Below are 72,089 nucleotides of genomic sequence, written 5' to 3' on the forward strand. Positions count from 1 at the left end.
AGTTACACATGCTTTTCCACAGCGGAAAAGCCGCCGCGGAAAAGCATGTTCCCAAGCACATCCTAATCTGGCTGACGGTGTCTAAAAGACACCTTCACCATTTTAGTGCTTTTCCGCCGCGGTTGTAAGCCAGCCGCGGCGGAAAAGCTGCGGACCTAAACCATGACCCACCAGCCATCCTAATGTGGCGGTAGGTCCTGGTGGGTCTGCAGAGGATTTTCCGCATCCTCTGGGCCGGCGGTGGCTTCCGCCGGCCCGGAGGATGCGGAAAATCCTCCAACATAATGACCCCCATAGTGTTCTGAAAACAATGTGTGCAAATCCAATGTTTTCTGCCAAGATTAGGGCTTCTGTTTGTACTGTGTCAAATGAAGTCAAACATGTTAACCATGGACCAAAAAGGAGTAGGAATCTCAACTGCCAACCTGCAGATTCAATGGTACTTTATACAGAAGGATTTTCTGCTCATGGCAATGACACTTCCTTTTCACACCTGCAAGGGTTCAGGAAATCGCTCTTGAACATTCAGGGCAGAACAATAGCTGAAATGGAAACCTGATTCGCCCAGCAGAACAGAGAACTTATTGAAGCCATTTCTATTTTGGTTCTCTCATCATGTCTGATGACAGCAAATGTGCACCCCTTATAGACTTAAAGATTTTAAGTGAAGCTACTCTTGCAGCAGAACTAACAGTGGCAAAACCGTTTACTTGAAAACAGTCACAGATGGTGAAGATGATGCCACCCTTTGGTAACTGGGGCATGATTATGCTGCGGCTTTCAAAGCGCTTCATGAAATGTATGTATTGATGAAGCGAACTTTTAAAATTAATTTAGTTACCGTTCGCAGATTTAAACTCCCATAATTAATAATATATTAACGAGTGTTGCATGCTTTTGTATTAATTCAACCTAGAATAATGTGCACCTTCATGAACACACGGGACTAATAATATGTGCTCTTGTCGCATTTGTCACTATGTTTAAATAATATATTAACTTTATCTTCTGTTTTGTCAACATTAATTGCGGCTGTTTTAAATATTAGCATGTGCATTTTCTTAAATGTGCTCTTGTTTATGTTGTGTCTTTTATGTGACAGTGTTTTGTTTGTTTCTTGTGCATAAAGCTAGGTAATATAGACTAATGGGTTAACATTAGTAAAGGGGGTGGGTACCAGAATAATTATCATTACTCGAATAAATTGATGTCTTGTGTTTCCTTGCATACTAGAGTCTCCGTAAAAGAGACCTGTGGCCTATTTCTAAAATGGATGTCCGAAGTCCTGTCGGGATGGGCCATGCACAGCAAAGAATGAAAGAAAACGTTTTGTTCATAAATCTTTGAAAAACAAATACGTGGAAGCAGAGCTGTGCAGGATGATGAGATTAGCATTGTATAACTTTCATTGCCAAGGACAGGACATTGCGGCGGAAAAGCTTGAGCTGAGGAAGCAACGAACTGTTTCTTAAATGCTGAGAGCCTCGGAAGAGCTTGTGACACATGTAGACAAAGGACAATGCCGCTTTTTAAGAATATGGTTTTTCAATGTGGAAGGCGATGACTTCATGGACTGACATTTGTCGACCAATCATACTCCGAGTTGGTTTACTATTTGTATTCTTTTAGTTAGTCTTAGATAGAGAAAAGGTATAAAACTTGGTTCCTTGGAGGAGCTTTGTTGGCTCATTCCTGTGCTCGTGAGATGCTGTCGGACGTTTGACTCACGTAAGACCATTACGAACTTTACATTTTTCTCTTTAGGTTTCTTTAGTTAAGACAGGGAAATAGGGATTAGGGATTGAGACTCTATATGATATAACTTTTCATGTGCTGATTTTGATTTGAACTGACAGTCTAATGTGCCTTTCTAAATAAAATTATGCTTATTAAAAATGCAAATAAAAGAATTTCATGTCTTGAAAAAGCTCTTTGCTCGATAATAAAGTTAATAAAACAGATTTTGAAATGGCAAGCTGGACTTGATTATTTCGAATTAAGTTACCATTAGTTAATCCATTGCCTAGATCTTGACTTAATTAAATGTTATATTCAAGAGATTTGATTAATTAGGTCAAATGATTCAGTTGGTCAATTCATGTCTCATTCATTTATGGGCGTAGTGATATCATTGTGTATAATGGTGAGTATTGTGGTGTAGAGTTGTGTTTATGAGACTGATTTTCCTTTGGCCCGCTGGATCAATTCTCTGGTAGCAGAGTTCGGTTACTATGGTAACTGACATGTTACATGGTAATTACATAGGATACATGTTTAACACATGTTAAGTTTTGTTTAGTTGTTATATGTTGTCAAAAGGTTTTTTCCAGCAGTGAGAAAAATCCTGGTTATGTGCCGGCAGAGTAGTGTGACAGGTGAAGTTACACAGTACATTTGTTCTGTTTCCAAGTTAGTGGTATTGAAATATCACTAAGTGTTGTGGACGTACAGCACAAGTTTAGGGATTTTTTTAGGTATGACAGGTTGTATGTATAGTGAGGTTTGCCTTTGAAATTGTAGCTCTGAGTATAGGGACTAGGAGCCCGTTTTAAAACTTGTTGTGAAAAGAGTAGTAGGAGTTTTTCCGAGCTTGTGTGAAGGGTAAGGTGGCGTCGTCTATTCTTACTGGCGATTGTGGATTTCTATTGGTTGGTTAGAGTCCTGCCAAAGATTTCATGTATACATGGATAGGGTTTTCCGTATGATTGCGTAAAACTGATTATGTGAAAATAGCGTCGTCTATTTCACGGGAGTGAAATCTTGAATGTTTGGTAAAACTGTCACTTTATTTAGCGAAACAGACAAATGGTTTGTTTTTCCGTAGTTATTAACTGAAATTCATTGAAAAGAATTGTTTTTAAAATGGCGCTGTGAAAATATTTTGTGAAGGAGGGGTGAGTTTGCGGAGCGAAGACAGCTTCGCTGCAGCGGTAGCATACGTCACAGGGGTTCGCGGCGCAATTGGTTAATATACGTCACAGCAAGCGCACTGATTGGTTCACGTGACCAAAACGAGCTGTTAAATACCAGAAAGGATCAAGGCAGCAGACCAGGTCAAGCACTACTGGTTACGTGTTTCTAAGTTTTAGGTGGTGCAGACTTCTTCCTACACCTGCTACCAATAGGTGTTTAGGTCAAAGATACAAACGCAAAAAGTGGAAGGTGCACACAATTAGAGTCCAAAGGAAAGGAATTGTATTGTTTATCTTCTTCTTTATTAGTAGTTCAAAATACAGGCACAGCCAACGCGTTTCGTTCCCGGGACGCCGCCACGAGACGTTACACGAACTTTGAGCACCCGACTGCAGGTGCTCAGTGGTTATTACCACGAACACCGAGTTCTACCACGGACCGGTGACCTCGTCTTTTTAAGTTTATGCCCGTATTGGAGCCCGGCACTAGAGGACTTTACAGGAAATTATCTTTACGAATATTAGGTTGCATGCCTTTGAATACCCAGAATCGGCTAGCGTGCGATCCACAAGGTGGGTCTGTATAGATCCCCGTCTTGAAACTGAACCAATTCGCCCTGATGAAGTTCCACAATGGTTAATGGAACGAAACGCGTTGGCTGTGCCTGTATTTTGAACTACTAATAAAGAAGAAGATAAACAATACAATTCCTTTCCTTTGGACTCTAATTGTGTGCACCTTCCACTTTTTGCGTTTGTATCCAAACGAGCTGTTAGCTGATTGGTCCTTTCTGAAAACAGTATTCTCATTGGTTGAGTAAGGTAGTGACGTGGCTTAACGTGATTGGCTTGTTGGTGAGTTTCGCGCACGGATTGGCTAGAGTAGCGGAACAACAAGGAAATACTTACGATCTTTTCTAAATTAAACGGAAAAGTTTTAAATCATGAGTTATTGGTATAAGGAGGAAAAGAAGCCTTCATGGTTTCAGAAATTTAAAAATGTATTCAATCCTGACAAGAAAATTGAAGCGCGTGGTGGAAAATTACTTCATAAGTATAAAACACCCGCAGCATATATGGAAGGAGAATATGGTTATCATACGGTTCTCTGGTTTGAAAATTGGATGCAATATACCAAGAATGATGGTGTTTTAGCGTGGCCAGAAGATGGATCGTTTAATGCTAAAGTTTTAAGAAACTTAAGAGATAAAATGATTTCTCTTTCGCCAAAGCCCAGGCCCACACAATTTGAAGCTTTAGTTGAATGGGAAATTGAAATGATGGAGCTTGAACGAGAAAATTGGGGAACATTGAGAGGCTAAAAATTAGATATAAATAGGGAAACTCATCAGGATAGGGTGCGTCGTTGGAGAAGAGCGGACATGCATGATGGTTTGTACCCAGTTAGAGAAATGGTTGTTGAAACTTCAGGTCGAAAGAATTCCTGGAAAAAAGGTAATCTTGATGAAGAATTAGATGATGCAGTTTTAGAAGAAATTCTTACTAATCCACCACCTTATCAGCCAAGCTGTTCACAGTCTACCCCGAGAAGTTTTTCAGGAATTTCTCCTAGTGCACCTCCTAGAGAGATTGATGAAGATTCACCCAGATTTTTGAGATTACCTGAAAGGGCAAGATCAAGAACTAAATCTAATACTCCAAGAGAAAGCAGAAATTATCCAGAGATTTCAGATTTGAGAAATAATTTCCCGAAAAATGATAAAAATGCAGAGCTACCTGAAAATATACCGAAAATATCTGAATATTTAAAGGCGAAGGGAGAATTAATTCAGCAATTAACAAAAGGCATGGAAGCAGTAACAGTACCAGTTACAATTGGTCCTGTTGTACCAGTTTTTGAAAAAGGGGAAAACAGACATTCAGTTTTGACAAATCCATTAAATGCGGAAATTCAAAAGTGGCTAAAACATTTTACTCTGAATTAACAGAAATTCATCGAGATAAAACAATGCCAATTTAACTTTTAATCAAGGTTTGTCAAATGGTGTCACACCATCAGCTGCAGATTCTGATTCTGGATCTTTAGAAAAGACTATGAATAAAACAGATTTAACACAGATTTCACAAACTCAACAAGTTCCTGAGTCTAAACAACTTGATGTTGCAAAATTAAAAGCAGATTTAGAAGAATTAATTATTGGCACAATTGGTACTGACTGTTTGAAGCAATATCAGGATGATGAACTGTTATTTATTTGTAAAAGCATTCAGTGGAAAACAAAAAATAAATATGATCAGTTTGAAGAAGTGGCTGCTGAATTAGAAATAGATTTAAGTCATCAGAAGCAATTGCAAAAACATTACAAAGTGGATTTTTCTGAGAAAGATATTGAGAACATGAATACTACAGGCAGGATAACCCATGTAAAATAGTTAATTGTGTTTCTAAAAAGGTTAGGTGAATTAAGTAAATGGAGAGTTAAATGGACAAAGAAAAGAGAAGAAGAAAAGAGAGAAAGAGGTCAAATTCCTATGACGGAACTATCTAGTGGAAGTTATGTTCATGTTCCATGGACAAGACAGGACATTCTGCTTTTTACAAATGATTTCCCTCGGCTGAGAGAAAAGCCAGTAGAATGGTATCGTCAGGTTGACAGATTTATAAAAGTCTCAAAGGTTCTGTGGATTGATCTTGATGGTTTCTTTGACATTGTTGTCCCATTGAATCTTTGGACAGAATGTAAAATTTTTGTTGGTTGGCCCAAAGAAGAACCACCTCGACATAGGATAACAGGTGCTCCTTCAGACGATGTCATGGATTTCTATGACAAAGTAATTGTTTGGCTGAAAAACAAGATTCCTGCAAAAGAAGTAGATTGGGTTAAAATAGACAGGACAAACCAAGAACCAAAAGAATCAGTTCATTCCTTTTATGAAAGATTACTCCTGGTATTTAAACAATACAGTGGCTATGAAAAATTAAGTGAAAAGGACATGAGCCAAATTTGTTTATGGCTTGAAACCTGAAATTGGAGAAATGATTAGAAACGGAATTATCGGCTGGCAATCACTTTCAGTTGATGATATCCTGAGGAAAGCAAAATACTGCAGTGATGAGATAGATGCAAAGCAAAAGAAGCTCATGGAAAAGGCAATGTGGGCACAAGTGAAGGTGGCTGAACAGCAGATAGCAACTTTAGAAAATAAAAATTTCCAGCAAAATCCAGGAAAGTTCAAGGGGAACTTTGTGAATAAGCCTAAATTTAATATAAATATTGAAGAGCTAAAACAAAAGCACCCATGTTTTAATTGCGGCGGAATTGGACACTGGAAGCGAGAGTGTAAAAATCCGTTCAGAAATTTTAAAAATTCATCATTAAATCCACAGATGCAGAGAGAGATAAATCAGCAGCAACAGCTACAGCGACAGTTAAATGAAATAAGTCAGCAGCAACAGCTACAGCGACAGTTAGTGAATCAGCAGAGCCAATTGAAACAGCAGAGCCAAATTCCACAGCCACCTTTGCCAAATTGTATGAATGCACAGAGATACAGTCCAGAGACGGGTTTCTGCGGAGCTGAACAGATAAACAGATCACAAAAAGTAAATGTGTCAAATGTCTCTCAACAATTTTGGCTGAAAGAAAATGAGAGCAGTGATTCGGAAGATTACTCATGACGGTGCCTGAGAGAGGAAGAAGAGTGTGTACTTGGAGCCACTCTTAAGGTAGATCAGGCAGGTCCATTTGTAAATGGTAAAGTGAATGACAAAGATATCACTTTTCTTGTGGACACTGGTGCTACTCGTTCTACTGTTAGATCAGTGGAAATTGAAAATCTTCCTCTCTCGGGTGAGAGAATCCAGGTGGTTGGCGTAGCTAATCAACAAATAAAAACAGACTTGACAAACTAGTTGATGTAGAAATTGGGAATTACAAAGACAAACATAGATTTGTTGTCTGTAACAGCAGTCCCATTAACCTATTAGGTCGAGATCTGATGTGCAAGATGAACTGTAAAATATATTGCTCACCGGATGGTATTGAGCATCAGACTTTAGAAGAAGATAGTCTGTATAAATTAACAATGCTAATGGTTGATGAAGAAAATAAAATGTTCCCTGCTTTTGATAAAAACAATTTACCTGAAGAATTGAAAGAGGCAGTTAATCCAAAAATTTGGGATTTAACTGGTGATGAAATGGGTTTAATGAAACATGTGGACCCAGTAAAAATTACTGTGAGGCAAGGGATAGATTTTCCAAACATTCCCCAGTATAAAATGAAACCTGAAACTATTGAGGGTGTCATTCCTGTGATTGAAAAATGTATTAAGCAAGGTGTTTTGAGAGAGATTGAAAGCAGCCCATGTAATTCACCGATTATGGGAATCAAAAAGCCAAACGGAACTTACAGGATAGTTCAGGACCTGAGAAAGGTTAATAAAATCGTTGTTCCTTGCTGTCCAGTTGTACCAAACCCAGCGGTAATTCTATACCAGATTCCACATGATGCAGAATGGTATACGGTCATTGACCTATGTAATGCCTTCTTTACAGTTCCACTGCATCCAGATAGCCAACAAATTGTTGCGTTCAGGTTCCAGGATCGCATATTAGCATGGTGTCGTATTCCTCAAGGGTATACTGAGAGTCCATCTATTTTTAATCAGTTGTTAAATAAATCCCTGGAAGATTTAAAATTGACTGGAGAGTCAACATTGGTTCAGTACATAGATGACCTCCTTGTCGCAGGAAAAACAAGAGAAAATTGTGTAACAGACACCATTACACTTTTGAATCGATTAGCAGATGAGGGACATAAAGTATCACCTGCAAAACTACAGTTTTGCAAACAAGAGGTTAAATACCTTGGTCACAGAATTGCAAAAGGAATCAGACAAGTGACAATTGAAAGAATAAAAATGATTCGAGCAATACAACCACCAACAACACAAAGACAGATCAGAATGTTTCTAGGAATGGTTGGTTATTGTCGCCAATGGATTTGTGGGTTTTCAGTAATTGCGAAACCACTGCAGAGGCTGACAAAGGCAGACATAAAAGACCCGATTGTTTTGACAAAAACAGAATTAGAGGCTTTTGAAAAGCTAAGGAGAAGTCTGTGTGAAGCACCAGCATTGGGGATGCCAGATTACGACAAGGAATTTGAGCTGTACTGCAGTGAAAGAGAAGGTTGTGGATTGTCAGTTTTAATTCAGAAACATGGAAAAATGAGAAAGCCAATAGCATATTTCTCAGCTGTTCTTGATCCTGTTGCAAAAGCATTGCCAGGTTGCTTAAAAGCAGTGGCTGCAACAAGTGTAAGCCTTAAGCAAAGTGAAGGAATCATATGGGGTTTCCAGTAAAAGTATATGTACCTCATTCAGTTGAAACACTTCTTACCAGAAGTAAAACACAGCACCTGTCAAGTAACAGATTGACCAAATATGAAAAGGTTATTCCGGGATCAGATAATGTATCTATTGTGAGGTGTGTTAACCTTAATCCCTCTACACTTTTACCGGATAGTGTGTTTTCTGAAATTGACAAGGAAGCTGATGATATTGATCATGAGTGTTTGGATGTTTTGGAATTCTGTACTAAACCTAGAGAAGACATCAAAGATGTGCCTTTACCAGAGTCAGACATTATTTACTTTGTTGATGGCTCCTGTCTAGGAACAGACAAAGGAATTCTGAGAGTAGCATATTCAGTTTGCGCAGTTTCAGAAATAGTTGAAGGTTCAACTCTTGAAGGAATTCGTTCAGCACAAGTGGTAGAATTAGTTGGTTTAATTTGTGCATGTGAAAAAGCAAAAGGAAAAAAAGGTTACCATAGTGACTGATAGTCAGTATGGATATGGCGTAGTCCATGACTATGGCCAGCTCTGGTCTCAAAGAGGTTATTTGACTTCTGCGGGAACTCCAATCTGAAATGCAAAATTGATCAAAAGACTGATCGATGACAATCAATTACCAGAAAAAATTGCTGTTGTCAAATGTGGAGCGCACAAGAAGGGAGAGGATTATATAACCAAAAGAAATTCCTTTGCAGATGAAACTGCACGTTACTGTGCGAAAAACAATCTTTCACTTAATCGGGAGAAAGACAATGATCACATTATGAACTCTCTCATGCTAATATCTGTAGTTGAAACATGGCAGGGAGTAAAAGACTTTCAAGATGAGGCAAATGATGAGGAGAAAAACACATGGCTCAAAGAAGGTTGCAGACAGCGGGAGGAAGATGAAATTTGGGTTTACAAAGATGGCAGACCTGTTATGCCCAATTGAATGATTGCTGACATGGCACGGATATACCATGGTCCAGGTCATTTAGGAAGAGACTCAATGATTCGATTGTTCAGAGAAACGTGGTATAATCCAAAATGTAAGATTATTGCGGAGTCACTTTGCCAGCGATGTTTGATCTGCCAACAAATCAATCCGAGCAGAAAAACAGTTGTAAGCATGGGAACCATAGGACGGGAGGGTGGTCCTTTTACCAGGTTGCAAATGGATTTCATTGATATGCCACCACATAACGTATTAAGATATTTCCTTGTTATTGTCTGTCTGTTTTCAAGATGGGTGGAAGCGTTCCCAACTCGTCACAATGACTCAGTTACTGTGGCAAAACTGCTTTTAAGAGAAATTATACTGAGGTACGGATTTCTAGTGACCATTGAAAGTGATCGTGGCACTGACTTTGAAAACAGATTGCTAAAATTAATTTGTGAGGCATTCAGCATAAAGCAGAAATTGCACTGTGCATACAGACCAGAAGCATCAGGTGTTGTAGAGCAGATTAATGGCACAATAAAAAACAGAATTTCAAAGATGTGCCTAGCTACAGGAATAAAGTGGACAGATGCACTTCCACTTGTTTTGATGTCTTTGAGGAGCACACCAGATAAAAGGACAGGTCTTATCCCACATGATATTCTCATGGGAAGAGTAATGAGACAGGCTTTTATTCCAGTTGGAAAATTGTAAACAATAAATGAAAGTGCAATTATGGATTATTGTAAGCAATTATCTGACGTGGTAACTTCTGTATTCCATCAGGTGGGAACAGATGTGATTTCAAAAGAAAAGGAGCAGGCTCATGATCTATTGCCAGGAGACTGGGTCAGAACCAAAGTTCATCGGAGGAGAAACTGTTTAGTACCCAGGTGGCAAAAAGCCAGGTGATACTGGTCACAACAAATGCTGTTAAATGTAAGGGTCTGAAGAGGTGGGTGCATGAAAGTCATACTATTCGTGTACCACCTCCTGATAACCCTGATGAGGATAGTGACAACACAACAACTGATTCAGGCTCAGAAGGAGAACCTGAAGATCCAGATTCTGAAGATCGACAGGAAAGTCGACATCTGGAGAATTCTGATGCGGATCAAGCATCAAATGAAAAAGATCTAGAAATTGGTGTTGTTGTTTCAGAAAATGATGAAGATGGTCTAGAAAAAAGAACTGAAAAAGAAATTGTGTCAAAAGAGATTCAAGATCAGGAGAGTATTGAAAAGCAGATTGGAAGCTCTGAAAGCAGGAACGGAAATTCTGAAACTGGGAAGTTAGAAGTAATTCCAGAAGAGGAGGAAGACGAATTACCAAGTACCAGCTACAGAGATATTGTTCCTAACGGAGTAAAGCTGCCGAGTAAAGAAGTTCCTAGATACAATATTGAAATCTCTGAAACTGACTCAGATGAGAGTGATGAAGGGTCTGAAATAAGAAAATTCAGGAAAAGGGCTTGGAAAGCTGAATGTAATGAAATCGAGCCTAAAAAGAAACTCTTGAGAAAAGGTGATGTCTGGCCAAAAGAAGACTTAAAGTTGAAGTTGGTGAACAAATCAAAAGAGCAAATTAATGAAATATCGAGTCAGAAAAGTGAATCAGATAGAAAAGAACAAGCAGGAAAAAAATTGAAGTAATTAGCAGAAAGGGCAAAAGACAATTGAGGCCAAATCAGAAGTACAAGTCTCCAGAGTGGGCCTACATTATAATCCCACCAGTAGTTGAGGCCAGTAGTAGTAGTCAGGAGGATCTGGAAGAAAATAGTGACAATGATTAGAAATAATTGTCTTTGAGTTGAGGATTATTTTTGGCATAAGGCTGGTCGAAGAAATTGTGTTAGCTGGAAACACTTTTGTGTAAGACGCAAGGTCGAAGAAAAGCTGTTAGAGGGTTACTAAAAAAAAAATTAAAAAGGGGAGGTGTTTTAAGTATTACTACTACTATTACTACTATTTTTACATTTTTTGTTTAAGTAAAAAGAAAGAAAAAAAAGAAATTCCTAATACTGACAATTCAAGGTGTGCTATCCTCAGGAGATGTTGTAAAATGTCTTCCATTTGTTTGATTCTAATCATTTTAGTTTGGTTAATCTTAGCAGTCATTTTTCCTCTTGGCAAAGACAAAGAGGATTATAAAGTAAATATGACGAGCAGAGCTGAATCTAAACAAGCTGCTCATGATATTGCAGGCAAAACTAACAGGATTATTGAGCACAAGCCAGAGATTCACCAGGACAGATCTGTTGGTGATTTTTCTACTAATTCTTTTTCAAGACTCTTGACAGAGTATGTAAGAGTCATGGATGTTAAAGATTGTTACGTTTGCGTTAAGCTTCCTACTTCAGTTTCTGAAGGGGTCAAGTATAATATGCTTCCCCTTACTTATGGAATAACATGCAGTGTTATAGCTAGTTTGTTTTATCAGACAGGTCGTCTGGAGCACTATTACTCAGACTTTGATGAAATATTTGCTAACTTAAAGGTTGTACATAGTCTTAACAAAGTCAGACCTGCTAAACAGATGAGGGAATTCTTTCTGGTAACTAATGAACTCACCTACGAGTATGCTTACAAAAATAATTTAACCTGAAAAATGAGAGATGAAGAAAGATCTTTTCTCAAGTTGGTTGATGAGAGGAGGGCGATTTACAAAAGAAATGAGATGCTGAAACAGACTAAATCCAAGTTTTGGCAGCTCGAGGATGAGAAGCTTAATGGTGAAAATAGATATGCTGCTATTCAAATAGATGATACTGTTAGTGGAAAATTCTGTATTAGAAGAGACAACACGCTTTACGACAATTATTTTGTCGGTGCTAGCCAATGTGAGGACACTTATCGTATTGTAGGGGGTTGGGGATTTAAGGGTGGTAAGGACCCAATTTTTCCTGGAATTTATTTTGTTTGTGGGAATAAAGCATATTTTAGTCTCCCAGACCATTGGCATGGCACATGTTACCTTGGTCTAGTTTTTCCTAAAATTTTCCATGTGGACACAAATGGGGAAGGTTCATTTGAAATTGGCAAACACCTGAATAGGTACAAGAGAGAAAGCTTCTCTGAGATCATGGGAGATATATTTGGTGCAATAATTCCTATGGTGGGAATAATCCTGAATGCAATCAAAATTAGAAAGGTTTCTACAACTGTTGACAGATTGTCCACTGATACTGCAAGTGGTTTTCAATTAGTTAATACTGAGCTCATTGCCACCAGAAGCATCGTTATGCAGAACAGACTTCCTTTAGACATTCTCCTAGCAAAAGAGGGAGGAGTCTGTGGGATTTTGCATGTTCAGCATTGCTGCACTTATATTCCAGACAAAAGCCAGAACATAGAGTTGCTTATAAAGAATATCACTGAATTTCACTCAGAAATAGAACCCATGGAAAGTGACAATTTCTCAGAACGTTTGGCCAAAAGATTTGGGGCAATTAGGGAATGGTTTGCTGAAATTGGCAGTTCAATCATTGGTAAAGTACTTTATCCTGTAATAATCATTGTTATAGTGACACTTTGTTAAAAATCAGTTGCATAATTCACAAGAGAAAGAAGCATGTGAGGGAAAAGAGGAGAATTTATAAACTTAGAAAGGCTCAGGAGAAGGAGATAGAAATGGAAGAATTTCGCAGGGCTCAATATGAGAGCTCCAGACAAAGTGATGAAACAGGAGTTTAGATTTACTAACCCAGAGAGAGTTCATAATATGAAATTTCTAAAAAGTAAAATTTTGGGTAACATTTTTGGGTTTTGTTTGGTGATTTAGAAATCACCAGATGAGGGAGTTGATGAAGCGAACTTTTAAAATTAATTTAGTTACCGTTCGCAGATTTAAACTCCCATAATTAATAATATATTAACGAGTGCTGCATGTTTTTGTATTAATTCAACCTAGAATAATGTGCACCTTCATGAACACGCAGGACTAATAATACGTGCTCTTGATGCATTTGTCACTATGTTTAAATAATATATTAACTTTTTCTTTCAGGTTAGTCAACATTAATTGCGGCTGTTTTAAATAATAGCATGTGCATTTTCTTAAATGTTCTCTTGTTTATGTTGTGTCTTTTATGTGACAGTGTTTTGTTTGTTTCTTGTGCATAAAGCTAGGTAATATAGACTAATGGGTTAACATTAGTAAAGGGGGTGGGTAACAGAATAATTATCATTACTCAAATTAATTGATGTCTTGTGTTTCCTTGCATACTAGAGTCTCGGTAAAAGAGACTGTGCACCCTATTACAATTACTGTGCTGCCATTAGGGCAGCCGGGAACCCGTGCCTGGCCTGAGGTCAACATATTCAGTGAAATACGGAGCAGCTTTTTACAACTATAGACATCGTATGTTTCACAGTGCAGGCAACTTGTTGCCTTTAAAGAGGGGAACACAATCACTTTGCAGACTAGTGAAATGCGTGACTGAACCTGCCTCCATGAGGATGTGTGGGTGGGTCAATGGGACCCCTGTTGCCTCCACTAGAGGGCTGGCTTAAGGATGAGCACTAACAGTGCACTACCTTTTTGTGGCATACTGTAAGTGCGATCCTAAGGGCCTGTTTTCCTCTGTTCCATCCGTAATAGAGGGCATATGCAGAGATACACTGATTGCCTCAATTCATTGGGCCTCACCCTCTTACAAATGAGGGAATGCCCTCTGACGATAGGGTTGGCTCTTTATTACAGAGGTGGCTGCACAAGTGTCTGCAGCCCCTTCTGGAATACCACAGTGCCCCAGAGGCACACAAAACAGGTAGACACGCCTATTGTGCCGCCGGGGCACTCTGTCACATACAGCCCCAGAAGGTTACCTCTTTACCTGCAATCGCCAGTTATACAATGGTCAGGCAAACTGCTCTCATTTGTCAAAAAGACTGATTCTTTTTTCCAAATGTATTGCTGCTTTTTTATTTGTTTATCAATGAAAGTACACCGCAAAAGAATGACATGGAAATAAATAGTTAAAAAATTCACAATGTGCAAAGAAGTAAGTGTTGGACAAACTGCAAGGAGTAAATAGCCAGTCTTCTTAGTGTGAAGATGTCAAGGCTTGGGTGTAATAACAGAGACCTCCTTAAACTTGAACTTCTAATACAATCTGCTTGGTATCCTGGTCCTTGTGTTGAAGCCTGGACAAGCATAACATAAATGTGGGAAACGCAAAGTTTTAAGTCGTTCAACAACTGATAAATCAAAATGGAGATAGAGAGGGCCAAGGAATGAACAGGGTTATGGGAAAGAAACAGGAGGGCACATGTGGGGGAGGAAAAAAGAGTGCTTGTGGAGAAATAGCAACACTGACTGGAGGAGGAGAGAAGTACACAAGGGAGACATCAAAAAGACACACACTGTCATGGAGCACTTAACACAAAAGGAAAAAGATTTGCTTCAAAGGCAATCAGTGGGATCAGAGATGGCAGACAATCAAAACCATGGTATAAAGGCAATGTAATGTATTCAAAAAGATGCTGGAACTTCCATGTAGATTAAGCAAGTTACTTTATTTAAGTTAAGATGTTAGTTAATAAGATAAAGTGATAAATAGATAAAACCCCATCAGGAGCAGCTGACCTGCTGCTCAGTCCTCACCCAACTGGCATTCACAAACCTCTAACATTCCATTCATTCAACATTCCACATTACATGCATTCTAGCTGAGCAGCAGGAAGATATAAGATACAACATATCTCCCTTCGTTGGGGAACAATTGCATTATGAAATACAATAGATGAAACAATTAAGATAATGACAATATGGAAAGTCATATAGTCAATAAGTTTGAAACAATACACTCAATATATTTTAAATACAGCACAAATAATAAATATGCAATACAATTCCACACACCTCGCATCCCAACCAGTCACACACTGACATAGAAGATACGCCCTGTCACACAACATACCACAACAACTCAACAAACTGACAAAGTAGATACATCCTGAGACCATATATAACAGAAAATACATCCTGAGACCATATATAACATCTCCTCTTGCACACAACTATGCTAGGGATTACACACTACAGTATAGTCTGAGCAGAGCATCACATAACTTCCTGAAATAAACCACTATCCTACATCTTACAACAACAAACCCATGTGCCACAAATCATACCAGTTGGCCAGACCGGTAAAACGAGCAACACACACAGGAACACACCTTAACACAATATATATCATGAAACAACGTGTACACCTGAGACAAAGAAACAAACATTCACAAAACTCATTCATGCGCCACTCAACACAACACACAACCTAATAATGTTCGACCACAAACAACATAGCCATCCCGGCAAAGCGCATTCCCAACACAACCCTGACGTGTGAGGGACACTCCCAACGCAACCATGATGTGCGAGGGACACTGCCAACGCAACCTTGATGTGCGAGGCAACAGGCATACCCATTGCAACCCTGATATGCAAGGTACACTCCCAAGGCAACCCTGACGTGCGAGGGACAAGCAAAAAAAACCAACACAGGATACATAACCCACAAACCACTTGACACCACTCATACACAATGCCTGTTGTGGATCAAGTTAAGGGACATTAGTCTCCAACTTGAGCTCTTGGTGACTTAAAGACCTACTACCAAACTACACAAATAATGAGAGACTTAACCATACTGCAGTCACCTCATACACAACTCAAACCAATGAGTGGCCTAACAACCTAACACCACTCATACACAACACCCCCGTTGTGGTCATATTCTGGGACCTGTGTCCCCAACCTGGGCTCTTTGACCCCCTTCTTTTGACTTTCCATTGCGTAACAGTTCTGGGATATTGTCCACCACATGGTCTTTAGACCATCTTTATCCACTTTAAACTTCTTCCGTGTTCTTGGCCATTTTTATTCCTTTTCCATGGATACTGTTGCCAAACATGTTACAGGGACTCAAAACCCACACCCGATAATCTTCGAGTAAAGTGTCATGCATTTTTAATGATTTGTCGTGGACATTCGTGGCAACAAAAAAAAACTCCCCAAAAATCAGTTCCATATGGCACATGTTCTTGTTAGCAACGTCTACATATCGCTCGTGCCCTTGTCACATTGCTGACTGTAAATTCGAGAAAAGACAGTACCTGCTTCTCTGAGTCATTCAATGTAAACAACATTGTGACAACAACTACGGCGATCTTTTGGATTTGTGATGTATTTCTTTAATTTCCATTTGCAAAATGGAGGCACGCACATCGACGTAAGGTCGGCTGGTTCACGGCACGAACATGCACTAAACGTCCGAAGTGCATGGAGTGTTGATTCGTCACAAAGGAATATGAGGAAGACACCGATGAGGTAAATCTGGTAGTATTTTGACTATCTCGTGCTGATTTTAAATGAAAACAGTGACGGTTAAAAACAGCTAAAACCATGAAAGGCAACTGGCCTGTTTTACAACAATTACAGTAAATACATTTTTTCCAAATTTCTCCTCTTCACTTCCTTTCACCTTCACGGTATCCCAGCAAACACATCCCATATCTCTTCTCATCCCCTTCTTTCACCTACACGGTATCTCGTCTCGTTAACATACGCCATCTTGTTAATATACGCCATCACATAGGCACACGCCTCCTGGCTCCTCGATTTTAACTTTGACTAAATATCCAAGATGAAAAACATCACAACAGTGGATTCACAGACTAAAATCTCTTCCTTTGTAAAATCCGATGAGTTCGACTCATGTGGAATAGCATGCCAGAAAAACTCCCCTTCCACCATTCCACATCGGATAACTGCCTGTGGAATAGCATGCCAGCAAAACTCCCATTCCACCATTCCACATCGGATATCTGCCATTACATACTTATACACAGAGGCTCGTTTCTTGCCCCCGAACCACACACAAATTACCAAACGGCTGGAGTTAAGTCCTTTATCGACGCTTTTATAACTCGCAGACCTTTTATTATGACAACAGATGGCAAACAGTCATCAGGTACATTACACCGAGGCATGATTTTCTGCCCCCAAACCTCAAATAAATTACACTTCGGCTGCGGTTAAGCCCTTGATTATCGTTTAAAGATCTGGCACACTTGGGTTTTGGGGCGACCGATGGCAGGGTCACTGATGGGGTTTGAGTGCCAGAGAGCGCTACACACCAACTTTTAGTTCCAATAAAAGGTCATTTACCTTAAGCTTTCTTTTACTTCTATCTTCTGTACCTGTTCGGTTCCATTTTCCAAACAACCTTTGAGTTGTATCAAGTTTCAGTCCAGTTTCTGTTAGAAGATGAATTTCTTTTAAGTTGCACACGTGGATTCTTCTTCACAACAATCGCCAAATGATGTATTCAAAAAGATGCTGGAACTTCCATGTAGATTAAGCAAGTTACTTTATTTAAGTTAAAATGTTAGTTAATAAGATAAAGTGATAAATAGATAAAACCCCATCAGGAGCAGCTGTCCTGCTGCTTAGCCCTCACCCAACTGACATTCGCAAACCTCTAACATTCCATTCATCCAACATTCCACATTACATGCATTCTAGCTGAGCAGCAGGAAGATATAAGATAAAACACAATGCTCCATGGGTGGGGGCTTTCGAGCTGACTTCAGGTTTGCCCCTGAACTCTGCTCTAGTCTTGTGTATGTCAACGCTCACACCAATGCCCCCACCACTGGAAGAGGAGCCACAACACATTGTGGTCACTGACTCTGGGCCGAATCCATCTTGACTAAGGCTTGCCCAGATCCTCCGACCATGCACACAATCTAGGATTCATCCTCGACTCCTCCCTCTCCATGTCTAAGCAGGTCAACGCTGTCTCCTCCTCCTGCTACACACCATCTGCATGCTCCGCAGGATCTAAAAGTGGATCCTGATCGAAACAAGAAGAACAGTGACACAGGCCTTCGTCTGCAGCAGACTGGACTACGGCAACACACTCTACACAGGAATCCCAGCCAAATACCTACGACGACTACAAAGCATCCAAAACGCCTCCGCCCAACTGATCGTCAACGTCCCCTGCCGCAGCCACATCACCCCCCACCTGAGAGACCTACACTGGCTCCCCGTTGACAAGAGGATCACCTTCAAGCTCCTCACCCACACACACAAAGCACTCCACAACGCCGGACCAGCCTACCTGAACAGCAGACTCAGCCTCCACGCAGCCTTGCCCTCGCCGCTGTCCCCCGCATCCAACGAATGACCTCCGGCAGCAGATCCTTCTCCTGCCTCACCCCAAAGACCTGGAACACCCTCCCTACCCACATACGGCAGGCCCAAGACCTACTCGCCTTCAGAAGACTCCTCAAGACCTGGCTCTTCAAGCAGTAGCAGCACCCCCCCTCTCGTCTCAGCGCCTTTGGACCCTCACGGGTAAGTAGCGAGCTTTACAAGTACTCTGATTGATTGATTGATTGATTGATTGATTGATTGATTGATGAGTACTGACAGGGATTTCCTAATACTCATAGAATGTATAACACACCAATCATGAAAACATAATCAACCTCTTTGTGATGACCTTGAATTCCAGAAATTCGAAAGTGTGGGGAAAGAACTTTGTTACCCCAGTAGAAATCCTCTTACGAGAGTCAAGAATTGTCATACCCGAGAGTCTGCAACAAAATGTTATTGAACTGGCTTATGAGGGACACTGTTGAGTAGTTGCTGGGAAACAAGCTTTAAGGGACCGAGTGTGGTTCCCTTGTCTTGATGGAAGAGTTAGAAAGAGTTAAAGGCCTGTCATTTGGGTAACTGTTTGTCATCCAAGACAACCTTGCATCCGTTAAACATGTCTGATCTCCCAAAGCATGCATGGGAGAAGATTACAATTGATTTGTTTGGACCCCTTGACAACGGACATCATCTACTAGTAATTGTTGATGCATATTCCCATTGTTTCCTTGCAGAAGATCCGTCGTCGACTACTCATGACATTGTCATTGAGAGACTAGAAAGTATCTTTGCAGCCTGGAGTGTTCCTTCGATTTTGAAATCTGACATTGGCCTGCCTTTCAGTTGTTGAGAATTTAAAGATTTTCTCACTCATTTTAATGTCAAACTTCAGAAAAGCACACCTCTCTGGTCACAGGCAAATGATGTGGTCAAGATATTTATGAGCACCCTCAAGAAGACTGTTCAGCACGCTGTGCTTGCTTTGTGCATACAGGTCAACTTCCCCTGAAACCCCTACCACCTTAATGTTTGGGAGAGCCATAAGCACCAAATTGATACAATGTACCCCAGAGGTCTATTGACATTGATAAACTTCGTACCACTGATTCATCTCACAAAAGCAAAATGAAGAGCTATACAAACAGACTCTGCTGTGTTCGGAGCACTGTGTTCAAAAGAGGAGGTCAAGTTATCGGCAGACAGAAACAGAAACACAAGTCTGAAGCTCCTTTTGATGCTGACCAACTGAGGGTTGTGACTACTAAAGGACACATGGAGGCTGCTCACCATCCTGGAAAGTAATTTACACAAGATTCTTCGCATTTCAAGCACCTGCCTTGGCATTCGCCAACTCCAGATGTCAGGACTGAGACGTGTCCACCTGAGAATAAGGAGAGCGTAATGACTTTACCAACATCTCTGTCACAAGTGCCAGCCATGGACAAGTCTCCAATATCTCCGCAGCCTCACATGACCAGATTTAAGCGATTTATTCGAGAACCAAACTGACTTATTCAAGAGGTGTAATGTATTTCTGTATTTAAAGATGTGTAATACCTCCACACTTGTTTGTTTGTCAGTAATACCAAGCTCCATGTGTGTCATGATCATTTGCATGTACCCAGGCTGGGGAGAACGCCACAAAAACAATTGTGTTGGCATTCTCTCATGGCCACTCGTACACTGCATAAACTCATGCAGAAACATAATTAGGAATTGTCACAACACTTTTTTATGAACACTTATTGATGATGATGTTGATGGATTTATATAGCGCATGGCTGCCCTTAGGCTTCCCAGCGCTGAGCAGTCAGGTACTGAGTTTGGGCAAGTTATACCTTACAGATATTGCGTGAACAGCCATGTTTTGATTTCTTTACAGAATTGCGGCTCCCCCTCTATCTGCCTGGTGTCCAGTGGTAGGGAGTTCCATAATTTGCGGGCCAAGTGGGAAAAAGATCTTCCTTCCCATTTTTCCCTACTAACCTTGGTCTGTACTAGCCTCTCTTCTGCGCTGGAACGCAGCTACCTCTTTGGAATGTAGGGGGATCGTTTAGCCCTAGGATTGATATACAGAGCTTTTATGGCTTTAATAAAGCCTGGTCCAAAGCTGTTAAATTCCATAATGTCCCATAGGAACCGCCAAGATACTCGATCGAATGCCTTTTCGGCATCGAGTAGGATCATCGACATTTCACCCTCTGTGGCGCCCATGATGTCAAATAGGGAGATGACTCTACGGGTATGATCAGTCGTGCCTCACCCAGGGATAAAGCCATGCTGCCACGGGGATACAAGATGTTCGATGACCCCCCTCAACCGATTTGCAAGTATCTTGGCGTATAACTTTGAGTCAGAGTTTATGAGGGAAATAGGCCTATATGAAGATGGAAACTGAGGGGGTTTCCCCTTTTTAGGGAATATCACTATGTTAGTGTGTTTCCAAGAGTCAGGTGAAGCTGAGTGGTATTGCACTCCCAGAAACAGGTCTAATAGGTAGGGTAGTATCTGCTTGCCCAACACCTTATATAAATCTAAAGGGATCTTGTCGGGACCAGCCGCCTTCCCGTTAGCGAGGTCCGAAAGTGCAATCTCTAACTCTGCAATTGTAATTTCTTTTTCCAGGTCTTCCTTAATTACTTGATCAATTTTTCTAGTTAAATCTAATTCAGACAGCCACTCATTGAGAAAGGTTTTCGTATCTCTGGTAGGCAGATGTTCATTTTCATTTTGATAAAGTTTTTGGTAGTATTTTTGAAACACACCTACGATATCTTGAGGGGATGAGTATTGTTGTCCCTCAAATTCAATATGCTTTATTTTATTATATGTTTGTTTTTGTCTAGTTTTAAGGGCTAGTTGTCTTCCTATATTTTCTCCTGCTTCATAGATTTTGTTTTTGTTGGCTTGATATATTTCCGCCGCTGGCCTGGAGTCAGAGTTTGTTGAGGTACAAAGAGGCACCAGGCAAGGCTGTCCTTGCTCCCCGATATTATTTGCCCTAGTAATTAATCCTTTAATTTTAAAGCTTCTTATCTCCCCCCAAATTCAACCAGTTAAGGTGGGCCCCTACTCAACTAAATTTCTGGCATACGCCGACGACATCGCCGAGCTTACAACCAATCCGGCTGATGCATTAATAGAAATAGAGCAAATAACCCAGGTTTTTGGATCCTACTCTGGCTACTCCCTTAACAGGGATAAAACCATGGTTCTTTGTACAAATAACATCATATATGACAGCCCCTATAAAGTTAAAAACGCAACCTATCTCGGTGTAAATATATCTCCTGAGGTGAAGGAGATTAATCAGCTTAACTATGATCCTTTGATCAATTTAGTAAAAACTGACCTTAAGAGGGTAGACAACCTACATCTCTCAATAATAGGGAGGGCGAACTATATTAAAATGAGCATATTCCCGAGAATACTCTATCTGTTCCGGGCTATTCCACTGATGGCCGAGGGTAGTACTATTAAAATCTTGGACTCCACTATATCTAAATTCTTATGGAATTATGGTAAAATTAGGAGAGCACTACCATTACTAACTCTCCCTCTACATAGAGGTGGCCTTGGCATCCCGAATTTGACACTCTATCTATTGGCGACATTACTCCAGCAAATGGGCCCGTTCTTTAATGTTAAACCTCCCAATCCATCTAATATAGATTCTGATATCCCCTCTATTTATGAACTCGGATTAGGGGTTAGATGTCAAGGGCTATTCTTGAAACAACTTGAAGCATCATATTATAAAAAAGACCAAATTTAAGGTGATTAGTGATTCGTGGAAAATATGGAAACTTGCCTCCAAACAACTAGGCATACCTAAAATCACTAAATACACCTCTCTATGGTATAGTAAGATCATACCAGCCTGTTTAAATGATAATGTCTCCAGGAATTGGGAGAATCGCGGCATTCACACACTAGGCGACTTTTTTGGACTGGATGTTATTCCATCTTTTGAAGGGTTACAGCAGAGATTCGATATTCCATCCACAGACTATTTAAAATATTTCCAAGTTTTTACCAGTATCCGCAACTCTAAATGTAATATTAATTTAGATAGTTTTCATTTTTTTTCTATTATTGGGAGACGGGCTACCAGGATAGGTGCCTTATATGACATACTTTCTGAATCCTCTACAGATGATCTAGATCGGGTTGAGCGGTCTTGGGTGCGAAAACTTGGAAATTCAGATGTGGACATTGACTATTCCCTAACCCTTTCTTCAACACTATTTCTAGCTCCCAATCTTAAAGCACAATACTATAAAACTATTTACAATCTTTATTTTACCCCGTTTAAACTTTTCACGTGGGGATTGCGGGTAGATGGTTGCTGCCCAAGATGTAGACAGGGGCAGGCAAATTTAATCCATATGTTTGCCAATTGTCCTAAGCTCGATACTCTACAGACAATGATTGGAGGATTTTGGGCTCAAGTTTTTGGACGGAACCTTAGATCTTCCGCTACTCTATATCTTCTAGGTCATGATGAATCCTTAGGCTACAATATGGAGGAACGCAGGATTGTTTTCTTGGGTACCGCCGTCTTTCGTATTATTCTGGCGGCCCGATGGAAAGACCCTAATGTACCTACTTTTCAGATGTGGCTTAGTCGATTCCTTGCCACATACAAACAAGAGATGGCTATATATAGTACAAGAGGTAGAAAAGCTAGAGCTCGCGGCACCCAGATTTGGGCCCCAATTTCCGATTGGTACTCCAATGTAAGACCTCCCCACTGATATGTGAGGGACTGACATGATGCTGTAAACTTATATTAATCTTTGTCTCTGTTTATTTGTCTATTTGTTACTGATATATGCATTCTCTCTTTACTAAATTTTCTGATGTATTATTGTTATATTATGTTGTTACTCTTTTGTAAAGAAAACTTTTGATTGATTACTATAGATCATGCTCAATAAAAAAAATTTAATAAAAAAGAATGTAGGGGGAAAATTAGATTTCTTACTTTTTTAGGGCCTATAATGTGCCTTGCTCCCTGAGTTATGACCAAAACTTTTAACTTTATTCTGGCCTCCACTGGGAGCCAGTGTCGTTTCTGTAGGTGCTGTTTTACTGATTCCCGCACCGGGATGTTACACAGTATTCTTGCGGCAGCAGTCTGGGCTATCAGCAGCTTCGGGGTAACATATTTAGGTGCCCCCAGGAATATTGAATTTCCATAATCCAGTTGTGAGGTTACCAGCGAGTGGATCACTGTTTTCCTTAGTTGGGCGGTGTGAGAAATTAGCCTGATATGTGATGTCCACTATTCTAGTGGGCGCCTTGCATCAGTCCAAACAACCCTTATGGTGATGGTTGTAAAGTCAACCTTATAGACCAGCTATCCTAGCGGTAGCATGGACAAAGCAGTCTTAGGCTAAAATCAAGGGGGCACGTGAAGCCAGCTGTTTTACCATATGTAACCCCTTTAATACCAAATGAAAGGACACCACACAGGTTATATATAAAATATATATGTATTTATTACTAACACAACCCCTCTGAACTCTTTATGAGGTCAGAGGCACAAGCACATAACAAGATACTCAATTATCATACAATAAGTTGCACAATATGCAGTAGAGCCCTAGGGGCACGTAAAACCATATACTAAAATAGTGGTATAAGAACCACGTCACGAACAAGGAATAGGCCTAGGGCCTAGGGAATCGCTGGGGCTACGCTGTACTACCAAAGGATAGGAAGCAGGAGGCCCACGGAAGGCATGTGCAGTGTCTTTACACACACGTGAGTTACCATAGAGTTAGAATGGGAACAAAAGAAATGGAAACTAGTTCTTTTAGGACACTGCCGGATGGACTAGGAGAAAGCTACTGAAAACTAGGATACTAGGATAGTTCATACCCACAGGAGCACCAGAGTACTCGCGTTACCTCACCCACAGGAAGCGGGTGCATAGGTGTCAAAGTGTGTTGGGTTCTATCGCTGAATCCTATGGAGCCTTGGAGAAAGATGCTGCAGGCGACCAGGAGAGAAGTGTCCGGTTGGATCCAAGGGCGAATCGAGGATGAAGAGTACCTGAAAGCAGAGGGGACAGAGTCTGGTTCACTAGCCAGTGACCAGGAAGGAACCAGGAAGGAACCAGGCGATGTTGTGAAGCAATCAGGTGATGTTGTGAAGCTTGTCTCTGCAGCCACGTAGACCAGGAGATGTGGACGACAACCAGGAGCTGGGCACAGACTGTCCCACAAAGGATCTCACTGTCGGCGGTGTCGGCTTCCAGATTGGAGTCAACAAGCCTTGGCAAAGGCAACCCACGCAGGAATTGAAGATGGCTTCTTGATCAGACCAGCAAGGTCTGATCGGCTTCTCCTTTTCAGAGAAGCAAGGGCCAGCCTGGAGCAACTAGGCCAGCAGTGTAAATTTGTAGGTTCTTTGTCACGGAGGCCACTAGCCAACGGGCAAGTGACCGGACAGACACGTCAAGCACAAAAACACTAGCAGGCCCCACACGACACTCGTGGAGTGTGGAGGCTGTGCATCGGTATAGAAGGTGCTCGTGGCTGAGGCTTCTCAATCCCCAATGCACAGCTTCGAGGGTGCCTCAGGAGCTGCACAGGTAGCAAAGTGCAGGTTTTCCAAGATGGCCGGTCCCACGTCTCTCGTCGCCTCCATGGGTCCCAGCTCTGCTGTGGCTGTGGATCGGGCTCAGGGAAGTCTGGAAGTCTGGTTCTTGTCAGGCTCTGTGATCGGGATCCGGCGGGAGCGTCGACAAAGCAAACTGCAGATCGCTGGATGGTGCCTGTTTGCACAGAGTGGTCACTCCTTGACCACAAGGGAAATTCTTCAATCTCCTATGTTCAGTAGAATGTCGAAGGTCCAGAGTTTCGTTTCAAGTTTCAGTTCAGGTTAAATCTAAAGTCTCTTGACTCAGCTCCTACCTATATACCAATCTGAGGGGCTGGGTTACCTGCTAGGTCCCTATTATGTCCAGTTTCATGCCAGAGCTGGGGCTGGAGTGCCCCAGCAACTCGTTTGAACTGGGCTATGCATGGGACATCTTTTGTGCCCCAGGCAGTGTCTCATTTCATTCAGCCCTCCCTGCCCCAATACACTATGGCCTGTCTGGGGTGATTCTAGCACCTCCCAAGACAGGAAACCTATTGTCCAAGCCTCCCTCGCTGGAAGGACTTCCAGCAGCAGGAGGTCAGACTTGTGTCTGTGGCAGCAGCATCCATTTTGTGATGCTGAGGCTCTGGTTAACTTTAACCGGGTTTACTAGGAACAACATGTCTTCTCCCTCTAGAAGGGTGGAATGCTACCCCCCTCGGCAGAACTGGTGAGGGGGTAGTATTTCAAAGCGTATGACACCTCACACGATATGTTTTGATAAAGCCAAACCAAAGTTAGCATTCAACCGCGAGGATGATAATGCACTTTAAAGTATATGGTATGACTATATCATAGAACAGCTATAAGGACATGGTTCTGAAAGCTGCAGACAGGCTCAGCTCATGCTAGAGCACCACCTCACATAAAACCAAGCACTCTGCATCCAGGATTGTTAAGGCCTGCCATAGGAGTGACTTTTAGGTGTATATGTGTCTATATATAAGGTTAGATATAGGTATACTATATCTAAAGCAAAGGGTGATTACACCGCCTTGCCCCAGCTGAGTGATCAGCCAGTTGTGTCAATTTGGATGGCCAGCCAGGGGTGGCATAATACATGCTGCAGCCCCTGATAGGCCTTGGATGCACCCATGCCCTGGGTACCTATAGTACACTGTACAGGGGCTCATAAGGTGACCCAACATCCAATTGGAGATGTACCTAAAGTACATGGAGTACATTTTACAGTGAGAGCAGATAGCCTAGGACCCTGATTAGCAGGATCCCAGGCCAACTAAGTCAAAAACCAGCTAAACACTAGGCAAAAAATCTGGGGTAACCATAGTCAGGTATCCACCTTCCTACAGGCAGGTATTCTGTCTAGATGTTTCCGTAGACTTCTGAGAAGTCCAAAGCAGGTTGCTGTGACCTTATTGGCCTGTGCGATCATGGAGAGATCTGTTTCTAGCCAGAAACCCAGATTTGTTACTGTTTCTGCCAGGGTCGTTGGTTTACCCAAGCATGCCAGACAGTTTATTATCGGTCTTGGTACTGCCTTGTTCCCAATGAGTAATTAGTTTTATGGAGTGGTGTGGCTCACTGGTTAGAGGTGGCAGACCCGGAAGTAGAGAACGACCCGGGACCAGGGTTCAATTCCCGACGCGGCAGGGTCGTGGACCAGGGTCAGCGGACTCGATAATTCTCGCCTCGGTGCCTACTCTAACCAGTGATCACACTCGGCAACTCTGGGCATTAGCTTGCCTCATCTCTACAACGGCCCCCCACATTCGCCAGGGATGCCTGGTTTCACCTTGGAGATACCCAGTAGGGACCATCTCACAGGGATAGCCAGGATGGGTTCCCCAGCGGTCTACAGCACCAGGACGCCTCAGGGCAGCAGTGCGCTTTACAAGACACATTCATTACATTAATAGCTCAGTTTTCTCTCGATTTAACTTTAAGCAGCTTGCAGTCATCCATTCTTTCACTGTGACCAGACATGAGGACAATCTCTCACCATCCCTGTAGTTTTTTGGGTCCAGGGAGATGATCAGCTGCGTATCATCGGCGTATGAAGTCATGGAGATATTGAATTCCAATCCAATTTTGGCAAGTGGTTCCACATACACACTAAAACGTGTTGGACTCAGTGAGGAGCCCTGTGGGACTCCACACTTCAGAGACATGGTTTTGGAGAAGATGTTGTTTTCTTGTACTTGAAATGAATGACCACCCAGGAATGACGTTAGCCATTTGAGTGCTGAGCCCTTTATTCCATTATCTGAGATCCTTCTGCAAAATGTACGGTGATCCACTGTATCGAAGGCCGCGCTCAAATCTAGTAGGAGCAGTGCGACAGGTTTTCCTATATCTAGTGACTGTTTTAGCTCTTCTACCACTTCCAACAAGGCAGTTTCAGTGCTGTGTTGTGCCCTGAACCCCATCTGTGAGTGGTGAAGCAGTGGTTGGCCTCTAGAAATTCTGACAGGCACTTGTTGACGTGTTTTTCCAATAGCTTGCCAGCAAATAGTAGCAGGGAAACAGGGCGGTATTTTTCTGGTTGTGATTGATCCGCATTAGCTTTTTTTAACAGTGGTTTTATCACCGCATGTTTCCAGGCCGTTGGAACCGTGCCTGTCTCTAGTTATTGATTCATAATCATTACTAGAGTGGGCGCAATAATCGGGTGTTACTCTTTTGATGATGTGTGGAGGTGCTGGATCCAGAGGTGAACCAGACCACTGTATCTAGTAAGATTTCTAGATCCTTCTGTTCCATCTTTGGGAAATTGGTAATAACCTGTTGTAACGAGACTAATACATGTGCTTCCTCCTCCTCCGCTATTATGTGGTCTCCATCTGTTATGAAGCCACTATAAATGTCTGTCACCTTCAAGAGGAAGTAAGAGACTAGGTTATTGCACCTCGCCTCTGAAGTTTCGGATGGGCCACTATCAATGGATGGGTTGGTCAGGGTCTTGAATATTGAAAACAGCTCCCTTGCAGAGTTCTGTGCACCCTTGATTTTCTCCTCAAAGAATTTGGCTTGACTCATTTTGATGTGGTCATGATACTTTCTAATAGCCAATTTATACTTTGTTTTGAGTTGGGGATCATAACTTTTTCTCCACTCTCTTCCTATTTTTTTACACTCTTTTTTTTTGTTCCAATAGCTGGGAGTTAAAACATCCTTCTGCTCTGGTTCTGATTCTATGCTTGTGTGTGGTCCTAGGTGCTACTACATCCAGAGAGTGCGTGATCCAGGATTACCATCGTGAGTAGCCTTCTTCAGCAGACCCTGGTGTCTCTTATTGTGACTTTACTGTTCCTATTAAAATGTCTCCCCAATTGCCTGGATTGATCTTATCCCAGCGTCTTTTCATTACTACATTCTTCAATGTAATGTTTCTGTGCTCATTTCCTGACTTTCGTACCGGAAAAAGAATGAAATAATGGTCCGACCAAGGCACTGAAACAGGGGATGCAACAGTGAGATCGGGGTTGTTGGAGATTACCACATCCAGGGTGTGGCATTTATTGTGTGTAGCTGTTTCTACCAGCTGAACCAGTTGTAGACTTTCTAGGAGTGATAGTAGTCTCTTTATACTTAGATTGTTTTTATCCTCAATGTGAAGATTCAGGTCTCCAAATATCTTAATGTGAGCTTTTTTGAATACCAAACTGGCCATTGCGTTAGGTAGCTCTTCTATGAACTCCCCATAAGGACTTGGTGGTCGATAGATTTATAGACCTGATAGCGTAAAGGTTGGAGATAGATGTATTGAGAATAGGAGGCATTCACAGCCTTTCAGAGCAAATTGTTGTGTTGTACATTTGTGCTCCGTTTTCACAATAATGGCTAGTCCTCCTCCTATCTGGTCCATCCTATCCAGTCTGTGTAACTCATAGCCTGGTGGAGGAGTGATCTTTGAGCCAGCTTTCCATTAGAAATAGGACATCTAGTTTTGTGTCCTCTAGTAATATGCGTAATTCAATTGTGCGTTTAGGCAGGGATCTGCTATTAATTAATCCACAGTCCCAGTTCTGACTTATTTCTGACCTCCTTGGTACCTTGTTTGTTTTCTCTGTATTGTGAGGGGTAATCCATCTCTGTTTGCAACACTTGCAATAACTGGCTACGGGCATGCCTATTGAAAAATCCCATCTAATTTCACTGTTATTTCCTTTGAGTAAATTGTGCCTATACAAATCTTCTGTAGAGTATCTAATCCTCGCAATTTTACAGGGGTCCTGGCCCCTGGTCCCGGATAGGCGCGGACGGGCGCAGACGGGCTTGCCTTAGCTGTGCGTCGGGCCATCATTGTGGTATTATGGGGAAAGTAAAACAGATCTTTAAAACTTGAGACGACTTGTGCAAAATACGTGCTAGCGGATGTGCAAATTAGCAATTTCAGTAGCAGCAATGTTCCCCTGCAACTCTCACAGGTTTCCAGGATTACTTTTGGAATAGTGTGTCAAATTCTGATATTCATAAATCTTCACCAACCTTTAAGTGCAGATTTACAAATGTCTTTATGAAGCAACCGATCAGGTTTTTTATCCATCAAATGGGCTTTAGTGGACAAGGTCAATTGGATTACTGGGCCATGGTCCTTTGGTGCTTTGAAATTATCAATGCCTGTCACTCTCAGGCCTGAGTTCAAGGAATCGTCTTGGTGCTTTCAGTGATTTGAATGGCTGCAGACAGTGTCTGTTGCAGTCATCATTTGAGAAACACCTTCCTTGTGACTTTTATCATGCCAGTTCAGGGGGCTATAGGGGCAAAGAGGGGCTACTAGGCCTCAGCCACTGGGGCTGGAGTCATTTGCCTTTGATGTCCTGGATTCTTCCCTACTATGGATCTGCAAACTGGACCAAGCAGAACCCCTTTAGCACTTAACTCTCCGTAGGGATGTAATGTTAGAGTGCACAATCTTAGAACTCAATACCCACCCAGCAGCACAATAACTGATTATCCAACCCAGCACTTTTCTTTAGAGAAATACCCATGGAATACTAACTAGCATAACTAAAGGATCGGGTGCTATGGCTACTGAGCCTTATAATGTCACCCGTCCCTTCCCTTTTCATGGGAGTTCCTCCCCTGGTAAGGATGGGCAGGAACCCCCTAGGGTTAGAGTGTCCATGAAGCATAAAACAAGGGTCAGGTGCAGATTACCCATGTTCAGTGCAAGCAGTCCTCAGTTCAATACAGTCCCTTTTTAAGTCTCAGCAACTGCAGGTCTCCCATGTTGAAATCACAGCCGGTGGGGAACCAGCAACACATGTCATCACGAACCCCTGTTTTTGGGAGGAGACACCCTGATTGCAGAACAACCGCTGTCAATGTCAGTGAGGCCAAAACGGTTGAAGACAGCATGTGCCATCATTGTCATTGAAGCCAACCACGGGTAAAACTACCCGCAACTCTAGAAATTGCATAGTCCTGACACACACCTGTGTCTTTCCCTTGCCATCCTATTTTACATGGAATGGATGCAAACCATGGGAACTAGTTGCGCAACTCTTGAAGAAATTGTTGACTACTAGACACACACCGTGACCCGATCCGTGGCTTTAATTGTGTTTTTAAAATACCACTGAACAAGATCAAATATACACTTGGTTGCGGTCTCACTTACCTTGCGGTTCAGACCTGCCGGGTTGGGTTTATCATTGGCATCTCGAATATATTGCTCCGTTTATCAGAATCACAGATTCCATTTACTGATATTACGGTGAAGAGTAATCCATACTCAACTTTCCAGCCAGTTTGGAATTTTCACCGGCTCCAGGCCCTGAAGAAGCTGTGGGAGTATCCTCCTAGACGAAACACGTGTAGGCTGGTTGTTTTTGCTGGTTGCTTTTCCACTTGATTGAAATTAAAGATACAAGAACAATTCTTCTGCAAACTTTTTTTAATTGATTTTCTATGGACTTACGCAATAGTGATCTTATATATACACTAATGTCTGTTTGCCCAGGATTTGGCTTCATTACTTTGTTGTAGGATGTATCCTACACGCATATTGGGGTTATAGGGGTATCCCCTACCTGGTTAGCACCATACTCACTTGAGCTTCTCCTTAACAGGTACGCAAATATAGCTGAGCGCTACTACTTCCTACTCACTGAAAACCCTCCCTCTTGACTGCATTCTTTTTCCCCAGTGTCTAGGTCTCCACTTTCAACTGCAGGAATGTCAGCAATACACTTCCATTGTCTGGGAAAACAACCCCACCTAGACCTTGTGCATAAGAACAGGCATGGGGCATCCTAAATGGATACCACTGATCTCAATTACTCTGGCTCACTCATACGCACAATACAATTTTTACAAAGGTTACGTACAGAAACATGCACAACATACTCTTAAGATGTTAGTGCTAGGATTTACGTTAGCGCATAGAAGTGGAACTTGACAGAAGTGGGAACTAGGTCATAAACTCTCAGTTGAACGATCAGGACTGGGGAACTTGACTGCACACCACGCATGGGACATTACTGCACAACCTCTTTCAGTTAGACTTTCATCATCTACTACACAGCAGTTTGCTTTGTTACTTGAGATTTTGCTAATTCTTTAAGGTGGTGCACTGGTTGCACCTACTGGATGTTTAGGTCTGGATTGATTGCACAGCTCTATGCAAAACTTATTATTAGAAACGCTTTAATATATTATTAGGTCCTGACTATGTGTTGGGTGGAACAGAATTTCGGTGTAGAATTCCAGTCCCCCCTATCACAACTACCAAAGGGTTCCCACACACTTATCTCACACGAGGGAACACCAGACCCAATTTTACAGGCCAGTAATTCCAGCCAGTAAAATTGCTTGAGGTTTTTGCTACAAAAACAGCCAGGAATCTACCCCCGTGCCCACCCTACCTCTTTCTAGGGGAAGTGGGAACCAGCAACGCTCTCCCCTGTCAGGTCACTTTTTCCTCTTCTTTCCCCAACCGCCCAACTTCTCTTCCTCCACCTGCCCCCGGAGAAGGCCCTACTTCCATGTATCCCCTGCTGCTCAAGGACAGGTTACAAGTTTTCTGTGTGCCGCGATGGACGTGTTAGAGACTCCTGGTGAATCTATTGAGCCACATTCAAATAAACATTCACGGCAAAAAGTCACGGGGACCAAAAAGGTCTTTTTTGGCGTAGGCCCTCATAAAAACGCCTCTCTGCGAGGGCAGAGGATGCATGCACTGTCAATCTGAACTAGAGAAATGTAAATGTGAAATATAAATGTCAAATCATTGCCCTGCCTTATTGGCAACTGAGAGTACGTGTTGTTAAGTGTAGATGGCCCGTACATGTAGCCCACCAAATAAATGGCGTATCGGTCTGATTTGGCCGCGGTATCAGTCAATTTGCCTGAACTGAAAAATATATAGATTGACAAATACCCAGAACTCTCCGCGCGCTCCTACGGCGCGTGCCCTAGTCATATGTCCAGAGACTAGTGACGTAGGGTATGACGTGACAAAAGACTGCAAAAGACTGCGCTAGCAGAACCTATTGGGAAGCCGGAGAGGCTACAACCACGTCCAGCTTTTGAACATCATGTGAAAAACCTCTAACAAATGCAAAAAAAGACAGATGCCAGTGACCTTTAGGTTATTCCACTCAGGTCAACAAATTGTTAATGATTAAAAATCTAATGGTTAATAATTTGGGGAAAACGCGTGGCCACTACTCGGAGTTCAGTGCCTCATCCTACCCCAGTGTCAGCATAAAAAGCCTCCTGCCCGGTAATTCTTCCCACTTCTTGCCCTAAAGTCGCCCAGAGGTACCTAGCAGCCCTCGCCGGCCCCAACCATGGACTTCAACGGAACTTGGCAGGTGTACTCCCAGGAGAACTACGAGGCCTTCTTGAGGGCTGTAGGTAAGTACGTCATTTCTGGGAACACCTCGCGTCTCACCATGGTGTCTGAAAAGGGTAAATGACCACTTTGGCACATAACACTTCAGGTCTTCATTTATGATTTATCCTAATTGTAAGCACTCCCGATTTGGTCGTTATGGAAACAGAGGCACCGGGAGTGGCTTGGTACAGGACCTGGTAATAGGGATGTAATATTACTGTTATTGCGCTATTCTCGCATCTGCACCGGGTATTTACGACATTTCACACCTAAAATTCAGAATAGCATGCAGGAATCGGGGTTTCCCTGCAGATTTTGACTTGGCATTTCTCATTTTAGATGGATTTTCACCTGAGCAGTTTTCACTCACTTTCAGCAGGTAACATGTCCATCAGTGTTGTAGTCCTAATCAGATGGTTACTCCGACCAGGACAGGATTACCAGCCGACTCGTGATTTGCCACAAATTTGGTTTGACCAAGGTGACACAATGTGTCAAGTGGGAAATTGGGATTTTGATGTCAGGTCGCCTGGTCGCAGCGCACAATTTGCCCACTGCTTGGCATATGTAAAGTTTGGCACAATATAAGGTGATTCTGCAAAACTGTACACTTCCCTCCCCAGCTCTGTCTGTGCATTACACTGTGATGACTCTTGTCTTTATCCTACCTTTTATTTAAATACCATCACGGATTTTTAACTACTACTGCCTCTACTCGAAGGCATTTCTGTGCACCTACCGCCCTAAAAGCCATGCCACAGCTTGACAAGCCTTGCACATTAGTGCACTGTGGTCACCTGGGAGGTGGCGCGCGGTCGATGAATGACTTGATGAATGATTTCCGCTGTGCAGTCGTCATATTAGGGCCCATGGTATGAGGAGGGCAGTATATGTTCATGCACTTCTAGGGACATAAGACTTTTCATTTAAATATATAGCCGCTCTGTATGCACGCGATGCAGGAGGAGTTCGTGACGTGAAGACTCCCAGCCTCACTTTAAGTACCGGCAAATATAGGTGCAAAAACAAGCCGACGTAAATGCAATTTTTGCACGGCATTGAAAGGGGGGGGGGGGGTTTGTAATGGGTGCTGTCCGTTTTTGCACCTGATACCGAGTTTTCGCTTTTGCAGTCTGAAGTACCAGTGCTTAGTTTGTAAAAGAATAAGTGTGGGAGCCCAACATTATTGTCAGAAGCCTGTAACCGGCGCTGCCAAAAACAGTGTCAGGGCTGCAGTATTTGTACTTATTTTTTCTAACAACAGGTTGCACACATTAAAGATATATATATGTTCCATCGCACATATGTGACATAGCAGGACCAAATTTGTCTGCACCCAGCATGCCTTTTGACACAGGTTTACTCCGAGCAGGTGGTAAATGTGTGCAGAAAACCCCCATTGAAAAGTGTGTTCCGTGTGTTTTACTGGCATGAAAAGTTGGTCCCACATAGAAATTCCCAATTCGGTGGGGCTCAAAACTGCATGGTACTGAGGCAATTTTACCATAAATGGTGAAATGATATCGCATGTGATTTTGCAGTCTCCCCCGGGTCTGTGCAACTTGGAATCAGGACCATGATGAAGTAAAATCAGGCATTTCAAGCTTCAGACTTCAGCTGTAACTACTAATGGGTGAAGTTGCATGTGCTCTACCTTGCAACTTTGCGTGTGTTTGATAAACTGCGCTACTGTGTTTAGGTGGTGCCACTCATGAGATAGCGTGGAAACAGACTCCACTTCAGCCTAACATCCTCTTGATGCTGGATGGGACATCTGGCTAAATGGAGTGTAGAGTGAGCAGTTCAGGGAACTACTTATATTTTTGTAGAAAGTGGCTGGTGACCCGGTCCTACTGCCTTTATCTAGCTAAAGCATGAATATTCTATGACATTTCCAAAAGTATACTTTTGTGTAAATTCTAACTCTTTCATTGTCCTTGGACCGACATGATTTTAGACACGTTCTTTGAGTCAAAGTGCATGTTTACAACTCAGTGGGCTTCGAACCTGCTCACAACATACCATTAGTTTTTTTCATTGTCACTCTCATTTGCAATATTTCAGTTGCTTATCTCCCCTAGACTTCCCTTGCTTTCTTGTGTTAGCTCCTTCCTGGAGCACGGCCCAAGTGCATGTTCTTCCTCGTCTTTTTGCAGTGTTCAATTTGTTTGAATTTCATAAGCATTTTGATATTATTCCTGGTCATGCAATGTGCTTTCCTATTTTTAACACAGGCATACAGCTTATTATTTATGTTTCTTTCACCTTATATGAGGCTTTAGTTACTTACACTCGCAACTGTACAATCTATGTAACTCTACTCTATGCTACTCTGCCATATACACCGCTTTAAATCACTCAGATCTACTGCAAGCCATTCCATTCTACACCACTCCACTATATGCCACTTTACTCTATGCCACTCTACTCTGTCACTCCAATCTACTCTACACCCCTCTACTCTATCCACTCCATGCCACTCTTCCTTCCCCGTTCCATGCCACTGTACTCTATGCCACTTTACTATATACAACTCGACTCTATGCAACTCCATCCCACTCTACACCACTCGTCTCCACCTCATTCCACTCTAGGCCAATCGATGTCACTCCAATCCACTCCACACCATTTTACTCCACTCTATGCCACTCTATTCTACTCTACACCAATCTACTCTATTCCGCTCCACTCTACGCCACTCCCCACCAATCTACTCTAAGCAACTCTATGCTTCTTCACTCTTCTCTACACCACACTGCTCCACTCCACCCAACTCTATGCCACTCCACTCTATGCCACACAATGCCACTCCATGTGACTCTACTTTACTCCACTCCACTACTTTCCACACCACCCCACCCCATTCCACACAATGCCACTCTACAGCGCTCCATGCAACTCCACTCTATGCCACTCTACACCACTGCAATCCACTTTACGCCAGTCTACTCTATGCGACTCCACTCCAGTCGACTCCACTCTATGTCACACCAACAACAATTAGGGATCAAGGCTAAGATGCCACTCTATGTCATTCTACTCCACACCACTCTACTCCACTTCATTCCACTCTTTGCCACCCCACTCTATGCTACTCTACTCTAAGCGCAGAGGACTGCATTCAAGATCGGCTGTTTGACCATCAAAGCTGTGTTCGGGACCTCCCCTTCCTTCCTCAAATCACTGGTCATTCCTTACCGTCCAGTACGTAATCTTCGTTCCTCCCATCGCCTCTTGCTAGCTGTCCCTGCTACCAAACTAAAAAAAAACGGCGGTCGTAGATTTGCCTACCTTGCCCCCGCCTTCTGGAACCAGTTACCTCTCCCTCTTAAATCTGCCAATTCCCTTCTGGCTTTTAGAAAACTCCTGAAATCTCACCTCTTCACACAGACTGGCTAGACCCCCGTATCTCCATCTCATTGGCACTCAGCCAGCGCCAGGAAACCTCTCGGTGTCAGTGCGCTATACAAGAATCCTCTAAGATAAGATAAGCACAATACTCTACTCCTTGCATCTACTCTACACCACTCCATTACACGCAATGCTACTCTACACCACTCTACACTATGCCACCCTACTTTGCTCCAATCTATGTCACTCTACTCTACTCTATGTAAAAAAAAATCCGTATTTGTAAAGCACAAACTACTCACCCTTACGGGTCTCAAGGCGCTGGGGGCCGTGGTGGAAATGAAGTCACATGGTGCTGAGCTGAGCGGCGCCAGAGGATCGAATCGCGAACCCTGTGATCCGAAGTCAGCTGCAATGGCAGCTGCACCACACCTCTCCACTCTATACCGCTATACTCTACGCTGCACTCCACTTTTCTCCATGGCACTCTACTCCACTTTACCCTACTCTATCCCACTCTAGTATAGGACAATCTACTCTACGCCACTGCATTCAATACCAATTCACTCTACGCCACTCTACTCTACACAACTCTATGCCACTCTACTCCACTCCATTCTTCGCCACTCCATACAATGCCACTCTACACCCCTCTATGCCACTCTACTCCACTCCACTCCATTGTACTACACTCCACACCACTCCACACAATGCAGCCTAAAGCACTCAACACCACTCCATTCTATGCCATACTACTCTACACCACTCTACATTACACCATACTACACCACTCTACTGTACACTGCTCTACACCACTCTACTTTATGCCACTGTACTCTATGCCACTCCAATCTATGCTACTGCACCCTATGCCACTCCACTCTCTTCTACACCACTGCACGCTACTCTACGCTACTCCACTCCACACCATTTCACTCTACACCCCTCTACTCCACTCTTTTGTATGCCACTCTTCTCTATGCCACTCTTATCTACACCACTCAACTCTACGCAACACTATGCCACAAACGTTTAGCCACGCTGTTGTACAACATGGCTAAAAGACATTGGTAAAGCCAATATCTCTCACATAGCCAATGCATGTTCTTCCTGTCGTTAACCACGGTTCAATGGTGTGGTAAGGGTTCAATGAGCCCTGAGGCCAGTAGGTCCACGATAAAGTAGTAAATACCAGTCATACATGGGCTATAGTGAGTGCCTCACAATCAGGAAACCCTGGGCCTCACAATGTTCCGCATTCATTATACCTACGTCCTTCATCACTGTGTATGAGCAAGCCCCAAACATAGGTTGCTAAAAGAAGATAGTTATGGGTTAACATTTTTGTGATTTAATTTACTATGAAACAACCTAAGAAGCTCAAGGGATGCACTGTAGATGCTAACAGTAATAGGCATTCGGGTCCCCTGCGACAAAGACATAGCTGTGAAGACGAATTTGAACACGTGCATCTACAGTACTAAGAGGCATCTTACCACCACAATCTCCTCTGTGTCCCTGACAACTTGCCTGCCTTGGAAAGACAGGGCAGCGGTCAACTGTCAGCAAAATCTGACCACAACACTAGTTCATGGTAGGTAGTTCATGGTAGGCCTGCCCTTAAGCCAATGCTGAATGTCAGAGTGTCACCTGACCTTTTCAGGGAAAAAGTCATATAATGCCTTGCCTAAACATTTAGTAGCCATTCTATGCATTTGGGGTTCTTACATAAATTTCAAGTCTGTGCCATTTATAAATTATTGATTTTATCGCAGCCAGCTAGAAAAATGCTCATTATAGGAGTACATTTTTTCTTGACAAAAATAGTAGTTATTAATCAGGTGTAGTGGGGGAAGTACCCCTAATCCTTTGATATTTTAAGTCAACAAAGCAAGGGGTAAACAGCCTATCGGATTTGTAAAGTTGTGTTCTGGGTACTTGAACTAGAAGGACAGACGATGGGAGGTCAAGTGAATCAAAATGGCAGCTCGTCGATTTAAGAATGCTTTTGAAGCTAAGCAACTGGAAGTCATATTTCCTGGTTCCATTTCTGTTTTCGTATCTACACTTCGAAATGGCTATAAAGAGCAAAGAACGAGATATATGCACACACATAACAAGGTCCAATAGGTCAATCAAGTGAGAACCAATTACCCGTCTAGACAGAATTGGAGGAATTTGGTATTTTCAGCTAGACAGAAAACCACCAAGCCCTCAATATTCAGTGTATGAAACAACAAGCTCGACTGTATTTTACGCAGATTCGGGAACAAAAGGCAAAATCTGGTACAAGCAAAACTTTTCAACATTTTTACCTTTGTCAGGAATGGAATTTACACACAACGTGTGTGGGTATATCTGTAAATATAAGTCTTCAGATATGTTTGGCAGATACAAACAAATCTACTTAACGATTTTTTAATATAAAATTCTTCACTCATAATAGATTCAGGGATACACACTACATATAATTAATTTCAAATCATTAATTAATTTCTATGTATTCCTTGGAGTTCACATTTCATTTACATATTTTTTTAAATATCAAATACAATGTGGGCGCTTACAAATAAATGGTATGTTATGTTATTTTATTTTATGTTATGCTACAAGAGGGAATGGGATGGTATAGCATATGTTATCACATGGCTCGGGATGGTATGGTAGGTCACCATATTTGAATGTTCTTCATATGGCATCAAGATGGCTTTGGAGTTTGGTCGCCCTTTTATCCCGGCTCTGGGATGTCACAGTGACTAAGATCATCTTTGCCTATTTGCACAGTGTTTGGTCTGTGGTGTATGTATTGCGTAGTGCTGGTCTTTGCTGGGTTGGTTCATTGAGCAGGATGTATTCGATCCTCCAAAGGTGGTGTGCTTTGTGCATTTTATTTATGTTATTTTAAAAAATATGTAAATAAAATGTGAACTCCAAGGCATACAACGAAACTAAATAATGATTTTAAATTAATTATATGTAATGTGTATCCCAGAATCTATTATGAGTGCAGAATTGTATATAAACAATCGATAGGTAGATTTTTTTGTATTTGCCCAAAATTTCTGAGGACTTCTATTTACAGATATACCCACATTTTTTTGTGTAAATTCCATTCCTGACAAAGGTAAAAATGTTGAAAAGTTTTGCTTGTAGCAGATTTTGCCTTCTGTTCCCGAATTTGCCGTTCATTTACGGAATGGATTGTGACCTTTCTTTGTCTTCTGTAGGATTACCAGAAGATGTTGTCAAGGTGGCTAAAGACATTCACCCAGTCATCGAAATCCATCAGGACGGAGACAACTTTGTCGTCACGTCCAAAACGCCCAAGCAGGCGGTCACCAACTCCTTCACCATCGGGAAAGAGGCTGAGATCACAACAATGAATGGGAAAAAGATCAAGGTAGGTTTTCAGGACCCCTGTCCCCTGCTGAGACGGAAGATCTCACCTTCACTCTTCTAAGCTGTATCTTCATCTCAGCCGCTGTCAAAGTGGCAGTGATGTCACGGCCATTACATGGGGCGGGAGGGGGCTGGAGGGGGTAAAAGGTGGCATTATGCCCCTGACCCCGCACTTTTGCAGGGTCTCGCACATCTTCTTTAAAATATATTTCTAAACTTAAACAGCCAGCCTGTCATTTTATTATTATTATTGTTATTAATGAAGAGACAGCTAACACGGATATGAAATAAGGCGGTGTCAGATACGGTACAAAAATTAGGGCCCGCCGTTCTCTTTCACTGGAGGACATTTTAAAATACTTTGGGGCTTATTTACAAGCCTCTTGCTCCACTTTTGCGTCACTTTTAACATGGGAAAAATGGCGCAAAGTGGTGCAGGGGGCTTGTAAATCTGCCCCTTTGACTCCCGTTCCAGCATGTGTGGTTTTTCACTCGGGCTCCCTAGAAAATTCGGAAGTGCTTGATGAATGTACACGTCAGCTTTTTATAATGCAGCTCTTGCTTGGGCTCAGTCAAGTCTGCGGCATTATATCGAATCTCTATTAACACTTTAATGGCCTCGTTTATGGGGTTTTGCTGTAGGGCAGCACCGCATGCCTTCCTGCTGCGCTGCCCTAAGCAAAAGAAAAGGGCAGGAATGAGCTGTACCTATCAGATAAGGTATATTCCTGTCCTTTTCCCTGTGCCGGCGCACAGTGGGCTGCCTGCGCTAATGCAGGCACCTTTGCACCATGGTGCAAGAGTGCGTGCATTGCAAGGATGATTATTTTTGTGCAGGAAAGGAAACCTTCCGGCACAAAAACAATCACAAGAGACTTTTTCCTCTTTCTATGTGTGCTGCAGAATGAAAAACAAGGAGAAATATAGATATTTCTCCTCGTTGTGTCTCCTTTACGCCTGTCCTGGGAGGGAGGGGTGTTGGTTTTTGGTGCTGCCTCAGTTTTACAATTTCTCGTAAACCTGGGGCAGTGTCAAAGAGCCATGGATGTCGCTGGGAACATTCCCAGCAACACCCATTGCCTGGCCCTTTAACGCATAAAACAGTGTTAAAGGAAACAATATTTGCGACGCAGCATTAAACCAAAAAACGTGGCTTAGTGCTTCTTCGTAAATATGGAGTACGCTCCTGCGCCACCGGAGCATTGCAAAAAGTGACGCTCCGGTGGCGCATGGGGCTTATATATAAGGCTCTGAGGGCCTCATTTATGAGGTTTTGAAGCAGGGCAGGACACAAGGAATCTTGCTGTGCTGCCCTACATTAAAACAAAAGGCCAGGATTGGCCCATATCTATGTGAGACGGCGCATTCCAGTCCTTCGCACAAAAGTGCCTGTAGGGACTTGTATGTGAGGCTTTAAGTTTCCAAGACACAGTGTCACAAGAAAAGATATCTAAAATGAAACTGCCTTCCAATGCTCAGCTCTAATCTGCGTTTTTCTACCACTTGGTGGCATTTCTTTTGCAATCTCAGGAGGGACACACCAACTGAACACTCAGTACCAGTTTACTTCCACCACTCCTGTCCATATGCATTGGCAGTGTCTCTGCCGAGCCTCCTGCCTGCCTTTGTTTTTCCCTTTTGTTTTAGGGGTATGATCCAGAACAAGAAGTTAGTGCCAATGGAGGTTAGGATTGATGGGGAATTTGTTGCAGTTTAGGAATCTTCAGCAGGCTCGATGCCAGCCTGTACTTCCAAGAGTGCCATTTGGGAAGTGTTCTAATAGAAGGATGGTTAGGATTGAGAGATGTATATCTTTAGCGGGTGAGACCATATTCCAAGGTACATGGGCCTACAGAGGTCAAACTAGACAGTTATAGGAACCTATAAGTAGAGTGCAGAATTTCCCGATGTGTAAACATGCTGGTGGAAAGTAATAGAAAATCCAGGCATTTACTAAGCACTTTTCCTGCCCTAAAGAATAGGTAGACTTCACCTCCTGGCCCATCTGATGTTACTTCTTGCTTACGAAATTGGAGATAGTTTACAAAACAGAAGACAGCCTACATAAAGAAAAATTCTTAGAAAAGGTTAAAAGTAGCATTCATCTGAAATTGGCGGCAACTGGAGATAAGTCTTTGTCTAAAAGGACAGACAAAGTTGATGAAAAGTCTTCTGAGTGATACACATGTATCGAAATTAAGCTTGACTCATTGGCATGTGTGTAAGGAATGGAAGCAATATCTGTACTGAGAATGACACACAAATTTGCATGCTGCGAATGACGCATTTTCATAAATCAGGGGAGGGGTAGAAACTCAACTGCAGAATGAAGAGTGTGGCTTGAGAGATTAGACAGAACTCTATTAGTTCTGTGTAATAAAGACTTGGTGTCCTCCGCAGTCACATTATGGGAGACCTATAAAACGGTTTTGCGGAATAGAGCTCAAAACATAACAGCACATAAGAAGAAGAGGAAATCCAAGGGACATTGAGAGTTAGAAAATAGATTGGTGCAGTTAGAGGGACAGTCAGGGCTGCCCACAGACCTCTCTGTGCTTTTCTCCTTTGTAATACTCTTCAGAGAGTATCAGGCGCTAGCACACCAAAAGGCTAAAGTCACCATCCTAGCCACGCACAGACATTTATACATCTCCGGTGATTAAGCTGGGAGACTTCTGGCTTGGGTGACCAGGCAAGAGGCAGAGGTGATGTAGGTAGATGCCATAATAGGTGAAAGCAGTGACACATATGTAATTGCTGGGGAAATCGCAAATGAGTCTGCTCTTTATAGGTCACACCCGCTAGCAGATGGCCCCCGATAGACACCTACCTGGAGGGGGTGCCTGTCCCCCCCCCTCACTGTGGATGATTGCCACGCCTTGGAAGCAGACATTGCACTTGAGGAAGTGCAGACAGCCATTAGAAACCTAAAACCCAGGAAGAACCCAGGCCCTAAAGGAATACCAGTGGAATCCTTAATAGGAATACCGATTTACTTAGTCCTCACCTCGTTAAAATGTACACAAAGACAAAAAGCAAGGGGACCCCTTCACACGATCTTCGGAATGCAACGATAGTGGTGATACATAAACTAGGGAAGGGTGGACAACTCCATTCCGCCCACAGAATGTGCAGAATTTTGCCTGTTCTGCGTACTAGGCGGAGAAGGCAAATCTCTACACACTCGCGGAAGAGCAGAGTTGGCCTCCCACCCGCCTCCCGCGTTAAAAAGAACAATTTAAAACAACTTACCTTACCTTATCTATGGCGTCCCCGGGCTTCCCTCTTCCTCCATCGCAACTTCTTCTTTAAAACTGTGCAGCGCGGGTGCCTGCGCAGTTTTCAAGAAGGCGCGATGGAGGAAGAGGGAAGCCAGGGGACGCCACGATAAGGTAAGGTGTTTTAAATTGTTCTTTTTGAACGTTTTAACAGTGCTGGTGCGAGGCAGGGGGAGCGTATCAGAGCTACGTGGAGTGTGCGGAGATTGGTCCCGTCTCCGTTGCACTCTGCCTAGCCCTGCTACACCCACACCAGAAAAAACCTGGAAAGACAGAATGCAGTTTCTACCCCCCGATTTCGCTCCCGAACATTGAGACCAACATTTTAGCCTCAATCCTTGAAACAAGACTTTTAAAGTCTATCAGCGCTTTAATTCACCACAACCAGTCGAACTTTATCACCAAGAGGCCAACGAGGTTCAACCTCCGTAGGCTATATAATTAACTTCAGACAATAGACAGCAGGAAAGACCCTCACATGCTACTATCCTTAAATGCTGAGAAGGCATTTCAAGGCGACCATTAGCCATTCCTAAGACAAGTCCTAGTGAAATATGGGATGCCCTCTGTGCCCGCTATGATTTGCCCTTGTGCTGGAACCACTAGCATGCATTATATGTACTCACCCAAGTCTTACAGGCTTTTGGGAAAAGGAGGACGGTCTGGGAGATGAACGAATCTACCTATGTGCCTGTAACATCTTGCTTTATGTCACAAACTCACACCAGACGCTCCCAGGGCTCTTCCACACATTCTACACATATGAGGCGTATTCAGGCTTCAAGATCAACTGGGACAAATCTAGCTTACACCTAGTGGGTAGACACTCTGACCCACAAAAGTGTCCCGGGTCAGTTATGGATGGATATATGGGGGGTCCGCTACCTCAGTATATATGTGACCATAAATAAGGATGATAGCTTAGAACATAATGTTTGCAGGGACATGACAGAATTCCATGACAAAGCAGAAAGGTGGAGATCATTGCCACTGATCCTTTTGGGCAAGGCCGCAATGTACAAGATGATAACACTTCTGAAACTCCTGTATATACTTCTACTAGCATAACGAAACTTGAGGGGCTCCCCTGCAAACTACATGGAGGCCCCCTCTCTAAACTGAGTCAGGAGCTGTCCCGCTAGGGTACTGTGCTGAGGAAGCCCCCTGGCGCTTTGGGCCGTCCACACCGCGGCCTTTGTTACGTCACTGTGTACTTCAAAATACTTACTATAAGGTCCCAGAAGATATATTCGCCAAAATAGAAGATGAAGTCCAGACATTCCTCTGGAACAGAGACCCCCTTGAGGTGGCGCTGCATAGCTTGCAATAGAACCAATATAACAGGGTTTCGCCCTGACATAAAAGCATATTGTTGGGAGGCCCATTTAATTGTGATTTATAACTGGGGACATATGCCAGGAGACCACCCCACATATGACCTCGAACGGTCCCAATTTCAAACCTACTCCTATATACACTATCTCTATGGCGGGATAGGGGTTAAGAAGCTCCTACTAGCAACATAGGTAGCTATAGATGCCTGAAAAGGGGTCGAAAGTTGAATGAAATGAAACGCACAAGTTATAAAAGAAATCACCATCTGGGAGAGCAGACGCCTGAAGGAATTAAGAAAATTGCAAGGCTTCAGGGCCTGGAATAACCAGGGATCTCCAAACTAGGGTACATTATAGAAGGTGGTGCCCTAATCCCTTTTAGCTCCTTCCAAAGGGACTATCAATTCAGCATGACACAACACTATAAATACCTCCAGCTGCACCATGTCTGGGTGACCGAATGACAAGGCATTGAAAATATACAGGAACATGCACCTCTAGAAGGGAGATAGCTTATAGGGGAAATTCCAGAAAAGAAAAACAGCTCTCCCGCCTAGGGAGAGAACACCCCTGAGCACAACGTAGAGGGGACCAAGTGGTCTGATTCCATAAACATCAAGTAATTAATAGTTCATACTCGGATTGGAGATATCCATCTTTCAGTATTTATTTAAACATGTTGAAGAAGTATCTCTGTTTGCAACATGTAGCAGTGGAAGTAATCCACGTAAAGTTCAGTGTATTAAGATACATTCATTCTCACACATCCCGATGCATTTCGGGCAGAGCCCATCGTCAGGGGATTACTCTACAACAAAAGCAAAAGACCAGGCTGTAATAACTTGAAAAAGCAGTAATACAGTAGCAATAATAATACATATGGAAAAAGTGGGTCTGAATAAAAACGGAAGTAAAGTGCAAAGGTGAGACCCAGTAACGGAGATAACCAACAGTGCCAAGTGATAATAAGTTGATGACCAAGAGAGGTTCCCGAGATGTTCCCGATATAGTGTGCAATGATAGGTAAAAAAATAACAGTGATCTGAAAGAAGACTCACTCGTGGACACGCGCTCGGTAAAAGAACAAAGTGCAAAAAATGATGTGCGAAAACGTTGTGAACAGAGAAAACGTGCTAACTAGCAAGGTGATAAGGTCCCGGTCAGGGTACTTACAAGTGTGAAAACAACGCAGGGACTCCGCGGAGTTCCGTGAAAACGATCAACCGCGAGGAAGTGAAGGATCAAAATAAAAAGGGGAAACTGGGTGCTAAACAAAGAAGAGGGACTAAACGGCTAGTGAGGGCGGTAGAAGAGCAAGGAAGGAAGTGTGGGCGCCATGTTGGAAGGTGCAAAGGATAGATCAAAGGCTATCGAAATGTATAAAAAAGTGATAAATAATAAAGACCCAACAGGATATTCAATGGAAACACAATTATAAATAACAAAGGAATTCAATACGGTCGTTGAGCCCATGGGGGACCATCGTGGACAGGTAACGGATCCAAAAGTTCTCACGTTTGAGTAAATTGTTCTTGTTGTTCAAGGTGATCGGGACTTGTTCCAATACCTGGTATTTTAGTTGAGCCACTGTGTGTCTATTTTCCATGAAGTGGGTGGCAACAGTGGACTTTAAGTTCTGGGTGCGGATATTGCTCTTATGTTCTAAGATCCTCACGCGGATCTTTCTTTCGGTGTGGCCGACATAGCATTTGCCGCAAGGGCATTTTAAAACATAAACAACGTTCTTACTGTTGCATGTTGCATTCACTTTGAGTTTTATGGTATTGCCTTTCATTGGGTGGTTGATGGTGTTACCAAGGATACAGTTGTTGCAATTGCTGCAATTGTAACAGGGTTTAAGACCCGTATAGGTGACGTTAGTTTTAGATCCACTGGGATGGCTCAGGATTTCCTTAAGATTCTTACCCCTGGTGAATGCAAACATCGGGGGCTGGTTGAACAATCCCTTAAAATCTGGTTCCAGAGATAGGATGGGCCAATGTTTGCGAATGATTTTTTGGAAACGATTGGACGCCTTGGAATATTTGGAGACAACCACCATGCGATCTGAGGGTGTCTTCAATTTGGGTTGCAATAGAGTAGTTCTTAAGCATTTCTCGCTCCTCTGGGCTGCCAGATCTAGTATGGGGGTGGGGTATCCACGTGCTCGTAGTCGTTCCAAGACAGATTTGGAGACGATTCTTTTTACTCGAAGTATTTGCGCGTATGGTAAGTTGTTCTTCAACCCCGTGCGGTGAAAGCTTTGGTAATGTAAGGTGGAATTCCTATCCGTAGGTTTACGGAAGATGGTGGTGGACCATTCCCCAGGTTCTCTCAGTACTTTCACGTCCAGGTAATGGACGCATTGTTCACTGTAATCCCAAGTGAATTGTATCCGTTGGGTGATGTTGTTCCAAGTGGTTAAAAAGGCGATTAGTGTTTCAGTGGTACCTTCCCAAAGTAGGAATATGTCGTCTATGTAACGTAGGTATAACCGGCCATGTTCTCGCCAAATGTTTTGACTGAGGATGTAGGATTCCTCAAAGATTCTCATGTATATATTTGCGTAGCAAGGAGCTGCCTAATTCCCCATGGCCGTGCCGTTAAGTTGTAGAAACCATTTGTCGAAGATTGAAAAATAACTGTGGTACAAGGTGAACATGGTGAGTTCCATCAAAAACACTTTAAGGTCATGATCAAGGTCGGATTGGGCCAAAACTTGTTTGATAGCTTCGATCCCTCCGTCGTGAGGGATAGAGGTGTACAGTGAACAGACATCCACTGTACACATGATCAGTTGAGAATTTTTCAATTGGTTCATGACCGGTTCCAGTTTGAGTAGGAAATCAGTAGTGTCTTTAACATGTGACTCAGTAGTTACCACAAATGGCTGAAGATATTTATCCAAGAATTTTCCCACGTTCTCATGAATACTACCTCTCGTCGACACGATGGGTCGGAAAGGCGGATTAGTCGGATGTTTATGCATTTTGGGTAGCATATACAATACAGGGGGTCTCGGGTTGTTGGGTATCAAGTATCTCCTGGTTTTATCGTTGATGGTGCCGTTTTCAAAGGCCCTGTTGATGATGTCAGTCAAATGAATAGTATACTCCTGGGTAGGATCCCCCGGTAAAACATCATAAGTGTTAGAATCTCCAACGTGTGCTGTGACCTGTTGTTCATAAAAGGTGGTGTCCATGATCACAAGGGCACCGCCTTTGTCAGCATTTTGGCAAATGATGTTCGGATTATCCGCAATTTTTTGTAATGTGTTTCTTTCTTTGCGGGTGAGGTTCCCATGCGTAGCTGATTGTAAGAAAGGTAAATTCAAGATTTCTTGTTTCACCAAGTTCTCGAAGGCATCAATAATTTTATGGCTTTGGGGTGCCAAGAAGGTACTGTGGGGTCGCAATCCTCGAAGCATGTCTTCCTCATGAGTCGTGATGGGGCTGATGTTTTGGAAATAGTGTCTCAATCGAATATTTCGTATGAGTTTGAAGGCACTTACTTCAAGTTCCAAAGTGTTGGTACAGGTGGTGGGAACAAATGATTGCCCCTTCTGTAAGGTGTTAGTCTCTTCGATAGATAATGTGGTCGAGGAAATATTGATGACTAGATTGTCGTTGGTGTTCAGCGTCTTCCTTTCGTCTTTTTGTTTTATCATGGACTACATTTGCTGTGCGAGCTCCCTATCTCCTTTGAAATTCCAGAAAAAGCAGTGTCATGGACTTATAAATCAATCACCATTAATAAGCCCGACTACTTAATGAAACTAATAGCATACTAGGAAAATGAGGTGGGGGAGTTTGACGGCCTGGACCGGGATGCAGCCCTAATGCACCTCAGGAAAGTCGCAATTATAGAAAGACTTTGACTGATTCAATTTAAAGTCCTATATAGAGTTTATTATGACAGGGCCCGGTTGCATTGGGTTTGGGAGAGCTGATCCCCCTAGTTGCCATCATTGTGGGGCAGAGAGAGGGCCGTTCATACACATACTATGGGAATGCCCTAGCATCCAGAGGTACGGGACTGACACTGTGGAGGAACTAAATAAAATAATGGGAGAAACAATATCGATGGACCCTAAATACATATTGTTGGGTATCCCCACAGATGTAGATCTCCCCAGAGCCAAGCTCCTACTTAGTAACGTAGGCATATCAGTGGCTAAGCAAGATGTAGCCAAACACTGGGGCACGCCTGGTCCCCCCATCCTCCAGGACTGGAAAGCTGGGCTGGACCTCTATATGGCTGACTGGAAAAGTTACATACAAGGCCAGAGGGTGCCTGAGGAAATGTACCAAGATATGGCGTCCCTTGTTGTGCCACTATGGCTTTGGCCTGGGGAGAGCTACAGAGCAGGCCAGACACACACAGCATTGTATTGAGTGACAAATCTTGTACTGTGTTAGCTACCTGTTGCCTGTCCATGGCATGTTTGAGGCCATGAAACGTTTTGACGTATGATATGATCGAGTGTGAAATGTCTCTCCTGTACCTATGGTACATTTGGTACATCTATTTGTTTGAAGTGTTGACCGCAGAAAAATCTAATTAAAAAACCCAAAATCATTCAGGCCCACTGCAGTGGTTTGGCATTTAATCAGCACAGACTAATTTACACCATAAATAAGCTTATCGTACCAGTCTATAGAGATTATTTAGAGTTTTTCAGAAACAGTGCTTTGCCACAAAATGTCAGAGTACCTTTTCCACCAAACTGAGAGTCAACCTGCTCTATTTAGAGTTGGGAAGACCGTCATGTTCCTGCCTGAAGTGAACTCAATGGCTCTTCGAGCGGAAACCTTACACTGACTGCCTTATGGACCTGCAGCTTTTGGTGTAAGTACATCAAGCCTCTCACCCCTTTTAGAGCAAACACCCTAATGTACTTTCTTTCTTTTAGGGACAACCATGGAAAGACTAGCGGCCCCAACAGAAAAAAAGAAATGCTCACTCCCTAATAGATAACTCCCAGGGTGGCAGGGTCATTAGTATTCTGTTTTACAAGAACACACTCCAGCTATAGGGATATGTTTTTGTAAAACAAAATAAGTTTGCTGAGTGGCTACATGAAACATGGTTATCTCTCAGCAGATAATGAATATCTTCAGAGGAGCTGTTGTGGCTTCATTGGAGGCACAGAGATCTCTGCCAGGCCAGTAGAGCCCTCAAACTGTGGTGGGCAGTAGTTTGCCAGGGTGGCAGAGGTAATGGTATCTTCCACCTTCTGGTGGATGGTGGCCGTCTGCCAAACTCTATATAAATGGCCTATATCCCCACTATAACATCAAAATCATACTCCTAGTCACAATGATGTCTTGTTCTATCTTCTTGCAGTGCACAGTTGTCTATGAAGGCGGGAAGCTTGTGTCGAAGACTGACCAGTTCACTCATATCCAAGAAATTAAAGGGAATGAAATGGTGGAGGTGAGTGATATATATGGTCTATGTCAGGGTTGCGCAGTGGTGGTCCATGCATGTCGGAACACTGTTAGAATTTCATGAAAAACACCAACTATGAAATTGATTACCATTTAAATAAGGGTGTCTAACACATGATGAGGCGGGTCTGTCCATTTCACATTTTAAGGATAATCACATAAAATACATTAACATATAATTAATCCAAACTCATTAACATAGTGGTAAAGATTTGATATAAATTAAGGCATTTTAGACCAACATTATACTCCCCTTTATTTTTTCAGTAATTGCATATCGCTTTTCGGACCCTTCTGAGCGCTAATTTGTACTTTATTCTCAGGCCACTGTAAATATGAGGTAATGGAGGACCAAATTATGTGGCATGCTTGACTAAATTATGTGGCAAAAGTAGATACATTTTGTGGCACAATGCGGTGCATTCTGTGCATATATTTGACTATTTGGTTATTTTAACACGCATCAAAACTGTCTAGCCCAACGTTCTGCCTCATTAGTACCAATGTAAACCTGAACACAGGAATCAGCAACTGAGAAGTGACCAGTTATCCTTTGCAAAGGGCCTGGCACTATGCAGCACCACGTTTTTTTTAGTTACTGTTGATCCTCTTGAACTAGAAACACGTTAATTGTTGAAATGTGCACATTTTGCAAAAGATGTTTGATTGTGCTGCAAGTGTGATGAATCCATAATAATGCAAAAAACACAGCAGCTGCAAATTGCATAATTCCATTGGACCTGTTAATGGTTAATCCCAGACAGAGTGTCCTACATAAAAATTAACAGGTTCGATCACAGGCCGACCTTCTGCTTTACTGTCACTACTCACGCTCCAATTGATCTTTAGTGACTAGTTCGGTCTTTCAGTTTTCTGTATTTTCCGACACCAACATGCTATGGTGAGGAAGCAGGCTTTGGAAAGCTGTCTGTAATTGCTGTCGTAAAAGACCGATCTAACTCGTGTAGCACTCATTTTTGTTTCAACTTTTTTTGAGCACGTTCCAGTTCCTGTTGCTCGATAATGGCCCGCAACCAATCAGGCTGCAGGCAGATGATTAATTCTGGCTAATACAAATATTAAGAAATGAGCCAACAGGCCAGGGCACAAATGAAAAAAAGTCTGCCTCTGTAGCACTCACCATATTATACATGATACAGTGCTATTTATAGGCCCAATTACTAACCTCCTGGTAAATCGCGGTTACTGACATCACTAATGTGTTTAGAGAAACGTATTCCTTTTGGGGAATAATTAGCAGTTACATTGTTACTGTTAGCCATTCTGGCATCCTCACTGTAGCAGCTATTAGTTGCGGAAACATTTCGAGGCATTATTACCAGGACGTGTGTCCTATTATACCGTCAGACCACCAAGCAATTTCTGCAAAATGTAATGAGGTGAATTATTACAGAATTACTCCCTTACAGAAAAGCATAAATCCGATTTCTCGCATGCTCCTAAACTGTTAATGCGACCCACACACACAACAGTGTATGCATCACCAGCGGAAAACATTCATCCCTTATATAGCTCTTGGTGAGGTCGGCCAAATATAAACTCTGTTATATTCTTTAGAAAGTTTCTCCCACTGTACCTCACCTGAATACTGATAGTCAAGGAGTTCCATGACTTAGGAGCAACCCAAGGAGGTAGGTAGAACAGGTGAATGTATGACGGTATTCCGCAGGCGTTTATCACAAATGCCTTGGGAGCGCCATCATTAGAACGAACGTGTCTTTAGAATGCATTCGTTCTGCACGCAAGTCGTTCTAACCACTTTTCTTGAGGAGAGGTTGCTGGGTTTTGAAATAGTTTAATTTACTATTCCAACTACAGTCTGCACAACAGCAGGAAATGTGTTGGACTTTAATTCTAAAATCATTGCACCAATGCGCCCACCTAAAGCAAGTCGTTGTAACCCCTCCCGGGCAGAACAAATGCGTGCTTAAGACGAGTGTGTTCTATTGCTGGCGCCGTGAAGGCACAGTGTGATTGGGGCTTCGTCTTGAAGGACGTTTCATGAACAGGTCTTTCACTGGTGTTTTTACAAAGTTGCATATTATTGACCATCCAAAAATGTGAGGGTTTGAAAGATGTTTTCTGCCTACTTTGTTGTACATGGGAGTGTTTTGAGTCTCTGAAAGTTGTAAACGTCCTTCCAAAACAAATCAACTGGTAAAAAGCAATTGGGCAAATAACCATCACCAGCTTCATAACCTCAACTTCAAGCACAATTCCTTTTGCACAGAAGGTGATCTGCAGCTCAAAGTGAACATATCTCATGTTTGTCTTTCAGACTCTAACTGTTGGCTCAGCAACACTAGTGCGAAGAAGCAAGAAAGTTTAAACCGGAAGAAGACCCATTTTCGACCAGGAGAACTGATATCACTCCTAACTCTTTTTTTACTGCTAAATGATGAGAACAAATAAAGAAATAAGCAACACATGTAGCTTTTTGACTCATAAATATTTCATGCACCTTAGCAGACACAAAAATATAGAAAAAACAATGCTTGGGTACAAGACAGGGCAGGTGCATTCCCTCAGCGGTCACAGAAAGTAGGTTCAATCCTCTTCTGATGTTCCTTAGGGCAGGTGTATTCTGTAGTGGGTGCATACAGGTGCCACATTTGTGCCTGGCACAAGCTAGTGGATAGGAATAACTTCTGCCCACACTCTAACCAATCGGGTAAAAGTTCCAGGGGCCAACCCTTCCCACTTTTGGCATTTTCAAGATGGCGGAAGTCTTCAGCCACACAGAAAACTTGGGTTCTGCAGGCTGGGGGTGGGCGGGTTAGTGTACTATGCTAACCCTACTGTCCTACCACTTCTAACAATAAAATCCAGTTTGTGGCAGTCACTGTACATCCACTAAACTCAGAGGCAGAGGTCTAGTGGAATATAGTAGGGCTTTCCAGCAACTAGGCCGTGGATGCACAAAAATAGTTTTGGCATCTTATTTCCCAGCCTTTCAAGATCCCCAGTATTATATGTAAACCTCAGCAGACCTTTCAAGCAGGATTTGACATTCCAGCAGGATTTGACACTGTAATGTCAAAAAGAAGATCATTATGATTGGAACTGGCCAGGCTAGGTCGAACAATGGAAGAGCCCAGCCCAGGTGCCAACTAACATTTGCCTGTGACAGGGGAGGCCTCCTTGAACTTAATGCAATTTCTGAGCCCAACCCTATTGATCATCCTGTCAAGGAAACAACAAAACCTCCCCAAACCCAGGCCTTTGTTCTCTCCTGTAGAAGCAGTTTTTACACCTCTTCAAATGCTAATTACAGGCAGCAGAAGTTGGAGAGCAAATGCAAATTTAGTCTCCAGGAACTTCAGGCAGGGCAAAGGTAACTTTCTAAAAGTTGCTTTTCCTTAGTATTTCTTAAAATCTGACCGCCATTGAATTGGATTTTTAATAACTAGGAAAAATAATCACTTTTTTTTCTTCTAGCTAGTCCCATTGCTGAGATACAGCATTTGGATTTTTAGTCTGTACTCTGGTTTTCTAAATAGGACAGCTCAGCCTGGAACAGTAAAACAATTGCTTTTGGATGCCAGCCACTGTAAGGACAGGTTAACATTACATTTCTACATGTCCTACTTTCAAATACCATGCACCCTGCCTTGTAGGCAACACAGCCTACATAGTGGTGATATTAATATTTTGTTTTCACCTGTCAAAAGTTTTTTGTCTTTTTTTAGAGTTTTATATAGTGCTAACTAGACCCGAGACATCAGGTATCACAGCTCTTTACAGGAGCACCAGTGGACACATTCATTTTTGTTGGGCACAGGGAGATTAAGTGATTCGTCTAGAATCACAGGATGTTGAGCGTCATTGTCAAGACTCGAACTCGGTTCCCCAGCTTCGAGGTCGACCACTCTAGCCGTAAGGCAGGTCATATTTGGCAGGTCAAATTGCAACTTTTACATGGTTTCAGTCATGCTACACAGGTTAGGTCTGAAGTCATGTTTGCACTAAAATTGTGTTGGATAACACAATAGGTGCTGCAGTCTAATAAGGGGGGACAGGGTCAGAGCTGATTTGCATATCGCCATTGTCTAACCCAGGGTGGTGTGGAGTGCAAAGAAACGATGGATTTGGGCCCAGATCTTTGGACTGGGTTGAGTGTGTGACATTGATCCACATTCGGTCCATCACCTGTTGTTTTTGCATATTCCGCCCTAAGTGCGCTGGGGATGCCCAGACGTGGGTCCCAGGCACTCCCCACCACTGGAGTCAAGCTAGCCGGGCTGATGAGAGGTGTTACCTCGAAACCGGTCCGGTCCTCGGATGCTTGATTCCGTTCTGGGAAGGACATGGCTTTTGTAGTTCGGACTGGACTGTTCCCATGGGGCACAGGGTCAGAGCTGATTTGCATATCGCCATTGTCTAACCCAGGGTGGTGTGGAGTGCAAAAAAACGATGGGTTTGGGCCCAGATCTTTGGACTGGGTTGAGTGTGTGACATTGATCCACATTCGGTCCATCACCTGTTGTTTTTGCATATTCCGCCCTAAGTGCGCTGGGGATGCCCAGACGTGGGTCCCAGGCACTCCACACCACTGGAGTCAAGCTAGCCGGGCTGATGAGAGGTGTTACCTCAAAACCGGTCCGGTCCTCGGATGCTTGATTCCGTTCTGGGAAGGACATGGCTTTTGTAGTTCGGACTGGACTGTTCCCATGGGGCACAGGGTCAGAGCTGATTTGCATATCGCCATTGTCTAACCCAGGGTGGTGTGGAGTGCAAAAAAACGATGGGTTTGGGCCCAGATCTTTGGACTGGGTTGAGTGTGTGACATTGATCCACATTCGGTCCATCACCTGTTGTTTTTGCATATTCCGCCCTAAGTGCGCTGGGGATGCCCAGACGTGGGTCCCAGGCACTCCACACCACTGGAGTCAAGCTAGCCGGGCTGATGAGAGGTGTTACCTCGAAACCGGTCCGGTCCTCGGATGCTTGATTCAGTTCTGGGAAGGACATGGCTTTTGTAGTTCGGACTGGACTGTTCCCATGGGGCACAGGGTCAGAGCTGATGTGCATATCGCCATTGTCTAACCCAGGGTGGTGTGGAGTGCAAAAAAACGATGGATTTGGGCCCAGATCTTTGGACTGGGTTGAGTGTGTGACATTGATCCACATTCGGTCCATCACCTGTTGTTTTTGCATATTCCGCCCTAAGTGCGCTGGGGATGCCCAGACGTGGGTCCCAGGCACTCCACACCACTGGAGTCAAGCTAGCCGGGCTGATGAGAGGTGTTACCTCAAAACCGGTCCGGTCCTCGGATGCTTGATTCCGTTCTGGGAAGGACATGGCTTTTGTAGTTCGGACTGGACTGTTCCCATGGGGCACAGGGTCAGAGCTGATTTGCATATCGCCATTGTCTAACCCAGGGTGGTGTGGAGTGCAAAAAAACGATGGATTTGGGCCCAGATCTTTGGACTGGGTTGAGTGTGTGACATTGATCCACATTCGGTCCATCACCTGTTGTTTTTGCAGTCTAATAATGACATTTATTTGCAGGCCCTGGGTACATCTTGTACCGTATACTAGTGATTATAGGTAAGTTAAATAAACTAATTGGCAATATGTCAAGTCGATCATGTTCAAAGGGGGAACACAGGCACTTTACTACTGGATAGCAGGGATAAAGTGCACAGAGCTTCAACATAAACAAAAATATAGGGTCCAGTAAAAGGAAACAAATACTGGGTGCCCATGCAGAAAAAATTGATTTCCTACACTGCTGTATAAATAACATATTAAGCAAAAGGTTAATTTTGGTTGTTGTATCTTTAAATAGCCATTGTTAATATTATTGTTTATGCACATACAAACAACATACTAGACACTTTATTACTGTTTCCTTGAAACTGAAAAGGCCTAAGAGTAACACAAACCTACACTTTGGCAGCTCTGCACTTACAGAAGTTTTAAAGTAAAAAAATATCTCCCTAAAGAGTCTTCCCTAGATTGCATTGCATTTAAAAGATGACATAACTTTGGAGTTTCATGGGTATTCTTAAACTGTCAGGCGTCCTGTTTTTTTAACTTCAGCCTCTCACAAAGTTCACTTGCTGTGCTAACATTGAGATGGATCCCATTGGCTACTTGGTGTTTTAGTTTTGGTCTCAGAATGCCCATTCTAGAATGCATAAATCTGATTTTGTGCTACTTACTGACAAGATTCCTTCCAAGTTTTGATGAAAACATGCTGGCAAATAGCATTGGGGCAGACTTGTTATCCCTTTTTGGGCACGTCCAGGAGTTTGCACCTGAAACTGTATTATCACTATAGTGGTGAAATTGGCATTTAAAGGATGAAACAAATATGACTTCACGGGCTGCATAAGTAATTATATGAGGGCATTAGAATTGTGTACCCTAATAGAAATATACTAAAAGATTGGCAGATGTTTTTCAGTCTAAGGAAGTTTAAGACAAGAAGGAAAACTAAGAGCCAACATACAGCAACCAGTCCATATATCAGAAAAGCAAAACTGGCTAAGCCATCTCAGCATGTTTTGCCACCCTAGGTTAGATTATTTTTTTCCTCCCAAGGCTTTCTTTTTGGCATCAAGGTAACTACACCCTTAATTGGATCCTGGTGGCACCTGGCACTGTAGGAAGCCACTATGTTACCTATGCCTTGATATGGCTAGTGCAGTTTTTGCAACACAGTAAAACAATCCGGAGAAATGTTGTGGAGCATAGGGATCTGAAACATTTAGTTTTGGGATAGAATAAGGTGAGCTATAATAACATTGTGTGAGTTCTTAACACAGGAGTAACCTTAGACAGTTATATGATGTTTCAATAAATCAGACTCAGCACACAATTATGTTAGCACTGGAGCCTCGTTTTGTTGAATTCAGCAGTCTCAGATAGGCGGGAAATACACGGTTCGCAGTCCTATGACCCTGATCTTCCAAACTTGCACCTCACTCTCCCTTGTTTCTTCCCTCCGCACTTTTGGTTACGATCTACCTCTGGGCTTTTCCTCTGATTGCTTTGTCTCTCTATGTTTACTCACAGTTATATACACCTGCTGTGCTATGCTGTGTATACAGTCTCCAATTGTCTCCATCCTCATGTAATCTGCTCCCTATTTGCCATGCCACCACAGCTAAGATTACCATTCAACCTCCCCACACTTAGCATCATAAGATGGTTGTAAGAATCTGGGTTGTTGGTTGACTGGGGTGTGAGCCAGGGCCAAGCAGCAACCACAATCCTTGTCAGGGTGAGGCACTAGCCAACCCTAATTTAGCCTGTGCTCATCCCTCTGGTAGATTGGCACAGAGCAGTCAGGCTTAACTTAGAGGCAATGTGTAAAGTATTTGTGCAACACTTCAAACAGTAATAAAGCGAAAAACACCACACAAAAAGAATCCACGCCAGGTTAGAAAAACAGAAATTAATTTCATAAATAAAACAAGACCAAAACGAAAAAAATCCAATCAACAGAACTCAAGATATGATTTTTTTAAAGGAAAAACGGTAAAATAGCTTTTAGGAGCAATAAGGGCCAGGACAAAGTCAAATATTTAGGCCGACCGAGATGAAGCATAGGCCGGATTCAGGGACCCAATGAGGCCTCCTGAACAAAAGTACCTTGAGCCTGGAGGAGTGAAAGTCGAGGATGCGGGTCAAAGCGATGCATTGGTGTCTCCCAGTGGGGGTGATGCACCAGTCCTGATCCAAGCAGCATCAAAGATGCGTCGGCTCCGATGAGCAAAGAGCTGCAATGCAGAGATTTGGTGTCATTTTGGAGGATGGTCAACAGAGATGCAGAGACCTTGTGCAGTGGCGCGTCTGAAGGCGATGTGTTGGACCGATTCACGCAGCAGAGGTGATGTGCTGGTACTGTCATGGAGTAGGAGCGATGTGCTGGTTCCAACCCATGCACCAGGAGTTATGCACCGGTTCGAAACCACGCAATGACATTGATGTGCTGTTTGACAAAGGATGTATGCAAAGTAACACTCCCAGGCACACAAACAAGATATTGGCACACTAGACTTGGCAAACAAACTATAATTAATAACAATCAACTAATTCAATTTACGAAAATACATTTTTAATACGATAAAGAGAAATGATAAAAATCATCAATACATTGATCAAAATTGATAAAATAACATTGTATTAATACATATGTTTTCACAGTAAAAGAAGAAATATATTAAAAGTTAGATGGTTTCCTGTTGACGCGTTTCGATATACAGACTATGTCTTCATCAGGACTTTACCATCATGATGCTGTGAACAAGATTATAAAAATATTTTACTATTTAGTCTCTTGATATTAAAAAAATTTAACAGAACTAGTTGACGTTTGCCACAAAATTCTATTGCCAAATAATTATCAAAATCATGATATACCGCTTTATATTCAAATACATATACTCATGTTAGAAACCTATGTATTTTATATTCTCTAGGGCTGATATGAATAAAGCACACATGTCTTTATCCTGCAGTTGCAGGAGATGCAGTACAATACAATGGTGTGATTCTTCTTTTGTTAATACTGAATGAGATTAACATTTCCTGTGTAGTCATATTATTGGTTACATCATTTGGTGCAGAGGTCATTCTATGTCTGTCTTATTTCCATACATAAATCTTTGACATTTAATATCTCAGGTGCAATTTGCGACAGAGAATCTTGAATATAAGACATTTTGCTGAGAGTAAAGAAATTTTGGCAGAGAAACCTACAGAGGAACAATTAGAAAAGAAAGATAGAGGAAAAAAGAGAGTGGTTCAGAGTTGCTATTCTCAAGCTCTATACATTTTGTCACTAATAAATGGACAAAGGTTCCTATACCTTTAAAGTGTCAACATCTACAAACATTTATAATTCAGTACCTGTTTAGTTCAGTTCAAATGGGTTTTAATGTTCAGTTTCCCTGCTGATTTTGTACTCGTTTCAAACTAGATGGTTTAATACCTAAAATTAAAAATACCATAATATGGGGATCTATTTTCAAAAGGTCAAATGAGTCTCATTATTTGACTATTTCATGCTCTTACCTTTCTGATATCATATAGCAAAACGATATGACCTGACATGTAGTTGAATATTCTGATTTCAAATTTCAAGTGATCGACTATCTGCAAATGAAATATGTGTTGTATTATTTCAAACACTTGAATTTAAATCTGTTTGATTACAACTCTACATTAAGGTTCAGGTTACATATAGACGTTTAATGTGGTAATCCTCACCTTAATTAGATATCTATATTTCGTCTCTATAGATATCGGGGGGGGTCCTTGTTGTTAACACTGTTTGACAAAGGATGCATGAGTTTTGCTGAAAAATCCCCTTAGGCCTCACTTCCAAGGGTCCAGGACAGGGGCGCACCACTTGGCAGGGAAGACTCAGAGATGGTAGAGTCCAGGTGCAGAAGCAGGTAAGATGGAAGTCTTTTATGTCCGTGTAATATCAGATTAGGAGGCCAGCCAGTTAGCCCTTGGAGTCACTCTGGATTCAAGGGATGCCGGTCCAGTCCTTCTCATCGAGGCAGGGGGACAGCAGGCTGCAGGGCAGCACAACAAAGTGGCAGCCCTTCAGCACCACAGCAGTACTTCTTTCTGGCAGAGTCCTCACAGATCAAGAAGTGTTCTGAAATGGGGGTGTCAGGGGACCAGTACTTATACCCAATTGTGCCTTTGACATGGGGGAGACTTAAAAGATAGGTCTTTAAAGTACACAGAGGACCTCCCTTCCTGCCCTGGCTCCAGACATACTACAGGAGGTTATGCAGGCCTTTGTGTGGGCAGAGGACACAGCCTATTCAGTTGTAAGTGAGGCTGGGTCCAGCTCCTTCCTCCCCTCCTGCCAGGAGGGCCCATCAAGGAACACCTAAGCTACCCATTGTGTGTGGCTTTCTAGGAGGACTGCACAAAGACCAAATGACAACTACACCCAGTAATGTGTCCCAGAGGCAGGCCAGGCTGCAAGCACCAAATGGCTAAGTCTAGAAAATGCCAACTTTTTAAAAGTTGGGAACAAAAGGGGTTAGGTCCTTTATGTGGTGAGGGCTAGACCTAATATCAATAGTGAACAACACAAAGTACCCAAACCACAGTGACTCAATACGTTTTTTTGATACAGGGTAAGAAACCAATTTATCGTCGCTTACCTAGACACCATTATTTTGTGTCAATCATTTTGTATTTTTTATATTTTCAAAGAATTGCTGACAGAAAAAGACATTGATTGCAAATATTTACAAGGCTAAACAAACTTTAACAAACATTAAAGGCAAAGACTATTTACACATTTAGAAACTATTATGTCACACATTAGAAAGTATTCTCACATCAGACATTAAATAAAACAATTATTGAAAAAATAATACAAACATTTTTGTCACAAACAACAACATTTTTTTGCAAACACTGAATGAGAGAAACTAGGGGTTGGGAGGATAAATATAAGTAATTAAATGACTTATAAATATTTTAATGCTGGACCAGCCGGTCCTAGCTTTTGTACAACAATGATTATTTGTATCTCCGAAACAACACTGCCGACGCGTTTCTAGACCAGACTGGAGTCACTGGTCTGTCATCAGGGCTGTATGTGTCTTGTATCTGTAGGATACAAAAGCAATGTTTTGCTTAGTCTAGTGTGTGGGCTCCTTATTACCATGAAGTAGCTATAATGACGGTGTGCGCAACATACCAAGGCTGCTCAATGTAGAATTTCAGAGGGGGTCTTTTGGAGGTCCGTTTAAATGAATAGCGTGGCCGAACAGAGAAGCCTAGAAAGATTTTAAGGAAGTTTTTTAATTACATGATTGATCCATTCATTATGCTAGTGGCTGAGTCAGTTTGGGGAAGTGAAAGCGTACCTTTTACTTTGGGTAGTGCCGAGTGCTGGCAGGATCCATTAGGAGCGGCGTAACCATCAATTTTGATTCTGAGATATGAGAGAGATTGACATTCAGAGGCTTGGCGGCGTGCAAATGGGAAGATACAAAGTATCATTGTTGTACAAAAGCTAGGACCGGCTGGTCCAGCATTAAAATATTTATAAGTCATTTAATTACTTATATTTATCCTCCCAACCCCTAGTTTCTCTCATTCAGTGTTTGCAAACAAATGTTGTTGTTTGTGACAAAAATGTTTGTATTATTTTTTCAATAATTGTTTTATTTAATGTCTGATGTGAGAATACTTTCTAATGTGTGACATAATAGTTTCTAAAAGTGTAAATAGTCTTTGCCTTTAATGTTTGTTAAAGTTTGTTTAGCCTTGTAAATATTTGCAATCAATGTCTTTTTCTGTCAGCAATTCTTTGAAAATATAAAAAATACAAAATGATTGACACAAAATAATGGTGTCTAGGTAAGCGACGATAAATTGGTTTCTTACCCTGTATCAAAAAAACGTATTGAGTCACTGTGGTTTGGGAACTTTTTAAAAGTGGCATTTACGAACTTTAATTTAGAATCCAACATCCCCTTAAGTTAGGTCTGATCATTACAATTCCAGAGACACCAAACACGAACTGAAAACCTATTCCCATTTTGAAATTACCCTTATAAAATGTAAGAAGGTAACTCCAATGTTATCCAATGGGAGAGGGAGACCTTGCAGCAGTGAAGAACAAATGTAAGAGTTTTTCGCTATCAGGACATGTAAAACTTAAAAGTACATTTTACTTTTTAATACATTGCACCCTGCCCTCTGGGATTTCCAGGGGCTACCCTAGGGGGGACATATGTAGCAAAAAGGAAAGCTTGGGCCAGGCAAACAGTTTACTTTGCCAGGTCGAAATGGCAGTTTAAAACTACACTCACACGGGCTGCAATGGCAGGCCTGAGACATGTTTAAAGTGCTACTAAAGTGAGTAGCACAATCCAGGGCCACTAATAGCATTTAATTTACAGGTCTTGGGCACAGGTAGTGCAATTTTCTAGGCGCTTACAAGTAAATTAAATATGTCAATTGGGTATAAGCCAATCTAACATGTTTTTAGGAGAGAGCACAAGCACTTTAGCACTGGTTAGCAGTGTTAAAGTGTGCACACTCCTAAAGCCAGGAAAAATAAAGTCAGCAAAACAGGAGGTCTGAAGGTAAAAAGAAAGGGGGAAGACATGCCAGGGATGCCAGGTCTAACAGTATTTCTTCTATTGCTTGCCCAATCTGCCATTCAACCAATGATTCTGCTTTACCTCTAATGGACGTCTCTTATTGTCCTTTTTAGGTTTTGCCTAGCAAATGCGTACGAAGCACGAAGTACACATGCCCTAGGAAAACCTTATGTTTTTCTCTGTGGGGTCGGGTATCCGCCCCCTCCTCCCATTGGCTAGCTCCATAAATGGAGGCTAGCCATTGGGAGAGGGCTCTGTCCGTCAATCCCGGACCAGATTCGGGGGCGTTCCCGAGAATTTTTCTCTTTTCGCGACGTCACTCTACGTCAGCCAAAAGCCCTCGGGAACACCCCCGAATCTGGTCCGGCATTGAGCCGGCACCCGCACAGGCACCAGTTGCATTACAGAAGCGCGCATTCATTTTTAGGCACAGAGAGATTAAGTGGTATTATGAAATGTTATTGGTCAATTGTGATTCACTTGATACCAGCCATGTCCATAATTTGCTTAATTGCGGCACATGTATAAACTGTCTCGCTCTGTATACTTTGTCCTATGGGGCCCTTGTACCTACAAAAGGTTCTCTCTCCCCATCCTCACTACCTTATGTCTCATTGTTTGTACCAATAAAGTTTTTATTCCCGTTTCATTCCGTTTGCCTCCGCCCCTCCCACCACCACGCGCCCCTTCCCTCCTCCCTCCTCCTGCTGTCACTCATGCGTCACCCCTGATGCCCCTCCCAGTCCCACCATAACACGAGAATATCCCCTGGCACGTGACTTCATGACGCGCTGTACCCGGAAGCACATGCTTTACTTAATCCAAGCAGCTTCACTATCGCTACATCATTTCAACTAAACTGCACACGAATGTGGCGGCCCGGGATTGATGCCTGCACTTGCCGTAGGCTCTGGATTTCAGTCTCCATTCACTTTACGGTAAGCCGCCCTGCTGGTATCCGCTTGTATCTGCATGACCGCACCCTCCGGCATCCCCTAACAATAGTCCTCTCCTCCCATATATTCTGTTTTTTGCCTGGTGCTGTGCTTGGCACAGATCGCCACATACACCATGGCTGGCTTCACTCGGCGCAGCCCACAAGATATCATCGTTGGGTAAGTTCCCCGCAGCAGCTAAAAATAATTCCCATGTGATTCTAGTGAGAAAACGCCAGGGCAATTGATAAGCTAGGGGAGGCTCCGTGTGGCAGGGTGTGGCTCCTCTGAGCCTGCAAGGCTCCCTCGATGTCCGGAGCCCTCTCCGGCCCCTATTGCCCACCCCCCCCTTGTTCGTGCTTGCTTTCCTGTCGCCCCCCCCCCCCCTCCAGGCTGGCGCGTGGGTCCGGCTGGGAGTTTGCCTGCCGGCGCTGGTTGGTCTTTTTTGTATTCTGCATCCAGTCCCAGTGGCACTGACCCTACGTGCATGCAGTGAATCAATAAAACTGTGAAGAGCACAAAGTCGAGTTACATAGTGATAGCCATGTGGTAAATAGTGTGGAATCTTCTTTTCAAGTAATGTGTTTATGGCAGTGCAGAGGTTACTCAAATAGGACCGTTTGTCTTATAAATAAGGTGAATGAATGAGAAGCTGTCTAGCTAAAAATAATTCCCATGTGATTCTAGTGAGAAAACGCCAGGGCAATTGATAAGCAGTGTAGAGATTGCACACTTTATTTCATTAAGGAGAGATGGAAGAGCTGCTTGAATGAGTAAAAAAATCAAGACAAACATTAAAATATAAAACAAGTGCCATCCATCAACTTTAAGCTTTCTTCTTCCCTGGAGACAAACCGATTTCCCTTCCTTTCCTGCGCAGAATGTCCTACTGCCTCTGCTCACCCCCCTTTCGGATCACAGAAGCAAGACAAGCCTGCATACATAAACACTGAATTTATTGCTTTTGAGATTGCGGTGCTTAAATCATTCTGTATTTTATCTGTGCATGTGATCGAAACAAATGCATTGAACTTCAATGACCCCCACCTTCACCCTTTCTTTCCACATGAACAATCTGCTCCGGGCTCAACATTGAACATTGAGTAGAATAAATAACCATTCTTATTCTTAAAATTTGCATATCCACGTCCGCTAACGTGGCAGCAGTTACCAAGAGACTGCTAAGGGTTGACATGTAAACTCAGCAGTTCGGTAGAGTTCACTCCTACCTAGCACTGAAGTAAACAAGTAAAAATGATTTTTGAGCATGGGCAGGTTCAGGCCAGCCAAGGCTGTTTGCTTCTGAAAAGCAAAAATCACAGCAGCTCAGAAGCTGAGTATGGGGCCACAGTTGACTTTTTCGGCCTGAGTCCAGTATGCCTGGATAGGGACAATCTGCATTGGAAAGCCAATTCCAATTATCGTGAACCTCTCAATTCAGAAGATGCAGTAAGTGCCTCTTTGAGGACGGGCCTCCAACAAGGACTAAAAGCTCCAAGGACTGTTAGCAGTTCTCCTGCCACGGTGGGGACCTTGCCATTTGTGCAGAGAATTCTGTGCTGACTAAGCTTAAAGGAGGTCCTCAAACCATATTGTTGCAGCACTGGAAATTAAGAGTCATGCTTTAGTATAAAGATTGAAGAGATGGCTGATGACCCTGTTTTCGTGCCTCTGTTGCCTGCTTCTTGTGTATTTCTTCCCTCTGTCTGCCTGGTGTTTTGTGCCGTTCTACCCTCTGTTACAATCATCCCCCCCTCGTTTTTCTGTCCTTCTGCCCTGTCTGCCTCGTGATTTGTGCCATTCTGCCCTCCGTTACAATCACCCCCCCTCGTTTTTGTGTCCTTCTTCCCTCTGTCTGCCTGGTGTTTTGTGCCGTTCCTCCACCTGAACTGAGCCCTTTAAAATAAGGCCATGCTCCAAAAAGTACTGCAGCCCCCTGCCCTGAACCATAATAAACTGCCCCCTACCTCCGTGAAGTACTCTGACTCTGCTCCCTACCCTCCCTTGGCGCCTAAATCTGTCCCCTGCCATGCGGCCTACAAAGCCTCGACTTAGTAAACTGTCCCTTTTCTGTGTGCTTCGAGGCCGTAAAATGTAAGCCTAGGCACAAATGGATAGTTGGATTTGTGGGGTAAAGTTTTATTTAATGTGATTTTATGTAGCGCGAACTTTACCCGAAGGTGTCAGAGCGCTTTACATAAGAACCAGTTGCCAAACCTAAGGACTTTGATTTACATGCGTTAAGTAAAAGATACAAACAGGAAAACAATTGAAATGTACTAGATGTAGTCACACAAAGAAGAGACTGTTGATTCTCGTTATATTCTATATACATATGGAAGGGATATGAATAGATGTACTGCAAGAGTCACATAGGAATGTTAGAGTAGAAAGGTCTACTGCATATACTAGTGAATACAGTCATCTCTATATACAGAAAAAATGAGTTATATTTAGAGGGGTCGGAGTGGGACGCAGTGGGTGGATGGATGCATGATGGATGGATGTATGCATGGTGCATGGATGTATGGGTGGATGCATGGATGGGTTGTTGGTTGGATGGGTTGGTGGATTGCATAAATTGTTGAGGGATTGGCTGTATATATGCATCTATCCATCCATCCACCCATCTGTGCATCTATCCATTGACACATCCATACACCCATCCATGCATGCACCCATGCATGCACCAATTCATCCATGCAAGCATTACAACAAGAGCCCGCAGCTCTCCTTCGTCTCTCCTCACCCCCCCTTCCCTGAGCCAGCAGCTCTCCTTTGTCTCTCCTCGCCCCCCTTCCCTGTGCCATGCCCTGCTATTGTAAATGACAATGCCATTTATTTATGTTAAAAAAAACATAAATAAAAAAAATGTCAAGAGCAATGCCAATAGCTCTAACTTTAACAAAGGCAAAACCATTGCATTGTAAATGCTTGTTCCACGAGACACTGCTAATTTATTTTCACTCTTCCTGGCTTAAATTTGTCCTCAGTCTGTGCTGGTTGAACAATCTAACATTTACATGAGTCTTAACATGCCTCAACAGAAAACGGGGCATTCTCGAGACACTGAAGAATTTAGAACTGGGATGGAATCAGTGGGAAATTTGATGGGGTGCTGTGCTGGTGCTGACCCCTAGGTCATCACTGTTTCCCGAGCTCTGGGTCTCTGACATCCGTCTTAAATTTTCGAGCTCAAAACCCATCCACAAAAAATGAATCAGGAACATGGCAAAGACTTACGCAAAAGGAGCTATTATGCAATCGACAGAACTCTAAAAGTTTCAGACCAAGTGTCTCTCTGTTCACATTTGATTTTAGTGCCTTGGCAAAGAGACGTACAATCAAGGTGCTAATTTAAATTGTAAAGGAACTATTTGTATTTGTGGCAGCATCTCAAAGCCTTTGATTTACACTATCTGCCTAGTGTTAGTACCAATTAGGAGCACTATCACTCTGGGTAGAGAGCCCAAGGTGCTGATGAAATAGTAAAGGATTATGTACAAAGTCTACGTAAGTTGGCCTCAATGTGAAAATTTGGGAACATAACTGATGAGAGATTTCATGATCAATTCGTACTGAAATTTGGAACTTTGGATAAAAGATGAGCCCATGGATGTTGATTTACAAAATGCCTGGGGTAGCGGAAGTGACATCATATGCCCTTTGACGACCCACCCACCCCATTGACATCACAGGAAGTGACATCACAAGAATTGTAATCTTGTGATGTCACAAGAAGTGACATCATGTGACTGTCGAACCTCTGTGACATCACAGGAAGTTACACTGAATGTTCTTTGGCTTGGTGTTATCACCGGAACCGTAGACTAGTTACATCATTCAGAAAGGCAAGAAAACCTCTACAGATACAAACGAAATACTCTATAAACAAACATACTTTATTCACATCCTATTGAATATGCTGCTACATCCATTACCCCAACAGCTAGTATCTTCAGATACAGGATTCAGATAATGCTGCATTAATTGAGAACATATGAAATTGTGTACAACAATGAAAACATGCCGGCAAAGTTGAAATTGCCAATATCAATGTCAAATAACAACTATAATGAGAAGTGTGATGGGCCTAATATACTCAGCACGAGTTCACCATGTCATTTGTTTTAGAAACTAAGAGTACCATGTAAATAAATCTCAGTCTTGGAATGCAGGTAACAATGCTATTTAATGCACATGTTCTCCTGGCAACCATCCTTTCGCGACATGTCATACATACTTCCGCGTATACACAACCAATGCACTTTTCTAAGTTTACTATCATTAAATTTCTTGCACCTTTTTCTGTGCATAATAGGTGCTGACTGGGCAGTGAATATTTGCCAGGCTGGCAGGATGTAAAGAGTCCCGCGTCTCATCTGCCCCCAGATGGAATACTATCTGCTGTTTTGAGTAGCAGCTGGTTCTGATCTACCTTGCATTTCTGCTGCTTCTGATAAGATGAGCAATGTTTTGCATGTGAGCAGTGAAATGTATCAATTGCAGTATCCTGATTCTGAGTAGTTACAGCGTAGACTGCCAATAACACATTGTACCCTTGTCCATGACCTACTATTATATGTACTTTTACTACAGTTATTAGCCTATATCAAATTCATAGTCCACACACTGACCACTACAATATGGTATATTTGTACACACATGACTTAGGGGTGCTTGATTAGTGAAACAACTATTAGAATTCTAAAAAACAAATACTGTCCCTATATATACGCAAGCTGGACTGGATAAGATATCTCTGGGGAATAATGCATCTATTGTAGAGATCAGTGTCATGTAAGCTGAAAGTCACAGTTTGAATTCCTGGTGACTCCACTCAGAATTTAGGGGCTCTCCACCGCCGGCCCGACAGTGGCGATCGTTACGCCATCCTAATGTGAAATACCCCGCCATATTATGATGGCGGTGGGTATTGCGGTGGTCGCAAAGTCCTTCCCCAGCTTTTCCGCCAGTCAGCAATTGTTACGATTGCCGGCCGGGCGGAGCTGGGCCATCAATATGGTGGCGGTGCCAAACAAGCACCACCAGCCATATTACGATGTGGGTGGTTTAAAAGCCTTTTCATGGCGGCGATGCCGCCATGGAAAGGCTGGCGGGATTGGCTTTGGGGGCCCGTTGCGGGCCCCCTGAGGGGGCTGATGGAGGTGCACTTGGGGGTACCCATGGTACCCCCTGAAGTTCCCTGCACCAAGTGGCAGGCACCACATGGGGCCTGCCACGTGGTGCAGGGAAATGCTGAGCATGCCCTTTTACCATTGCGGGCGGTGCTGCAGCCAGCAGCACCGTCTGCAATGGTAAAAGGCCAGGATGCGCCCACCAGTATGGCGGACGCATCCTAATTGGGCCGGTGGGACCGCCGCACGCCTGGCGGTAGGTCCCATCACCGTTATGATGGCGGACGGACTGATGTCCACCCACCATTATAATGAGCCCCTTAATTCTTCTGGGGTCGAGCCAATGAACCTGATTAAATTAGGAAAAAATCATTAACATCTGCTATCAATGTGAAAGACCAGAGAAATAGTATATCGCATTAATACAGTTGCATTCATTATTTATAGTTATTGGTATATATCAAGTTACTTACCATGCCTGCCTACTGCTTCAGCCCACAGGAGGTCATGATATTCCCATGTGCCTTGTAATACCAAGTTATGTCTGCTTTAGGATACGTTATCACAGTCACATTACAGTGACGGAATGCTGATAAATATGTCTTAGAAAAAATAGGATAACACATGGTACATAGATAGCAAGATTAAGAACACCAACAGGATTCAAGAAGCAGAGGATCCTTGTTTCAGACTGCTCTCTTAGCTTTCAACTCAGCACTCAGGTGTGTGTCTTCACCCTGCTCGGATGACCCTTGGAAAAGAGTCCAATGCTTCACCAAGTCACCCAGGACATCTCTGGAAGTGCCTGGAAACAGGTTATGTGGTGTTGCTGACCTTGGTTTGTTCCTGTTCCCAGCATGTAAGCAATACTAAACTAAAAGTTGTACTTTTCTTCACGGCATAGGTAGGGATTTAATAGAGGCTGTACAATCAAATACAGGGTACCTCCCCTCCACAACAACCCATCAGTAGCATATACAGAAGAGAAGTGTGGCTCACGGTGTGGAGCAGGCAGACCCGGAAGCTGAGGTCAGACCCGGGACCAGGGTTCAATTCCCGACGCGGCAGGGTCTTGAGCTCAAATGTCCACGGACTCGATAATTCTCGCTTCGGTGCCTGCTCTAATCATGGGTTCTCACTCTGCAACTCTGGGCATTAAGCTTGCTTAATCTCCACAACGGCCCCCCGCGGCGGGATGCCTGGCTTTCACCTTGGGGATGCCCTGTAGGGGCTATCTCACAGGGAAAAGCCAGGACGGTTTCCCAAGGCAAGCACCGGGAAACCTCCGGGTAGCTGTGCGCTCAATAAATGCAGTAATAATAATAATAATAATAATAATAATAATAATACATCCTTGCTGGGGCTCTCAATATCTTAGTATGTCACAGACTTCTTTTAGGCACTTTGCTCTTATGCACCCATGTATACACATTAGTATATGTTGGGACCTGTAGTCAATTCATCTAATGGAACCATCATACTTGAAAACAATGATGTGTAATGCAAAGTCTAGCACTATCGTAGTTGTGTCCTTGGTATGTGTAGTAATAACACTGAGTGCAGAGAAGTGCAGCTATGGTCTGGGCTAAGGAGAAGAGGTAACGCCCCAAGCTAAGTGATAATCTACAGCTCAATGATTATATTTTGTGTATGTTTGATTTGCCATTTCTGTAGCTTTGCGCATAGGCAGTATCGTAGCCAATGAGGTTTAACCGAGGCGCGATTATTGCTTATTGAAACTTTACCCATTTCTGTAGCACAACCATATCTGGCAGTCTAGCAAAGGAATGCTATACACAACAAAGGGGATGAGTTCCAAGGTCAGTGCCTGGAGTTCCTGCAGTGTGCTGCTGTCTTGCCAACATAAATAACATTCCTTCAAAATGCATACTATCAAAATGATGCAAACTGAATTAAATTCAATGTAGTGTAAATAAATGTGAGCCGCCTTCCCTTGAGAAAAACAGCCTCAGACTCTGACATTGGTTGGAAATCCCTGTGTATTAGCATGATAGTAAAGTTGAGCACAGTAAGATCAGCTACCAAAGGAGAAATAGGTTTGTGACCTTGCATAAGCATTTGAGGGGTATAGTAAATGCAGCTGTTTTAAGGATATTTCTCTAGGGATTCTAAAAAGGGAATACTTTTTGATATTTATCCCTTTATATCAGTTCCACTGCTTGGTTGTACAGACAATATAGATTCAAACAAAGTGTCACATCATACGGCAACAAAATGGCACACATAAGCACAATAAAACTATTGAAATGTCACACGCAAGCTATAGGAAACCATCTGGCAGCTATACATTCTGCAATGGCTTTTATTAAAACAAACGGTACGCCACCGACGCTTGAAAAATAATTAATTATGAATTTGTAAGGCAATCATTTTCATTCACTACTCACTTTTGCTTGATAATTTTATTTCATTTGACAAAACTCAAATAGATAGCAACCTCAAAAATTAAAGTGACCCAGCCCCTCTGTATCTTGAAGTACCCTGCAGAATTGTCTCATAGCTTTGAAGGTATCAAGGTATCTTTTATATTTAAATCACATATTCGATGTTAGTTGTGTCACAGCAGACCGTGGAATCCTTTCCAAGCAGCACAGCCTGTGATGGTGGCACCCACTGTTCCTGTGTGATGTAGCCATTCCAGGAAAGTCAAGTGTGCTAAAAAAATATTGCATAGCTTCACTAAATTGGACATTTGAACAATTCACATTCTATTGTGCCCTTCATGTATGTCTTGCAGAGAATTAAAGCTATTCTTCCGTTATTTTAGATACGAAATGTAGTGTTTTTCTATTGATGTACAGAGCGTGGAATCAACTTTTTGCTTAAGCTGTGCAATGACCGAAAGCCGTTTGTCATTACGAGAATAAAAACTGTAGTTCTTACAAATAGTTCTTCGGTCGTTAATGACCTGACTTTCTAAACAAAGTAAAAGATAAAAAAGAAGAATTCTGCAGTTGGATGCATGCCTTAAGCACCTGCTGGCCTGTCTTAATTAGTGTCCGTCCAGGCCACAGGCCCGCAGCCTACCTTTTTGAGCTTTATCACCCCAGTAAGGACCTTTTGACTGGATGAAGACAGTGCTTAATTTGTAAAACAATAAGTGCCAGGGCCCCAGTCAGGAGCCATTGCAGCTTGCATCACCCATTGCCTACGCCAGCATCACCAGTGACAACTACTAACCATCACACTCCTCGTACAAGTCTGAGAATTCTGACTAGTCCAGTCCCCCAAAGTCATAAGAATGTCTCAAGCGGTAGGTATTACTATTTTTTAGTATATATTCAGTTAATAAACAACTGTTCTTGTGTTCATCTGTCAATTAGACAAACAGCGCCATCAAGTGGCACACTGCCATAAGTGCTGGTGCTGACAATTAAGTGCCGTTGCTGAGTACCAGAAACCACTGGCTCAAATTAAGTACTGGGCAAAGAGACACTGCAGAGCCATGCTGTGACATACATTGCCACTGTGCCATGCTTGGTGTTAGACAGTTTTTGCCGCAAGTTTGACATTCAAGACCTCCAGCCGCAGGGGTCCCCAGCTCATTCACTTCAATACAGTGAATGCGCACTGCACATACAGAAATTGCTCCTCAGCCGTCGTGGACCCGCAATATATGCCCATGGATTAACGACAAGCGCATGTTGCAAGTGCGCGCCTCATTGCAGTACTTGACTCTAGCCTGCCCGGTGGGACTCTATGTTCAAGAAAGCAACAGCGCCATAGATACGCCAATAAGAGAGCGCGAGATCATGGGAAGGAGTCAATGTCGGCCAGCACTGCTTTTTATTCAACATTTGACAACCCTCGTGTGCTATTCTTTAGCGTCATTCCTCGGGTCTTCCTTTTTTTTTTTTAACATATTTTTATTAAGTTCTTGGCAGAGAATCAATGACATAATGATTACCAAATATCCGACATGTAAATCTAAACATACTAAACTGAAAATACACTGAAATTGCCCAAGATAGGTACAGATCAAACAAAAGATTGTATTTAAACAAAAACATACTGTCCCAGATCCCAGATATCCAGCGTTGTACGCTTTTCTCAGTCAAAGTAATCTTTCCAGATTTTAGTAAATTTACGTAAAGCTCCAATCCTTTTTGCATACCTCAATTCACTATTTCTAACTCTCTTGATTTTTTTAAAACATTCATCTGCAGTTGGAATTATTTCTGATTTCCAATATTTAAGAATAAGAGATCTGGCAATTGCAACAATGATGTACAAAAGCTTCACCAATGAATCTTCCAAATTAAGCTCTGGATCAACCCCAAGTATA

General features: G+C 42.7%; 1 protein-coding gene and 1 pseudogene across 1 annotated transcript; both read left to right on the forward strand.

Moving 5' to 3' along the window:
* The first annotated feature begins 32,635 nt into the window (after positions 1-32,635).
* Positions 32,636-52,036, forward strand: LOC147731372 (fatty acid-binding protein 2, liver). Its single transcript, XM_086956428.1, has 4 exons — positions 32,636-32,795; positions 39,354-39,526; positions 49,484-49,573; positions 51,887-52,036. Exons 1-4 carry the CDS (start codon positions 32,729-32,731, stop codon positions 51,935-51,937), a joined length of 381 nt encoding a protein of 126 aa, XP_086812554.1. The 5' UTR covers positions 32,636-32,728; the 3' UTR covers positions 51,938-52,036.
* Positions 52,037-69,455: 17,419 nt separating this feature from the next.
* LOC147731373 (U4 spliceosomal RNA) lies at positions 69,456-69,570 on the forward strand (annotated as a pseudogene).
* Positions 69,571-72,089: the final 2,519 nt, after the last annotated feature.

This window comes from Lissotriton vulgaris, chromosome 2_1 (assembly GCF_964263255.1).
Source record: "Lissotriton vulgaris chromosome 2_1, aLisVul1.2, whole genome shotgun sequence".
Lineage (NCBI taxonomy): Eukaryota > Metazoa > Chordata > Amphibia > Caudata > Salamandridae > Lissotriton > Lissotriton vulgaris.

What these genes read in the sequence shown, in the direction of transcription:
- LOC147731372 (XM_086956428.1), top strand. Translation starts at nt 32,729, where the DNA reads ATGGACTTCAACGGAACTTGGCAGGTGTACTCCCAGGAGAACTACGAG. An exon ending in TGAATGGGAAAAAGATCAAG is followed by an intron (nt 39,527 to 49,483) that starts GTAGGTTTTCAG and finishes ATCTTCTTGCAG; the next exon opens with TGCACAGTTGTCTATGAAGG. An exon ending in AAGGGAATGAAATGGTGGAG is followed by an intron (nt 49,574 to 51,886) that starts GTGAGTGATATA and finishes TTTGTCTTTCAG; the next exon opens with ACTCTAACTGTTGGCTCAGC.